The sequence below is a fragment of the Gopherus evgoodei genome, chromosome 13 (assembly GCF_007399415.2).
Source record: "Gopherus evgoodei ecotype Sinaloan lineage chromosome 13, rGopEvg1_v1.p, whole genome shotgun sequence".
NCBI lineage: Eukaryota > Metazoa > Chordata > Testudines > Testudinidae > Gopherus > Gopherus evgoodei.
The window spans coordinates 32,126,914-32,198,500 of NC_044334.1; the positions used below are offsets into that span (position 1 = coordinate 32,126,914).

Sequence of the window (71,587 nt, forward strand, 5' to 3'; positions counted from 1 at the left end):
TAAATACACCCAGCCCTCAGCTGTGGTTCACACATACACCATGCAATCCCCCCACCCCCCGGTTCCGAGGGCTACAGAGTTTGGAAAATAGAAATAGTGATGCCTTAGCAAAGGCCTCTGGCCACCAGCTCTGCACCATGGTGGAAGGTACCTGGGCGGAAAGCAAAACCTGCATGTAGCCATTCAGCAACTAACTCATTCGCAGTGGGACTAGACCTGGGGCATGGCTCGTCCCTAGAGGTGAGACCCTGGAGCCCACTCTGAGCAGAGAGTGAAGGTGTTCCAACAGTCAGGGCAGATCCTGCTCCAGCCGGTGCTTGGAAAACCCATTGCGCTCAAGCCTGGTCCCAGGAACTGGCTGTGTGGGGCAAAGAAGGCACACCCAGTGCTGAGGTCGGGCCCCTAGGTGACAGGAGGTGGGAAGAGGCCTTGTTTAGCTGGAGGAGAAGGCTGGCTAGAGTGTTTGGAAGTACACACTTACGAATTAATAGAAGAGAGACTGCAGCTGTACCCTGCAAAGTGCCTGCAGCCTCTGTCCCCGCCGCGCTTCCCAGCCCAGCTCATCGGCACATTATTTTTAGCCCATGACTTAAGCAGAAATGTTGTTCACATTCCAGGGCTGTGGGCAGCAGGGGCAGAGGAAGTGGTGGGTGAGCAGGCAGTTTGCTCCAAGCCCTGTCTCATGCCTTGGGCTGGGCTTGGAGTAGCCAATGAAAAGTGACACCCAGTAGCTGCTGGTCCCCTCTTCCTGTAGCTTAGCTCTCCCCTCTCCTCATCTGTAACACCTCCATCGTCAGCTCCAGCGTGATGGTGAACGGGGAGAGCACACACTCGCCCTGCTCGGGGCTGCTGTGACCTCAGGGCGGGAGGTCAGTCCCATCCACCTTGCCTCTTCATGGAGGGTCTGGCTGCCCTGCAGTGGGAGTGTGATTGCAGCACCTGCAGACATACCTGAGTTAGCCTTAGCTACCTAGCTTAGCTACCAACAGCAGAGAAGCTGCAGCAGCCTGGAGCACAGAGTTGTTAAGGTGGCTTGGCACTCTCTAGTTCAGAAGTGGGCCACATCCAGCCCGCAGGACTCTCCTGCCTGGCACCTGAGCTCCTGGCCCTGGGGGCTCTCCCCTGGCCCCTACCCGGCTGTCCTCCCTCCCCACAGCCTCAGCTCACTGCGCTGCTGGTGCAATGCTCTGTGCTGCGCCGTGGCATGGCTGGCTCCCGCTGGGCGGTGTGGCTGCCTGTCCTGGGGCTCTGGGTGGCGCGGCTGTAGTGCCACCAGCCACCGGTGCTCCAGGCAGCGCGGTAAGGGGGCAGGGAGCAGGGGTTGGGGGTTGGCTAGAGGGCAAAGGAGTTTGGGGGGTGATCAGGGGCCGGGGAGTGTGGATAGGGGTTAGGGCAGTCAGGGGACAGGGAACAGGGGGGTTGAATGGGGGCAGGGATCCCAGGGGGCAGTCAGGAAAGAGCAGGGGTTGGATGGGGCAGCAGGGGGCGGTCAGGGGATAGGGAGGGGTGAATGGGGCAGGGGTCCCGGGAGACCTATCAGGGGACGGGGAATGGGGGGGGCAGGAGTCCCAGAGGGGCTGTCGGGGGCGAGAAGCATGGGGGGTCAGATAGGGGGCGGGGGCTGGGCCATGCCTGGCTCTTTGGGGAGGCACAGCCTCCCCTACCCAGCCCTCCATACAATTTTGGAAACCCAATGTGGCCCTCAAGCCAAAAAGTTGCCCGCCCCTGATCTAGTTCCTCCATCCTTAACAAAATAGGCTGAGTTATTCCAGCCCCCCACCCTGTGCCTCGGCATCAGGCAGCACCAGGGAGAAAGTCGGACAAACACTTCTGGGGGCCAGTCTGAGACCCTGTCAGAGGCCTGATTTGCAGCAAACAAGTGCTCAGCACATTCTAAAAATCAGGCCTCTGGGAGGCATCTGAAGTTGGATCCCACAAAACTGACCCACCCAAAAACACTAGCTCCCTCTTGCCATTGTAAGCCAAGCCGACCAGCTCAGTGCAATGCAATGGAAAGCAGCTAGCCAGCCGTTTTTTTGTGCAAGTGACAGATGTTTTATTAACTAGCACGCAGGGATGTGTAAACTGAGCATGTGGGTGCAGCTTAAAAAAAAATCCCCTACAGTATGTGTAGTACGGCACCATTGAGGGCTCTGCTCAGGATCAGCCACCCCCTGTGTGCTAGGCACTGACCATACCTGGGGTGGGAAACAGCCCCTGCCCCATGGAGCTGGCCATCTCAATAGCCAAGGTTGCCAAAGGGTGGGGGAAGGGGACAATCAGAGTGTGGGGTTTGCTGTCATCACAGCTCTGCCTTTGGTTTTGTTACTGCAATAATTGCAAACCTCAGAAGTTACAATGGCCTGTTAGTATTATTACCCACCCCTTAGAGTGTGTGACCAGCCTCTCAGCCCCCGAGATCAAGCTAAATTCAACATGGGGCTCCATGGGAGAGCACTAACAAGGCACAAATGGGGGCGTGCACGGCAGTCAGGGAGCACACACGTTTCCTCGGTTATCGGACACATGGTGCCTCTCACTTGCTCTTGAGTCTTGCTTCCAGGAGGGCAGGCCCAGGAGGCTGGTCCCAGCTTCGCAGACCCGAGCTGAATTCCCTTCTCTGCCGGCTGCGTGCCCTTTGGCAAGTCACTTAGGCCCAGATTGTTCAAGGTATTTGGGTGGGGCTGTGCCCAGCAGTGTAATGCCAAACTCCTCCAGGTGCCTAAATCCAATGAACTGTCATGGGGAGCTTGGCTCTCAGTGCCTCAGGCAGTGAGGTGTTGCACAGCTGAGCTCAGCAACCCCTGAACATCTTGACAACTCTGGGTCTTAATCTCTCTATGCTTCAATGCCCACCTGTACAGGGACTAAAGGCACTGCCCTCCCTTGCAGGGGGCCGGAAGGATAGCACAATTAAAGACTGAGGGGGACTCAGATGTGGCTGGGGAGGGGGAGTTCCTTGTGACACTGCACCCCATATTCTTCATAGAGCTATAATAATAATTAATGGAGACATCCTATCTCCTAGGACTGGAAGGTCATCGAGTCCAGCCCGCTGCCTTCACTAGCAGGACCAAGTACTGATTTTTGCCCCAGATCCCTAAGTGGCCCCCTCATGGATTGAACTCACAACCCTGGGTTTAGCAGACCAATGCTCAAACCACTGAGCTATCCCTCCCCCCAGTACAATTATTAGATGTATTTTATGCAAGATAGGTCATGTGAGGTGTCATTGAAAAGGTTATGATTTACTAAATATGATTATCCTATTTATATGCATGTATCATTTTTGTATCTGAAGTTAGGAATATTGACTATGTATCTGTATTACAAATGTTTTTACACATAGGGTACACTCACTAGGCAAAAGGCTCAAGCTAGATGGCTGGCTGGGAAGGACCCATTCAGGTTAATGAGCCATTAAGGCAGAATAGGCTTTAGGAGAAGCTTATATCCCATCTGGAGGTCTTCCTGAGTATGCTGCAGACACTCATGGCTGCTGTGACACTACAGTGACATATGACCAGGTCACCTGGTGCTGGACTTCATCTTGGAATATCAGTGTTTTTCCATTGACTGGTATGGGAACTAAGTTTTGAAACAAAGGGTTCCCACCATATGCAAAGGCTATTTAAGGCAGCGTAGTGATATCATTGTGGTTCACTGACTCCTGACCCAAAGAGACTCCTGGAAACACACTAAGGAACAAAGACTGAACTGGGGGAAGTGCTGGACCCAGGCTAAAGGGACTTTTAGCCTGTGAATGAACATCTGGGGATTCCAAGCTGTAAGCAAATGCATCTTAACCCTTAAGAATCTGTAGCCTGCTTGTATCCTCCTCTTAGGGTGAGGATTTGCTATTCATATCGGATCTATGTAGCATGTTAAGGTCAGTTTGCATGTTTTGTTTGTTAGGTGATCTGCTTTGATCTGTTTGCTATCCCTTATAACCACTTAAAATCTATCTTCTGTAGTTTAATACATTTGTTTTTGCTTTGTCTAAAACCAGTGTGTGGGAGTCAACTCAAGCCAGAAAGCTGTTGTATATTCCTCTCCACATTGAAGGAGGGAGTGAATTTCATGAGCTTAAGCTGTACAATTCCCTCTGTAGTGCAAGATGGTATAATTTGCAGTTTACACTCCGGGGGGTGGGGAGTGTCTGAGTAGGTGGGAAGTTTCATAGCTGGAGCATTCCCATGCAGTGCTGATCACAGAGTCTCCATGTAACTGCAGCTGGGTGTGTCCCTACCTGTATGTGTGCTGGTAAAAGTGCAGGCTGGTCACAGCAGTACAGTGTAAAGGGAGCCCAGGCTGATGGGTCAAGGGGGCTCAGTAGAACCCCAGTTCCAGGTGGCACCCCAGGGGAACCCATCACATTCCTATCAAAGGCCCTGTGACTAGTTTCAGTTTTAACATCATTTCAGGCTGAGCCAGCCTTGGAAGACAGCAATCAGCATGGAAGAGGCCAGCAGAGGACAGCCTACCAGCCAGCTGAGCAAAGGAGAGTTTCCAGCATCTGGTGACAGAATAGCAGATCTACGAATAGAGGGGACAGGTTAGCTAGATCAGCAGCCATAATAAGTACACCCTGCCCAAAATCTAACTGCCCATCCAGAGCTGGCAATGCATGGGAAGTTTTCCTGCACCACCAGCCCAGAGGGGGTGAAAATTCATAGGCAAATCAATACAATGCTGTGCTACCTTATAACTTATAGTTTCCTGACAACCCACTTTCCACACTGGACACTAGACAGCACAGACAGCATGCCATGAGCAGATGAAGCCAGGAAACGAAATCCACCTGTCACAGCCACTGGTGCTGATAATCCAGGCAGCTCAGACACTGCAGCAATGTCAGGCAAGCGTGCCGATGAACCGAGCCCAACAGGCTGAAATATGCATTCATGCTTGCGAAGGCTAATTCCTTGCTCCCTTTTTCACTAGGAAGTGTGTGTCTAGTTACACTAGTAAAATATCATCACTGGCTGCTTGCTTAATTTTTCCCCTAGCATGGAACCTACTTTGGATCCCATAGGAGGTGGGAAGGGGGGTGCAATGGAGGAGCTTCCGCCCTCAAGAGAAACAAAATTCAACCCCCTGCTTGTAATTTTCTGTCTAATACCAATTGCATGGGCACAGCCATTTTTAATCCCAGATAAGAAGGCGGTCACACTGTCTGAAGCTCCGTTTCCTCTGCAGGCTGCTTGCTGGGGCCATTCCCAAACAGTTCCTCCAAAATACAGGCCCATGCTGGCCCATCTGATCCATCCACTTAGCCTGGTCCAGGCAGGTCTGCTCCTATAACTTGGGGCCTCCCTCCAGTGCTGTCCCTGTTCCCTCTGCCTCAGTGATTATCAGCACAGTGTGCAGCTCATGAGACAGGGACACCGGATGGCATGCTCAGAGGTGGGCAGGGTTCCCAGCACCCAGTCAAATTCTCCCTAGTAGAGGCAGGGAGTTCCTAGACCTCCCAGTCCCACCCTCTGCTTTGCAGGAGATGGGCTCAGGGCTGCCCAGAGGATTCAGGGGGCCTGGGGCAAAGCAATTTCAGGGGACCCTTTCATAAAAAAAAGTTGCAATACTATAGAATACTTTATTCTCGTGGAGGCTCCTGCAGGGCCTGGGGCAAATTGCCCCACTTGCTCTCCCCCTCGCCCAGGTGGCCCTGGATGGGCTTGAGGTGCTCAAGGAGCACGACAGCTCCAGGAGCAGGGATTGGTGCTTAAGGTCCTGAGCTCCAAGCCTACAATGTCTGTATGTAGGTGCCCACCGTGCATTCCCGTGAGAAACCTCGACACAGCACCTTAGCACAGGGACTGCTACAGACTCCAAGACTCATCAGCATTAATGCTGCTTATGACCATATGGAGTCAGGATCCTCGCTCAGCATGGGTGGGGTGTTCAGCCTCAGACTTTTAAACCAATTTTAGGGTTTTTATTTAAATGCAGCCCCCACTGATTGCACAGGGCAAGATACAGAGCAGCAGCAGCCTTCATTCACATCGGGGCTACAGCCGCCCAACCCCTCTCCAGCACCCTATCAGACTCTTCTAGTTTGTCCTCTTTGGGCAGTGATTGAGACACATGATGATTAACGGGGAGGTAAGGGGGAGGGAGAGTCACAGACTTTCTCGAGGGAGAGAATTCAGTGATACAGAGGGGTGCAGCATGATTTTCCCCAAGGTTATTTTATTCATAATGGATGAAATCCCCCCCGTGCAACGCTGATGGGTGTTGTTGGGGGATGGTAGTAGCAAGGTCCACTCCTTGCGCTGGCAATCTGGGTATGGGCTGAATTTCACACTGTGCACCAATCGTCCCACTTGGAGCAGTGCAGCTGAGAGCTTGATCACACAGGGGAACTAACCTCAATGTGGGGAATAAGCTATTTTGCAGCAGTTATTGTGGAGTTAGAATCACAGACTCATAGACTTTTAAGGTCAGAAGGGACCATTATGATCATCTAGTCTGACCTCCTGCACAACGCAGGCCACAGATCACAATTCTGGAATAAACATGATTTCATTGCAACATAATGCAATGTGATTTCATTCCACTCTGGAAGCTCATAATGCAAACGTGATTTCATTCCACTCTGGAAGCTCACCAATTATTTTGGAATAAAGTGACTCTTTAGAGCGTACAGACAGCATAGTCTACCATTAGTAACTGTGTTTATTACAGGAGGGGCTGAGGGCCAGCCAAGATCAGGGCACCATTGTGCTAGGCCCTGCATATATGCAGAGTAGCCCTGAAGAACTTACAAGCTAAAGAGACCAGCCAGATGCAGGGTGGGGAAAGGGGTCTAACACGATGCGCTGCACAGCTGCTCTGATCAATCTCCCCATGCAGACACCTTTCTCTAGTCAGCTAGAAACTGCACCTCCCTCTCCCACACCCCTCCCGCCACACCTTTCATCCTCTGGAGACTGGTTCAGTCCTGGCAGGAGACAGGCTGTCTGGAATTCTCCTTCCCCCACAGAGTGAATGTGCCCCCACCCTCCCTGGGCCCTTGAGCTGCCTGAGAGGCTCTAGCAGGCAGTCAAAACCAACTGCTTGTGGCAGATTGTTACCATGGTCAAAGAACAGCTTGTGGGGTAGGGGGGAAAAGACCTGCTGAGCTCCATGTGATAAGCCAGCTGATGGTGGGTAGGAAGCAGGGGGAGGCAGGGCTAGTCCATTATAGTCTGGGGCTAAGTGAGACAGGCTAGTGGAGTAGCGGGCAGCATGGTATTGTAAGAAGGACTGTCTAGTGGAGATTGTGGCCAGTCCTGGATTTCTATGATTTAATAAATAGAGACTTGGGTTCATGTCCTAGCTCAGCCATCGCCTGCCTGCACAAGTCAAGTCACTAGTCTGTACCTCAGCTTCCCCATCTGTAAAATGAGAATAGCACTTCCCTACCTAACGGGGTAGCGAGGATAAAATCCAGGAGCGACTGTAAGGCACTCACATACTATAGTGAGCAGGGCCCTATAAAGTAAGTGTCTAGGGCGATAAACACAGCAATTCCTCTGCTCTCCTAACCTGATCAAGGGGAAATTCTCTCCCCTGTTGTGCACAGTGCAGGTCTCAAGGACTAACAGGAGCCTGGCATGGCCCCGAAAGGGCATAAGGGCCAGCTGTCGATGAAGCATGACAGGAGATTCCGAACTGGAACGCCCCTCGGCTGAGTAATGGGCCTCGGGGCCATGGTCTCCCAGGAGCTGGGAGGCTGCAGCGGTGCAGGGAGCCTGCTGTTAATGTGCTGGGAGGGTGGCTCCTGGTGGAGCAATTGTAGAGCAGGGGAATGAAAACTGAGGCACGTCCTTGATTTCAGGGCCCTTAGCAGCAGCAACCCAGCTAGCTCCTCTCAGGCCCCTTCACTCCTGTGTTGCGTGGGGATAACATATTCTCCCTTCCGTCATTTCCAAATCACACTTAAGAATCCAGGGTCATTCCCTCCGTCTGCCCTCCAAGGATTCTCTGGCTCAGCACATGTGTGGGCAGTTTCCCATGTCACTCAGCTCAGTCTGGGCTGGGCTGCCGGGATCTCCAGGAATTTCCCTGCAAAGCAGAGCATGAGCACGCACAGCCAGACCCAGAGCAGGAGCAGGAGCAGGGAGCAGCCGGAAGAACGCAATGCAGAGTGCTCACTCTAGGCCCAGGAGATTCTCCCCCAGTGCTGTCACATCCTGGCTCTCTTTCATCCTCCGACTGCAATGACACGTTCAGATCGTCCTTGGTGGGGAGTGGAGCAGCACAAGCCAGGAGAAGACGTCACAGCTGCAGATAACAGCAAGCTATGCGAAGGCATGGCCTGATGAGATACAGCCGTGTGGGTGTTATTAATGAGCCCAGCAGATTCTCCGGGGGCCTTGGGAATGAACCCTCTCCCCGCTGTTCACAGCCCCCCTGAGGTAATGCCTCTGGATTACTTGGGGGCTCACTCACTGCCCTGGAATGAGGAAGAGGGATAGTTGGAGAACACAGCCCATGATGTTCAGCAGGCCTGCCCTCAGACCATGCCTCTCACTGCTCCAGGCCAGCTTCCTCATGGCGCAGGCTCCCGTGGACTCAGGGAGACACTGCTGCAGCGCAAAGGAGAGCCTGTTGATGTAGCAGCAAGGGCAGATGCGCAGGACTGAGATTGCACCGTAGGTTTCGACTAAGAGGAAGAACGTTCTTAGCGAGAGACAGATGTTATGGCCCAGTGAGCCAGGAACACCCAGGGCCGGCACTTCCATTTAGGCGACCTAGGCGGTCACCTAGGGCACCGGGATTTGGGAGGGCGGCAGACTGCTCCTGTGGACCTCCCGCAGGCGTGCCTATGGAGGGTCCGCTGGTCGCGCGGCTCCGGTGGAGCATCCACAGGCACGCCTGCGGCAGGTCCACCAGAGCCATGGGACCAGCGGACAGTCCGCAGGGACGCCTGCGGGAGGTCCACCAGAGCAGCGGGACCGGCAAGCTGGTCCTGCGCCTAGGGCACCAAAAACCCTGGCGCCGCTCCTGGGAACACCCAGTCTCATTCCAGCTTTGCCTCAGTCTCATTGTGCAACCTTGGGCCACTCACTTCCCCTTCTGTGCCTCAGTTTCCCTAACAGCCTTCACTGCCCTTTAATAGTGACACAAAGAGTGCAGCAGGGATAATAGGGCCAAGCCCAGTTCTTCTCCTTCAAGTTCTTCTTTTCCAAGCTGGCTCCACCGTGAAAGCTGCTCATCCAAGGAGGGGTTTAGAACATTCTGCCTAAGAGAAGGATGGGACAGCACCAGCGGTAATGCTGGGCTCTGCAAGAACCTGCGACAGGACAAGGCAGAGGCACGGAGGTTTCAGATGGGGGAGGCTGGGGTTGCTCAGTTGGTTCTGGCAGACACCAATACTGACACTGCCCGAGTGCTGGGCAAAGGGGTGAATGGTGCAGGTGCAGCGGGTAGTTAAGGCCAATTTTTTTCTTTCACTCAAACAAAATGTTTCCTTGGAGCTGCGAGTGAAATTTGAATTTGTTTGAGGGGCTTTTTGGTTTGGGTTTTTTGTTTTTTTTTTTAAATAAAAAGTGACAAAATTTTAAACAAAGTCTGACTGGTGGGTCTGGAAAATGTTAACATAAACATTGTGCCCGGGGGGAGGGGGCGTTCACCAAAGCAACTGGGCAAATTTGACCTCTGCACAGTTCAGTTGCTCCACATCTACCTTTGGTGGCCAAAAAACTGAACATTTTTTCCCATTTTTGCTCTAGTCAACAACTTCAGTTCATTAACCTGTTCCATTCCACTCCCAGTGAGGCAATGGGGCATTATGGCCAGGAAATGGGAGGGAAGGCTAGACAGGGAATCAGATCCACATCGATGTGTTTTATTTTCCAAATTATTTTGCGAAATTCCACCTCGCTGGGACCTCTCCCAGTGGGCGGGAAGGACAGCTCAGTGGTTTGGGCAGTCGCCTAGGCCCTGGAAGGCCTGGCTTCAAGCTCCTGCTCTGTCGTAGACTTTCTGTGTGACTTTGGCCCAACTGCTCAGAGGTATTTAGACTCCCAACGTCCATTGAAATCAGTACCTGTTTCCCATCTCTAACATAATAATGACACATCTCTACCTCACAGGGCTGTAAATAAAAGGCATTGAAGATTATGAAGTGCTCAGACACTCTAGGAATGGGAGCCAGAGAAGGACCTTAGATTGATTTGTAATGAGCAAAAGTTTCACTTTCATGCTGCCTTAACAGGAACATTGTGCAAAAAAGGGGAGCAGCCTGAAAACCTGCAACACAGCAAGAGTTCCTGCATTTGGGATTTCCTCGAAACTATTTCACTCACCTCTCCCAGCCCCACCTGGGCCTCTTGGTGTAGGGTCCTTCCACCCTTAGGGCCAGCTCCATTAAAGGGAACCTCATGTCATTTTGAGCCCAGCACCTTTAAGATCTAGGTAACTCTAAACCTCACTTGCTTTTATACCCTCGGCTGGCTTCACCTCATTGGCCTCCATGGATTATTGCTTAGGGGCTAAAAAGGAGGGGAAGCCAGAGCCACATCGCTGTGGATGAGGAATTTGGGCTTACACAAGCACAAACGGTCCCCACAATAAATAGATGTGAATGGGGAAAGCATTCTGGGTAGTATGTAAATTAGCATATCATCTACAGCATTCCAGAGTCAGCAAAATTCTGCTCGAGGTTCAAAAACCACAGGGCTCATGGAAGGCCTGGGCAGCAGAGCTGCTAAGGTACAAGACATAGGGAAGTGATTATTCCCCTTTATTTGGCACTAGTGAGGCCACACCTGGAGTACTGCATCCGCTTTTGGTCTCCCTCCTACAGAAGGGATGTGGACAAATTGGAGAGGGTCCAGCAGAGGACAACAAAACTGATTAGGGGGCTGGGACACATGACTTATGAGGCAAGGCTGAGGGAACTGGGGTTATTTAGTCTGCAGAAGAGAAGAGTGAGGTGGGATTTGATAACAGCCTTCAAGGGATGGTACTTGGTCCTGCTGTGAAGGCAGGGGACTGAAATCAATGACCTTTCAAGGTCCCTTCCAGTCCTACGCTTCTATGATTCTAATTACCTGAAGGGGGGTCCAAAGAGGATGGAGCTCAGCTGTTGTCAGTGGTGGCAGATGACAGAACAAGGGGCAACGGTCTCAAGTTGCAGTGGGGGAGGTCTAGGTTGGATATTAGGAAACACTTTTTCACTAGGAGAGTGGCGAAGCACTGGAATGGGTTACCTAGGGAGGTGGTGGAATCTCCTTCCTTAGAGGTTTTTACAGCCCAGCTTGACAAAGCCCTGGCTGGGATGATTTAGTTGGGGCTGGTCTTGCTTTGAGAAGGGGGTTGGACTAGATACCTCCTGAGGTCCCTTCCAACCCTAATATTCTATGAATGGAAGCTGAAGAGATTGCCATGGCAAAGCCCAAGGGACAGAGCCTCCTTGCAAATGGAGTACCCTGTACTCCTCACAGCTCTTTGTACAGGTGGGAAGGGTCCCCATCTTACAGAGGGGAACTGACACAGCCCACAGACAGGAATGGCCACCATAGCTTCTGGGTGCCAGCTCTCCTCCCTGGCCCCTCCTCTCAGCCTGCAGCTAGTTTGTTCCTTTTCAACTCATCGCTGCATTATGGTGACTGCAGCAGCACCTAGAGAACCCAGCTGAGAGCAGGCATCCTTGTACTGGGCACTATACAGAGTAAGAGAATCTATGACCTGAGAGTTTAGTGTCTAACCTCCATCCCCAATGTATTTCATGCACTTTCAAACTGGATTATAGAACATGTGTTACCTGGCCAGTTAGGCCCCTTGGAAGAATCGCATCATGTGTACGCAGGTATTTGAATTAGAGCAATTTAAAGCGCCTGAGTAGGCAAGCCCAGAATATAGAAGACAAAGGGGAAACTGAAGCAGGGGTGAGACTAGAACCCCTTGGCTATCCATCCACAGGCTCAACACAGCCCTTGGCTCAGCCCTTTCCTGGCCAGATTTGCTAGCGTGGCACTGCTGTGAAGACAGCTGCAGCTGTTTAATGCTGCCTAGGCAGCCTGGTATGCCAGAGTTCACCATGCCTGGGAAATGGCCCTGCCCCTCCAGGGAAGCTGGCTAACACAGAGTATATTTTCCATCACCCACACGAGTGAAAATCCCTTGTGGCTGGGGAAATGGTGTCAGGGCTCCCCACCCCTTCCCTGAAGCAGGCTGTGAAGTCTGTGGTTAACAGGTCTTCCCTCCCATGCAGAGTGTCAGCACTCGCTGCTGAGGGGGAAGCAGCAAGTTCTAACCAAGGTGAGAGACGCCTGACCACAGGGATAGACAGGCCTCATGGTAAAGCATAGAGTGCCTCCCATCACCACCCTTTCCCTGATCTCACTCAACTCAGTGTGCAGGACCCATCAGATCCCAGGGTGTTGTTCATCCCTTCAGCTGTTGCTTAGGCAAGCGGATTTTGCCTCCTTGCTCCCATTCTGCAAGCTGGCTACATTCTCCAGAACCAGCAGTAGTTGGCTTTGACCTGCCCACAGCCCAGGTGACATGGGTGTGAAACATGCTTGCCCCTACCTGCCAGGACCAAGAGCTCTGCTTGGCAGAGTCCAACATCTCCTTTGGGCAAAGGACAAGCTGTGCCTCAGAAGGATTGGAAGCAGGGGGAGATTTCAGTTTATAAAACCACATGGGATTTCCTCTAAAGAGCACAGATTATTCATATGTGTCAGCTCCCCCAACCCCCAGCATCCTCAGGCCCCAGCCTCACAGGGAAGCCAGCAATTAAGTCCATCCCCACAGATCCCTGCTCTGAAACCAGCAGCTGCCCCCTTCCCTGAACTACTGATGCTGCCCATCAACCCAGCCAGCAGAAGGGGGGGGGGGGATGAGGGGCTGGGGAAACACAGCCAAGACAGAGCCCCTCAGAGAGGCGCAGTAACATGGGATGGAGGGGGAGAAAAGCTTCCCAGTGGACACTGGAAAGAAGGCTGAGGTAAGGTAGCACTTGCTCACATCTGGCCCCTGCTCTGTAGAACAAGTATCTACCTTCCATCACCCTCAGCTCAACAGGGCCCACGGGGGGGGAAGAGAAGCAGCTGCCCCAGGAGCTGGGCAGGGGTAGCTGGACACAAGGCTAGCACTTCAGGCACAGTCCCACAGCACCCAGGTGTCTGTCATGCAGGCTGACCCGCCACTGTGCTGCGGATAGCTCCAGAGGCAGCACTACAGCCAAGAGGGTTGAAGTCAGAAGAGTTGGCAGCAGTCCTGGCCCCCTCGGCTTAAGGCATAGGGCTGGGAGTCTGGCTGCCGAGTGCTCCTACACCCTCTTCCATGTGACCTTTCCGTGTCGCTATCACCTCGGCCAGGAGGGTCTCGGAGCTCAGGGCACTAACATCCAAGCCCCCCTACACTGTCTTCCATAAGGACAAGGTCCAACTTAGGCCTCACCCGGCTTTCCTCCCCCAGGTTATCTCCCAGTTCCACATGGGGCAGGATATCTTTCTCCCCGTGTTCTATCCAAAACCACATTCTTCATGTACAGAGCATAGACTGCATTCCCTGGATGTCCGCAGAGCTCTAGCCTTTTACCATAAATGGTTTGGTCCGTTCAAAAAATCAACCCAGCTCTTCATTGCGGTGGTGGATAGGATGAAAGAGCTCCCGGTTTCATCTCAGCGGATCTTTGTAGATCAGGGCCTGTGTCCGGGAATGTTATTGTCGAGCTAAAGTCCCTACTCTGATTACGGCCCATTCCACAAGGGCGCAGGCCTCTTCCATGGCGTTCCTGGCCCAGTTCCCAACTCAGGAGATTTGTAGAGCCACCACATGGTCCTCCATCCACACGTTCTCACCACACTACGCCATCATGCACCAGGCGAGGGATGACGCAGCCTTCGGTCGTGCAGTGCTCCAGTCAGCAGTGAACGCCGATCCCACTGCCTTATGAGTCACCTGCTTGGATTGGACATGAACAACCACTCGAAGAAAAAACAGTTACCCAACTTTTAGTAACTGTTTTCTTCGAGATGCGTTGTTCATGTCCATTCCAACCCCCCCCTCCTGCCCCTCTGTCAGAGTGCCGGCAAGAAGGAACTGAGGGGGTGGAGGTTCGGCGGGCCCCTATAGAGGGTGCCGCAGCGGTGCCACTCCAGAGAGCACCAAGGCCAACCCTATGGATGTTGCTAGGGGAAAATCTTCTGGCTGGCGTGCATGCGGCATGCACACACTGTTTGGAATGGACATGAACAACCACTCTAAGAGTTAAGATTTTCAGGTTTGCTCCAATTTAGACACCAAGTTCTAAAATCCTTTGCAGACTAGAACTACTGTTCTCTGCTTAGAGACTGTTCAAAAATAATTGTCCAATTTCTTCATCCACAGCCTGATCCTTGCATTGCATCCCACCCTATAGCTTGAATGCTCACCCACGTCAAGGCACCTCCTACCTGGATTGTTGCGACTTCCTCTTCCCCTTGTGCCCCCCCCATACTGCCTCTCTCAAAGCCCCCAACAAGCTGCCCCTTCAGACTGCTGCAGCAAAAGCAAGCTTAGTATTCCACACTTCAGGCTGCTAGGCCCTGTGCTTGTGTCACTCACTACAGGAACACACTTCCATTCCAGGGACCCAGAATCATAGAATATCAGGGTTGGAAGGGATCTTAGGAGATCATCTAGTCCAACCCCCTGCTCAAAGCAGGACCAATCCCCAACTGGCCCCCTCAAGGATTGAACTCACAACCCTGGGTTTAGCAGGCCAACGCTCAAACCACTGAGCTATCCCCTCCCCCCACTGCCATCAGTCAGCATGTTCCATTAGGGAAGCAGTTGGTTCTGCTCCACTATGAATTCCTGGCAGGACCCAGCAGCTATTTTTGAGTTAAAAGGAAAAAAGTGATTTCCTGTCCTGGTAAGGACACCAGAACCAGTATGTTCTGGTTCTGTTTTAACATCCTACTGCTTTTTCTGCATCATGTGCACCATGAGCTGCTCGAGCTTTTCCAATTTCCCAAGTGGCTGTGCTACCATAACACAAGGGCTTTTGAATTAGCCTGGCCCTAGACTGCAGCACCCAGTAGCACTTTAGGAGCACGGGCAGTTGCAGTAGAAGTGAAACCTACTAACAAGGGAATTGGGTAATATGATCTTCTTAAGAACTACAGGCCTGTAGTTTGTTGCTTGCTGCAGCAGATTTGCTGAGAGAGAGAGAGAGATTACCAGTTAGACAGCTGCCCTTCTCCATTCCTAGGAAAGGAAGAGCTGGCTTATCAGTATTTCACTCCCACCCCCAACTACTTGTTTAATTCCTGAGCAACCTTTGCTGCAGTGTGCCTCTCCCCAAGGCCAGCTTGCCTCCTTGATGTGTTGAGAATCCATAATGGTGCTGGCCCAAAGACCATTTCCCTAAACCCCTGCTCCCACCTTCTCTACTCTGGTACAGCTGGAAACACAGCTAGGTCCCCATTCCCTTTGGCAATGAAGTGGAGGGGTTAGAACTTGCCTAGAGATGGATTTTTGGTCTGTGTAGTAGATACCAGTTAAGTGCCCTTCCATCCTTGTTCAGGGCCTCACTCCTCAGGGAAGCCCACGGCCCCTGAAGTTTATGTTCTGACACTGCAAAGCTGGACACTCGGCACATGAGAGAGGCTCTTCCCCTCCAACACTTGGCAGATACACAGCAGCAGCTACCAAACGTTCAAAATGGGAGATTTATTGACATTAAAAAACTATGCAAAAAACTAGAAGATTACGGAAATCTGGTTTTGCTGCACAAACTGGTGGGCATCTTGCTGCATCGGCAAGAAACTCAACAGGGATAAAGTTACTTGAGGATGAACCAGTCAGCCACTGGGCTAGCAGCCAGAGGCCTTTCCTATGCACACTAAACAAACAGATGAACAAGAGTCACTCATGGAGGATAGCTGCCCTTTCCCAGAAGATGACCCTACATCACATCACCCTGCTGTTCTGAGAACCTGCTCATGGCCTCCCTGAACACGCCTAGTCTACCCCTAAACTCTTCATTGTGGCACACAGGATGCCCCATCTAGAGTATTTCCAGCAGCCCAGGTCTGGCTTGGATGCTGGGCAGTGGACCATAGCTGTTTCTCAAGGGTTTTCCTATGCTAAGGCATGGTGGGAGTGTTCATCCTGGCTGAGAAGGGCTACTGCTGCCAACCCAGCTTGCTCCATTTTGAAGGCTCACAGAAAAGGGAGTTGAGCGGTAGGTTGAAATCCAAGACCAGGCTCTGGGAGAATCTCTTCCAGTCACTGCTGACAGCTGTTCCCTCGTGTAAGAGAGACAGCTGTGCTTCAAAGGGGAATGGAGTTTGGAGAGGAAGAGTGCCCTTGCGATGAACTAAAGATTGAGAGCCACTCCCTTGCAGAAACAAGGAAAATCTTTATATGGTAACAAGCTACTCATTCACCTAGAGGCAGCTTTCGTGGCTGCCCAGGAAGGACAGCCTCACCACCTATGGGAGGACCACCCCATCTCTGGGAAGCAGCAGGCCTTGGCAGAGGCTGGGAGGGGGGGTCCCTTGAAAACCACTGCCATGACAATGCTCCAGAAAACAGGAGTGCAGGAGACACAAAGAGGGAATTCCACCTCCCTGGAATCCTCTTGTAACCATAGGTTATGTTGTGACTCCAATCTGAGGGGAACGTGAAAGGGAAAACACACACACACACGGCTCCTGGATCTCTCAGCATCCATCACAAGGGTAGCTCCAGCTATCCCCATGCACACTCCAGCTGCAATGCAGGCACTTCTGCCACACAACTCAGACACGCTTTTCTTCCACAACTGTCTTGTGCCAATCTGGGGAAATTCTCAGCTTCCCACCCTCCTCCCTTCCCCACATGGAGTTGCATGTACCCTGGAAATCCTAAAAATAACTCCGCTGTCTAGCACACTCCATTCTGGCACAGATGCCATCCCGCCCATCAGACGGGAGTCTGGGTCAATCAGTCCCTGCTCCCCTGCCCTAAGGAGAGAGGGCTTATAAAAGCATCATATCCGAGTGCAGCTAGGCAGCCACAGAGGGGTTTGGGTCACACATTTCCCAGCATTATAGAAAGGAGAGTCTACCCTAGCAAGTTCTCTGCTCCTCCTTCCTTGGGAGGGCCATGCTACAAATAGGAGCCATTCTTACATACTTTAGGTTACCTGCAATTCTTAATACTGTACTAAGCTGGGACTGTCTAAGAGGCCGAGCGTTTGTCTTGAGCACCTGGCAGGGCTGTCAACACTGCTACAAGACCACACAATCCCAAACAAGTCATTTCTCCCACACCCTTGACCATGTGTCAGGAATGATTGTACCATAGCAACCTCTTCCTTGGCACTCAGCCACTAGACAACCCAGTGCCCAGCACCTCTTCTCACACAGCCAGCCACTGCCCCCGACACATGAAGGGAAGAAACTCCCTATCCCCTACCACATACACAGAGATGCCCACCAGCCAGCCTTTAGGAAGAGCGTCCCACTGCTGCCTAAGCTTCATCGCAAATGAAATACTAAATACTGGAGGCTCTATGCAACTAGGCAGTTGGCTACAAAAACAGTCAAAGGAAAAAAAAATGTGACAGGCTTGACTCCACACTGAGACAGTTACAATCCACAGGTAGGCAACATCTGCCCAACACCAGTTCATGGTGGACTCTGCTCCCTGAGGGGTGGGTCTGGGGATACAAGGAGCCCTGGGGCAGGTAACACTGAAACTGCTGCAGGAAACTCAGTTCCCCAGTGGGACACTCGGGAGCCTGTCAGAGCCAGCACTCCCAGGGAGAACGCAAGGACTCTCCCGCTGAAGCCCAGGGCTTTCTCCATAGCTGGAGCTGTGTCCCGCACCGCAGGGCAAGCCACACCCCGGAAACTCGAAGACAAAGAAGAGGCCGCCATCAGAAACAGGAGACTGGAGTGTTCTCCGCCCTGCTCTCAGTGTTGAGCTCCCCCTCGCCTTTCCGGACAGGCGTCAGAGCGCATGGGACCTGCCGTGCCAGCTAGCTACTGCTCTCCTGGCGCTTCTGGAGCAGCTCGATGATGCCGTCAATGCCTTCCTCTGGGACCTAGCAGCAGAGAGAGGAAGCCAGAGCTATGTTACCAGAGACAGAGCTGCATGGCCATCACTCCCTTGCCAACTGTACTTGAAAGGGGGGTGCTGGAGGGAGAACTGGGTGAACCCCAAAAGTCTGTTCCCATGCAGCTCCACAGGGATCGCCAACTCCCACTGCAAGGTGGGATCAGATCTGACTCCCCAGCTCTATTTATCCTCCCCTTGGCAAAGAAAGCAAGATCAGGACCAAGCTAGTTATCCCCTGCCTTCTCCACACAACATGGAGACAGGGGAAAGGTGGCAGCTAGGCAGGGCTCCCAGAATCCTCACGGCATCCCTCTTCCCCCAGCCTTTGTGGGGCAGGCACTGACAGCCAACAGTTCAGTAACAGACGTCCTCCTGGACCCACCTGGGGTCCCTCCTGCTGCCCCACACATTCTTGGTACCAGCATTTCTCACGCTGCAGCCCTGGCTTGGCACTAATGCCAGGGAGCAGCAGCCAGAGCCAGAGAGGTTCAGTCTTCAGATGAGATGCATTCCTGTGCCTCCCACCCTGAGCAGGACCCCCGCAATGGGGCACTGACCCCTGCGCTGATGTCAGAGCAGCCAGGATGAAATGCCACCATCCAGGGAGCCATGCAGGGCTCGGAGACTGATGAACCGCAGGCCAATGGCGAGAGGCCCATTCAGACAGCGAGGCAGTCAGGTGGCCTCAGCCCCTTGGAATGTCTGTTCAAAGCAGGGGGCTCTGCCCCCGCCCCCCCCAGGGGCTGGGAGAGAACTCCTCAGTTAAGGGGCTGAGAAGCTGGTCAATTGCCAGCATCTGTTTGCCCGCTTCATTTCTAGCATGCTGAGATCTGGGCAGAGGAGTCGACTTACCAGGGCATGGTCGAAGTTAAAGGTGCTGATGTAATACGCTGATATGTCTGCATCGGCCAGAGGCTCGGCGATCTGAGCCACTATCCCACACTCATCTGAGGAAGGGGAACAGAGGGGCCAGTGTGGGTACCAGCCCAGTGCCTCTGGAGACAACCTCCTCCTATCACCCATGTGCCCCTGCCCCATAGGCAAAGGGCTCTCTAAGCTCTGGGCTGTCCAAGACCAAGCTGGCAGACTCATGCCTAAAATGGGGTTTGAGCAGGGGGCTGGACTAGAGGACCTCTTGAGGTCTCTTCCAACCCTAATCTTCTATGAACTCTAATACGATACCACCATGAAATGAGTGCCTCTTGGCTCCTGGCCAGGCAGCCCACAGCCATTGCACTCCCCGCCACTGAGCGGCCACAGGGGCTGGGGCTTCATGGCCAGGCACCGGTGTTCAGTACCAGCATGCTTTGTTGCTCTCTGGGGCCCTCATAGGTGACATTTTGGCGGATGCTCCACTGCCATCACAGTCCTTCGTCTGGCACCCGCCAGACGAAAAGCTTGGGGACCACTGATCTAGTCTGACCTCCTGCACAATACAGGCCACAGAATCTCACCCACCCACTCCTGTAACAACCCCCTAATCTTTGTCTCAGTTATTGAAGTCCTAAAATCATGGTTTAAAGACCTCAAGGTGTAGAGAATCCTCCAGCAAATGACCCATGCCCCACACTGCAGAGGAAGGCTAAAAACCTCCAGGGCCTCTGCCAATCTGCCCTGGAGGAAAATTCCTTCCCAACCCCAAATATGGTGATCAGCTAAACCCTGAGCATGTGAGCAAGACTCACCAGCCAGACACCTAGGAAAGAATTCTCTGTAGTACCTCAGATCCCACCCCATCTAACATCCCATCACAGGTCATTGAGCATATTTACTGCTAATAATCAAAGATCAATTAATTGCCAAAATTAGGCTATCCCATAATACCATCCCCTCCATAAACTTACCAAGCTTAGTCTTGAAGCCAGATATGTCTTTTGCCCCCACTGCTCCCCTTGGAAGGCTGTTCCAGAACTTCACTCCTCTGATGGTTAGAAACCTTCATCTAGATTTCAAGGCTAAACTTTCTAGCATCCAGTTTATATCCATTTGTTCTTGTGTCCACATTGGTACTGAGCTTAAATAATTCCTCTCCCTCCCTGATATTTATCCCTCTGATATAATTATAGAGAGAGCAATCATATCTCCCCTCAGCCCAGGGCCGCCCGGGGGGGGGGGGGCAAATGGGGCAATTGGCCCCACAGGGGCCCCCCACAAGAACATAATATTCTATAGTTTTGCAACTTCTTTTTAAAATGGAAGGGGCCCCCAAAATTGCTTTGCCCCAGGCCCCCTGAATCCTCTGGGCGGCCCTGCCTCAGCCTTCTTTAGCTTAGGCTAAACAAGCCCAGCTCTTTGAGTCTCTTTTCATAAGGCAGGTTTTTCATTCCTTAGATCATCCTAGTAGCCCGTCTCTGAACCTGTTCCATGTTTAAGAAGGATGAATTCAAACTGGGAGACCAGAACTGCACACAGTATTCCAGACGAGGTGCAGACTGCTCTGCCACTGGCTTCTGTGACTCTGGGCGGGTCACTCTGGGCACACCTATCCCCTGGGGATAACAGCCTGCCCTGCCCACCAGAGTGCACTGAACATTTCAGCCTGGGAGGGCTCAATGCTGCGCTGAAGGCAGCTGATCCGCTGGGCAGGAGAGCTTACACCTTGTTCCACTTACCGAAGCCCAGTGGCTGCCCACCAATTCTCACCATCCGCCAGAGCTCCCCAGAGGAGCTGGTCAGCAGCAGGTCACTGGGGAACCTAGAAGCGTTTAATGGAGTACATCACTCCTGCCCTAGGACCGTTCTCATTCCCCCACTAGCTGGCATGAGCCAGGGCACAGACTCCCATGAAGCTGCTCCTAGAACCCTGGGCCCACCCTAATTCCAGGGGTGGTTCCCCAGTCCTTAATGCCCGAACCCTCTGCACAGCCCACCTGCTGACTTGGGACTGGGGCAAGGAGGAGAAAAGCCACACCACTCCCCAAAACATCACAGCGGGGGGAGAATGGAAGCAGGCAGGAGCCAACAGGAATGTGACTCCTCCAGAACACCAACCTCCCAATCCCAAGGCCAAATCTTCAGAGTATGTGGGCCAGGGCCACTCAGAAGGGGGGCCAAGTAGGGCATTTTGCCTCAGGCCCCGCAGGGGCCCCCCACGAGAATATAGTTCTCTATAACATTGCAACTTTTTTATGGAAGGGGCCCCCAAAATTGCTTTGCTCCAGGCCCCCTGAATCCTCAGGGCAGCCCTGATGTGGGCAGCTTTAGATGGGGTGAAGGACACTGAGTCCATCTTCTCGTGGATGAATGGTACCTACTTCTTCTGGGTCTCTGCATCCATGACGATGGAGATATAGCCCTCGATCAACGAGAAAGCGAAAAACCTGATGGAGTCGAGATCCTGACTGCCTGGAGCAGCTTCCTTTAGAGGGCTGCAAACACAGAGGGGACAGAGGGGTTAGCCCCAGAAGCACACAGCAGAACATAGCCATTTCATGGCTGGCTCCTGGAGAGAGTTACAGATGTGCAGCCCCCCCAAGAGGTGCCTTTACTTGGAGTCAGTGAAATGCCTTGTTGGCATCTTTAATACCAGCTGGCTGGTGATGCCATGTCTAGCCCAGTGCTGTGAATAACAGATCTTCTGGGCCAGCCCCTGAAACAAGCCAGGTCAGACCCAGCTGCTCTATCTACAAAGCCATCTCCCCTCACCTTGAGCACTTATTGTCTGATCCACCTCCTGCTGGTCAGGAAGTCCTCCTTTTCCCTCCCCCAGCTGAGCTAAGGCTGAACTCCAGCCCACCCTCTGCTGGGGGATGCTGTCCTGTGGGAAGACCCTTTCTCCAGCTCTGCCTTTGACAAAGTTCTTTCAACCCCAGTGCTGCATGCAGTGTCCCAAGTGCCGGCAGGCTTGACATCACCACTGTAGCCCCATATGCCCCCATAGGGCATTGTGGGCACCTCCAGGTGCACTGCAAAGGCCTTGGTCCCCCGCCCATCAAAGCCCTTGGGTGCCTGAAGGTTCTTTAGCAGTTCATAAATTCTTCAGAGATCTGGAGGTTTTTGGCCACACTCCAGCCCTCCACCCTTCTCTTCAGGGTCTGTGTTGAGGTGAGAGGCTGTCCCCACACTTCCAGCTGCACTCTCACCTACATTGCAGTGCATTTTAGTACAGAGAATGCCTATGCTAAGGGGTGGGGCTAACAGTCTCCTCCCACTGCCCCGCGCAGCTGCCTACCTGTGTGAATAGAACAGGACGTCTATGAGCACGGTCGCAATCGCCGGCAGGGTGTCAGGAGCCACAGTCAGGATGCAGAACCTGTTCCGGGGACTCTGCACAGGGTGCACGGTAGGGCTCGCCGCTGGGAGGAAACAATCACTCATACAGCCCAGACTGCCAGAGCACGAAGCACCCTTCTCATGCATGGCAATGAATGCAATATCACGGAGCTGATGGTGCAGCAGCATGGCAGGAGTCTGAGCTGGCAGCAGCAAGCAACTCTCATGAACTCAAACCACTTGTAGGACTAGCTGGGGGTGATCAGTACCTGGCCCCACAGATCAGCTTACCCTGGAGACTAGACACTTCAGATGTGAGCCAGGGTAGCACAGCAGCACCACCTTGAGGAGGTACTGCACAGAGACTGACATTCGGATGAGGAAGAGGAAAAATCAACAGGGCTCAATTCCTACAGCTACACTGGCAAGGAGCAAATGGAAACAAATCGGCAGAGCAGCATATGCTGCAGGCAGAGCAAGGGGCTGGGCCGGGACAAGCCAGGCAAGCTCGAGCCACCTGCACAGACAGCTGTGTCTGTGCGCAGAGCAGGTGCTCGAGGGAGGAACCCAAAACTTGAGGTACTAGTGCCCTCCAGTGGCAGAACTATGCTACTGCTCCTCTGGGCCATCAGTAAAAGTGTACCTTCGGTCACACGGTCTATTAATGCTCCATTTATAGGTGGATTAGAATGGGTTAATAAATCAGATGTTACAGATAGTATTATGTGCTATACACTGTTACAGGCAAACCAGCAGAAGGCATGACAGATTGGACTAATCACCACTTATTAAAAGAACATGTATTCTCTCTATAAACCATTTATAAATGGAACCTTAATACATGCGAGAGCACATTTCTGATTGTCCCCTAGCTAGACTCCAGTCTCTCCCTGGATCCCCAAGAATTTCTGGTGTCTACCAGAGTGGCACCTGCAGTCATATGCATGTAATGCCTAGTGCATACCACTGGCAGAAGCAGGACTGCCTAAGAAGGTGGGAGGGGAGAAGAGGGGGAAGGAAAGCAGTTTGCACTAGGTGCTCTGGTTTGAGAGAACCCCAAGCCAAGTGGCACGGTGACCTGACACACTGGGTCACAATGCCACTCAGAGTTTTGGCCTGTCCATCACAACAGAGGGGCTAGGCCACTAGGCCAAAGCTGAGTGGTGCCAGTTAATTGGATGTATGAATGGTTCATACGCTGCACGACGTGTCTGGGGACCCCCCCTGGTTTACCACAGTCTGTCCCGTTCAGTAACTGATCTGCGCTGGAGTGGCCGGAGCCAGAGAACAGAACTGTTCATGCTGGCAGGGTGAGCCCACAATAGGTAGTTTTCTGTTGCAGGGGACAGCGGAGTTGCTCATTCAAACCCCTCCTACATTCTGCAGAGAGCAGACAGGGTGAGAGCCCAGAGGAGCAGTCCTGGACTCACCATGCTTGGGTTTCAGGAAGCCGTTGCTCACGTCATCACAGTTAACAGGGATGGACTCTCCCTTCACCTCCTTGTAGATATCAAACTCGCCGGTCAGCGTGTGGATCACCACAGGCAGGTCCTTCTCCCGCACCTGGGGAGAGCAAGAGACCTCAAGCCTCACCCTTCAGCTTAACCTCCCCCTGAAAGCCTGCTGTCTCTTTGCCATTCTTCTCTACCCCCACAAGGAAGGAAGAGGTGAGCTTCTAAACCCACATCTCACCTAGCCCACCGTCCATTCAACTGAACAGCATGCAGGGAAAAATCTCACGCACGAACCTTTTAGGGTGTCTCATATTGCTATGGCGAGGGCAGCCTGACCCCTGCTATTCTCAGAATGGCACCCAGTACCCTCTGAATCACACAGTATCGAAGAGGTGGATATGTTCATCAGACTGTTGCCATAGGAGAGCCTGCACCATTCACCTAATGAGAGTTTCTCTGTCACACGCTTTGTGTAGTTGCTTGGGGCCAATTAGAGTCCTTCACCCACACCCCCGCTCGAAGGAGCCTGCCACAGGGGATGGCCATGGGGAGAAGGTGGGGGGCTCACCAGGATGAAGTCCGTTTGGTAGGTAGACAGCATCAGCACCGAGACATTGTGCTCAGCCAGTGGTGCGATGACGGACTTGGCAATCTTCGTCACTCCTATGGCCTGGGAGCTGGTAGAGGACCTGCCGTTGGACAAGACGTTGAGCACCAGCCAGGTGGAATCCACCACCTGCATGAACTCTGATGGGGGCAACTCTGAAATGCCAAGAGGCTGAGGTGAGACTCCAAGCAGGGATTCAGACTGCAGCATTAGAAACAGACATATCAGGCCACCTAATGACTAGGTCACCTAGCACCTATCCCTTCCCAGCACCAGCTCAGAGTGCTTTACCAAGCAGTTAGAGGTTATCAGCCAGTATACAAATTGGGAAACTGAGGCACAAGCTCTCACTGAGCTGCTCAACATCATGCAGCCGGAGGGAAATAAGCCAGTTGCACAGAACTGTTTCAGTACATTCAATGCATTCCCATTAGCTACGCCGACTATTTAAGAAACTTTATTACATTATTTGTATTGCAGTAGCACATAGGAGCCCAGTCATGGACCAGGACCTCATTGTGCGAGGTGATGTACAGACAGGACAGAAAGAGCTTGCACTTTGACTTCACAACCACTAAGTCAGTGGCTCTCAACCTTCCCAAACGACTGTACCTCTTTTAGGAGTCTGATTTGTCTTGCCTACCCTCAAGTTTCACCTCACTTGAAAACTTGCTTACAAAAAATCAGATCTAAAAATATAAAAAAGAAGTGACAAGGCACACTACTATTGAAAATTTGTTTCCTTTCTCATTTTTACCATATAATTATATGGTGAATCAAACAGAATATAAATCTTGTACTTGCATTTCAGTGTATATTACATAGAGCAGTATAAACAAGGTCTTGTATTAAAATTTAATTTGTACTGACTTTGCTGGTGCTTTTTATGTAGCCTGTTGAGTTGATGTATCCCCTGGAGGACCTCTGTGTACCCCCAGGGGTATGTGCATCCCTGGTGGACAACCATTGGAATAGCTGGCCTACACCATTCCAGTTACAGTGCTCTCTGGCAAGCCATTCCCACAGCTCCTGGCAGCGCTCCCAGAAATGATGGTTCTGGAAAGTTCTGAAAGGCCACCTGGGATGCAGTGAACTCCTAGGCCACAGGGCCGGAAGGGAGCACTGTGATCCAGTCTGACTGCCTGTCTAACACTGGCCAGAGACCTTTCCCTGAACTAGTTTGTTTGAACTACAGCATCTCTCAAATATCCAACTGAAAGAACTGCCAGCAATGAGAATCCACCACAATCTTTGGGAAGTTGTGCCACTGGTTAATTGCCCTCAAAAATTTTTACTTTATGTCTAGCCAACATGTCCGGCTTCAGTCTCCAGCCAGCAGGCAGCCTTTGTTAGGCTGACAAGCCCTCTGTTGTCAACTGTGTTCCCCATATAAGTACTTAGACTGATCAAGTTACCCCTTAATTGTCTTTGTTAAAAGAGATTGAGCTCCTTGAGTCTAATTATAAGCTATATTTTCCAATCCTTCAATCATTCACTCGGCTCTTAACTCCCTGCAATTTATCACTGTCTTGAACTGTGGACACTGGAAGAAGATTCCGGCAGCAACTGCATCAGTGTCAAAAGCAGAAGTAAAATAACCACCCTGCTCCTACCTTGTGTTCCCCTCTTTATGCATCCAAGGATTGTATTAGCCCTTTTTGCCACAGCATGACAGAGGGAGCTCATGTTCAGCTGACTGGGCCCCATGACTCCCAAGTCTTTCAGAGTCATTGCTTCTCAGGATCGGGTCCCCACGTCCTGCAAGTACGGTCTGCATTCTTTGTTCCTAGGCATATGACTTTACATTTGGTTGTATTAAAACACTGCTTGTGCCCAGCTTCCTCAGTGATCCAGACCTCTCTGTATCAGTGACCGGTCTTCATTATTTACCACTCCCCAATCTTTGGGTCACCAGCACACTTTCAGCAGTGATTGTTTTCTACCAGGTCACTGATAAAAAGTGTTAAGTAGCCTAGGGCCAAGAACTGATTCCTGTGGCCCCCCACTGGAAGAAAAGTCCACATTTACACTGAGACCTATCAGCTAGTTTTTAAATCCAGTCAATGTGGGCCATGTTAATGCTGTACTGTTCTAATTTCATAATCAAAAAACTTGTCTGCATCCACACTGGCACCAGAGAGATGCAGGCTGAACATACTGCAGAATGAACTAGTTCTTAGCATGCACGTCCTCCAGCTGGAGCACACAGTCCCTTACAAGCATGCTATGGAGGCCACAGTTCCTACAGCATTAGATTTCTCTAGTAAAGAGAAGGCCAATGTGTCAGCAGCACAGTTGTGAAAAGCTATCTAGTCTTTCAACTCCAAGTCCTGCACCCTAGGCCAATGGGCCAAGCTGCCCACGCCACCACCTACCCCCAGCCTTTGCAGAACTGCACTGTACAGCCTGGTTTATTCAGCCTAGATCTAAGAGAATCCAAGCCAGGCTCAACATGCAATCCTGGGGAGGAAGGAGAGCTCTGCTCACAGCCAAGAGGCTCAGTCACTGCTTTCATCATCCCCACTCCCATAACTGCATTGGTCATTGGGGAAACCATCAATTGTCTCCACTGCTGACGACTGTGTGCGTCAGAGCTTGAGTCTCTGCGAAGTCCATTCCTGTCCACCTCTTATGTTGTCAATCCATCTCTTCTTCTGTCTACCTCTTCTCTTCCCCGGTACTGTCCCTTAGAGGATGATCTTCGATAGGCCAGATCTTGTTACACTTCACTTGTTACAGCTTGCACTTCATGGTCAGGAGATTTTCATATGACTCAGCACATTGGGTGGTGATGTTGTGGACCTCTTCATTAGTGACATGGTTGAAGTAGGAGATGCCCAGGATTTTACAGAAGTATCTCATCTCTACAATCTGTATTTTCTGTTCAAGTGCTGCTGTAAGGGTCTATGTCACATACACATACAGAAAAATGGGAGATGACCAATGTATGCAGCAGTGTCAGTATGGATTCCAGGGAAATGTTCTTATTCCTCCAAATTGGCTTTAGATTTGCCATTGCTGCTGTTTGCACAGTTCTTGCCTGAATTTCAGCCTTGAATCCTTCATCAATGATGACTGCCCCCAGATACTTGAACTGTTTCACTGTCTCCAGCTCTTGTCCATTGACAGTGATATGGGAGCTCATCCCATCACATCTGTCTGCCATCAGTTTGGTTTTCTCTGCACTGATTTCCATGCCCTATTATGCAGAGGTTTCATCCAATTGTTTCACAAGGTTGGCAAGTTCATCTTCGTTGCCTACCAGGCCATCAATGTCATCAGCGAACCGAAGATTTGAGATTGTTTGCCCCTCACCCCATGCTGGCTGTGCATGAGAGATCTTCTAGGGCATCAGTCACTGTGCACTTCAAGTAGAGATTGAAGAGCGTGGGCGAACGAAGGCAGCCTTGCCAGACTCAGTGGTGCGAAACCACTCTCCTATTGTGCCGCTGGCGAGAACTGCACTGCTGGCCTTGGCATACAGTTGTTTAATGGTAAGAATAAGCTATATCCCAACACTGTACTTCATGGATGCCCAGAGAGCTTCGTGCCATACTCTATCAAACACCTTCTTGAAGTCAGACTATCAGGGTTGGAAGGGACCGCAGGAGATCTAGTCCAACTCCCTGCTCAAAGCAGGACCAATCCCCAAATGGCCCCCTCAAGGATTGAACTCTCTACCCTGGGTTTAGTAGGCCAATGCTCAAACCACTGAGCTATCCCTCCCCAAAAGGAAGCCAGCATGTTTCTGCCTCTCAAAGACATGGGTGTCCTGGTGGTGTTGCAAGTACTTCTCACATGAACACTAAGGTTGAAAATCTGTTCTGTGGTATTTCTTCCAGCACAAAAGCCAGCCTGTTCTTCAGTGACGATATTCTCTGCTTGTGGCTTCAATCTGTTCAATATGACCATCAACATCACTTTGCTGGGATGGCTAATTAAGCTTACGGTCCATTAATTTTGACACAATTGCAGTTTGGTTTTCTTTGGCCGAGTGATGACTAGTGACTCTGTCCACATGGAGGGCCACTCACCTGTCTACCAAATCTTGTTGCAAATCTTGGTAGGTACATCTATTTCTCCTCTGAATTTCATCAATTTGGCTGGGATGTTGTCAATACCTGTAGCCTTTCCATTCTTGAGTGATTTCATAGCTGTCTCCACTTCTTCACATAGTATTGGAAAGTCATCCTCCTCTGCTGAATCTGGGCTGGCAGACACTAGGATCTCCATTTGCCTGATGGCTGTATAGATCAGAGCAGTAGTTTGTCCACCTATTGATGATGGTCTGTTCTTCTGTAAAACTGTTCCCTTCTTTGTCTTGAATTGCGTTAGCTTTGGTCCATCTTTCCTTTGTCAGATCTTTAACAACCTGGAAGGCTTGTTTTCTATTTTTATTATTGATGCACTCAATTTTAGAGCATTATTTTTCACTCTCTCTCCTTGGCCACCTTCATTCCTTTCTTGATCTTTCTGTCAGTCACTCTGTATTTATCTGCTCTCTCAGTGCTGTTGTCTCTCAAGTTCTTTTAATGTCACATTTGTAGTATTTCATTTGTGACCCACTGTTTTGTCTTCTTAGGTTTCCCAAGGATGTCCATTGCTGCCTCATTCATTACAGCATTCAAATAGTTGGTCAGTGGTTCTAGGTCTTCCTCTAGAGCAAGCAGCGGGGCAAATTTTCTGCTGATCATTGCTTGGAATGACACTGCAATGTTTCGGTCTCTGAGTCACTGCTGGTGCAAGGGAAAGTGCCATGAACTGGTTTCCCTTATGGCGAGACAGCCAGGGTCTAGGATAGGGGGCAGGAAGACTCATTCACTGGTTTGAAGCCTCAACAAATAAAGGTTCGTCCAAGATGGTTCATGCTGCAATGAGTGGGGTATCCAATGTGATCATGGATGCTGGGAGGCACAGAACAGCACCTGTCTCTCCAGCCTGGTCATCCCAGAAGCTTTGCAGGCCAAATGAAAGGTTAATACCCTTTCTGTGTAGGGGCAGCATAAAGCAAAGAGTGATGTTGTGGTGGGTGTGTGCTATAGACCACTGTATCAGAAGGATGAGGCTTTCTTCAGACAACTAATGGAAGTTTCCAGATCACAGGCCCTGGTTCCAATAGTGGACTTCAATCACCCTGACAACTGCTGGAAGAGCAATACAGCAGTGCACAGACAATCCAGGAAGTTTTTGAAGAGCGCTGGGGACAACTTCCTGGTACAAGTGCTGGAGGAACCAACTAGGGACCATGCTCCTCTTGACATGCTGCTTACAAACAGGAAAGAATTGGTAGGGGAGGTAGAAGTGGATGGCAACCTGGGCAGCAGTGACCATGAGATGGTTGAGATCAGGATCCTGATGAACAGAAGAAAGGAGAGCAGCAGAATACAGACCCTGGATTTCAGAAAAGCAGACAGAGTCCCTTAAGGAACTGATGGGCAGGATCCCTTGGGAGGCTAATATGAGGGGTCAAGGAATTCAGGAGAGCTGGTGTATTTTAAAGAAGCCTTATTGAGGGCAGAGGAACAAACCATCCTGATGTGCAGAAAGAACAGCAAATATGACAGGCAACCAGCTTGGCTTAACAGTGAAACCTTTGGTGAGCTTAAACACAAAGGAAGCTTACAAGAAGTGGAAATTTGGACAGATGACGAGGGAGGAGTATAAAAATATTGCAAGATCATGCAGGGGTGTAATCAGGAAGGCCAAGGCACAATTGGAGTTGCAGGTAGCAAGGGATGTGAAGGGTAACAAGAAGGGTTTCTACAGGTATGTTAGCAACAAGGTGGTGGTCAGGGAAAGTGTGGGACCCTTACTGAATGGAGGAGGCAACCTAGTGACGGATGACATGGAAAAAGCTGAAGTACTCCATGCTTTTTTTGCCTCAGTCTTCACAGACTGAGTCAGCTCCCAGACTGCTGCACTGGGCAGCAGGTATGAGGAAGAGGTGAGCATCCCTCAGTGGTGAAAGAACAGGTTAAGGACTTTTTAGAAAAGTTGGACACGCATAAGTCCATGGGTCCAGATCTAATGCATCCGAGGGCGCTGAGGGAGTTGGCTGATGTGATTGCAGAGCCATTGGCCATTATCTTTGAAAATTTGTGGCGATCCATGGAGGTCCTGGATGATTGGAAAAGGCAAATATAGTGCTCATATTTAAAAAAAGAAAGAACCCAGAGAACTACAGACTGGTCAGCCCCACTTCAGTCCCCAGCAAAATCATGGAGCAGGTTGTGATGCTGTACCCCATAATGCTCTATGGGAATATGACATAACTGGAATATGTTGTGTGCTGCCTGTGCCATGTAACATCTCTGTAAAGGTTATGGTCTACTATATCTATTCATCCTATTTGTACACATATATCATTTTGTATTTGAGGTTAAAGAGTATTGGCTGTACACTTGCTTGATTGCTAAATAAGCTTTGTGAGGCATTTGGTCAGCTTCTTTAGGAAGGAATTTGCAAGGTTAAGTACCCAATCAGGAAGCACTTGGAGAACAATGCATCTTGGACTGATCCAATCCACATAAGAAGTCTTCCTGGAAACATACAAGATACCATGTGGACAATGGCTTCTGCCTGCAAAGACTGACTCATGCATGGACATGTGACTTGCCCAGGTGACTCCAGAACTCCATCCTGGAGCTGGACTTTGCATAGGAGTGAGACTCCACTCACAAGAGAAAGTCTATTTAAACCCCTGGGAGCCCCATCCATTTGGTCTTCAGCTGGCTAAAGAGAGCATCTCCACCCCCCAAGATACTTGGAAGAAACTGGAACAAAGGGCAGTGACTGCAAGGGGTGTGAGTGATTGCTGGACCCAGGATAAAAGGACATTAGTCTGTAAAAGGGAGCATTCTGGAACTGGTGAGGATCTTATCTGTATTCAGGTTTGATTAGGCATGGATTTGTGCGTTTTACTTTGTTTTGTCTGTTACTACTTGGAACCACTTAAATCCTACTTTCTGTATTTAACTAATAAGTAAAATGATTTTATTAACTCAGAGTATGTATTATACCTGGGGGAGCAAACAACTGTGCATCTCTCTCTATCAGCGTTACAGAGGATGAACAATTTGTGTGTTTACCCTGTAAAGGCTTTACACAGGGTAAAAACGGATTTATTTGGGTTTAGACCCCATTGGGAGTTGGGCATCTGAGGCCATGGCTACACTAGAGAGTTGCAGCGCTGGTGAGGGGGTTACAGCGCTGCAACTTAGGATGTGGCCACACTTGCAAAGTACAGCCAGCGCTGCAACTCCCTGGTTGCAGCGCTGGCTGTACACCCGGTCGAGCCTCGGGTGTAGCGATTCCAGCGCTGGTGATCCAGCGCTTGTCAGCAAGTGTGGACCCCACCAGCGCTTTTATTGACCTCCAGGGTATAAGGAGGTATCCCAGAATTCCTGTCCACAACAAACCGGAAGAAAGGGAGAGCTCGGAGTTCAGCCAAACTGCTTATTTAAAAAACAAACACAGCGAGGCAGGCAGGGGAATTACTTTGGAATGTTCACAGCTCTTTGCTTGGAGAGAGAAACAGCACGCTCACACGGCAGAGGGGGAGGGGTTGCTTATCTGGTCTGACAGGTATTTAGGAGTGCATAATTTGCATTTAGTGAATGAGAGAGAAGTGGGGGAGGGGAGTCAGAACTTTTAAAATGATTGAAGCTAGGCACTGTGTGTCTTCAAGTCCTTAGAACTTGCAAGGCAGGGAGCTGAGAACAGTGTCAACTCCAAAAATCCATTCTATCTGTCTCCTCCACGCTCCCTGTCACATTCCACCCCACCCCCCTCTTTTGAAAAGCACGTTGCAGCCACTTGAATGCTGGGATAGCTGCCCACAATGCACCACCCCCAACAGCGCTGCAAATGCTGCAAATGTGGCCACACTGCAGCGCTGGTAGCTGTCAGTGTGGCCACACTGCAGCGCTGGCCCTACACAGCTGTACGAACACAGCTGTAACTACCAGCGCTGCAGAACTGTAAGTGTAGACATGGCCTGAGCGTTAAAGACAGGAACACTTCTGTGAGCTGCTTTCAGGTAAACCTGCAGCTTTGGGGCAAGTAATTCAGACCCTGGGTCTTTGCTGGAGTAGATGGGTGTGTCTGGCTCAGCAAGACAGGGTGCTGGAGTCCTGAGCTGGCAGGGAAAGCAGGGGTAGAAGTAGTCTTGGCATGTCAGGTGGCAGCTCCCAAGAGGGCTTCTGTGATCCAACCCGTCACACCGGTCCTCAAGAAATCCATTTTGAAGCACTTTGAGGACAGGAAGGTGATCAGGAACAGTCAACATGGATTCACCAAGGGCAAGTCATGCCTGACCAAACTGATTGCCTTCTATGATTAGATAACTGTCTCTGTGGATATTGGGAAAGCAGTGGACGTGATGTATCTTGACTTTAGTGAAGCTTTTGATATGGTCTCCCATAGTATTCTTGCAGGCAAGTTAAAGTAGTATGGATTGGATGAATGGACTATAAGGTGGACAGAAAGCTGGCTAGATCGGCGGGCTCAAAGGGTAGCAATCAATGGCTCAATGTCTAGCTGGCAGCCGGTATCAAGCGGAGTGCCCCAGGAGTCAGTCCTGAGGCCAATTTTATTCAACATCTTTATTAATGATCTTGCTGAGGGTGCAATCCATCCCATCATCCAGTTCGCAGATGACACTAAGCTGGGGGAGAGGTAGATATGCTGGAGGGTAGGAATAGGGTCCAGAGTGACCTAGACAAATTGGAGGATTGGGCCAAAAGAAATCTGATGAAGTTCAACAAGGACAAGTGCAGAATCCCATGCACCACTACAGGCTGGGGACTGACTGGCTAAGCAGCACTTCTGCAGAAAAGGACCTGGAGATTACGGGGGACAGGAAGCTGGATATGAGTCAGCAGTGTGCCTTTGTTGCCAAGAAGGCCAATGGCATATTGGGCTGTATTGGTAGGAACTTTGCCAGCAGATAGAGGGAAGCAATTATTCCCCTCTATTTGGCAATGGTCAGGCCACACCAGGAGTGCTGTGTCCAGTTTTGGTCCCCCTACTACAGAAGGGATGTGGACAAATTGGAGATTGTTCAGCAGAGGGCAACAAAAATGATTAGGGGGCTGGGGCACATGATTTATGAGGAGAAGCAGAGGGAACTGGGGTTATTTAGTCTGCAGAAGAGAAGAGTGGCGGGAGTGGGGGGAATTTGATAGCAGCCTTCAATTACCTGAAGGAGAGCTCCAAAGAGGATGGATCTAGACTGTTCTCAGTGGTGGCAGATGAGGAACAAGGAGTAATGGTCTCAAGTTGCAGTGGGGAAGGTCTAGGTTAGATATTAGGAAACACTATTTCACAAGGAGGGTGGTGAAGCACTGGGATGGGTTACCTAGGCAGGTGGTGGAACCTCCTTCCTTAGAAGTTTTTTAAGGTCAGGCTTGACAAAGCCCTGGCTGGGATGATTTAGTTGGTGTTGGTCCTGTTTTGAGCAGGGGAGTGGACTAGATGACCTCCTGAGGTCTCTTCCAACCCTAATCTTCTCTAATAGGGCTCATCTCCTCCTAGCAAGGTGTGTCTGGAAAAGAATGGCAGCTGATCAAAGGAGAAGGCTAGAGTGTACACAAGGCTAGCAGGATCAGTGGAGGAAAGGTGCTAGGAAAAGGGTAACAGTCCCTGCCAGCTAGCACTGCCTCCCAGCCTCAGAGCTCCACCCATGCAATAGCCTGGCAGCCTGCTTTGTAGGAGACAGCAAGGCCAAGGCAGTGCTAGGAGACTCTGCATTTGCACCACAGCCCGAAAGCCTCACCCATTCACAAACAGATTAGTCCATATCAAGGATCCCTTTGGGTACATCTACACTGTAATAAGAGATCTGCAGCATGGCTGCAGCTGGCCCAGGCTCACAGAGCTACGAAACTGCAGTGTAGATGTCTGGACTTGGGTTGGAGACCAGATTCTGAGACCCTGTGAGGGGGAAGGTCATAGAGCCGAGGCTCTAGCATGAGCCTGAATGTCCACCCTGCTAGGTTTAGCCCACAGCCCAGCCTGAGCTACCTGACCCGTGCTCTGAGACCCACTGCCAAGGGTTTATCATTGCCACATCGACATCCCCTTCGTCACTGTGGGTCAGTCTGCACAGCCCTCCGAACCAGGCCAGGGACTGTTATGTATTTACACAGGCTGTTTGATGCTGCCCCACAGCCATGGTACCGTGTGAACAGGCCTGTGCTAAGCAGTCAGTCAAGTGTCCCTTGAGAAGGGCCAAGACACACAGGAGCCATCAGCACACAGGAGAGAGAACCAAGCAGCTCAGCACTCTCCCCTCAGAGCAGGCCCGGCTCCCAGGCCCATGAGCCAACAAAAGCAAACACTGCACGGCACTAGCTACAACAGTTAACCCCAGCCAGCCCCATGGCATCTAGGCTCTAGAGACACCTGCCCCTCAGCCCCTCCAGCAGGAGGGATCCTGCCATCCAAGAGCCCCCATTAGTAGGAGGTGCCAAGTCTGCTCCCCACACCCTGCCACTTTTCCTGCCTCAGGATGCTCCCTGGGGCTGGCGTTCCTGCCGGTGCACTTCCTGCCCGGCTACAGCATTTCCACCAGGAAGCCAGGCCCTGCAGTCCGGCTGTGCAGAGCCTGGGTCCAAGACAGCCGAAGTGGGGGATATGAAAGCAAGACAGCCTTGGAGCCAGTCAAGAGTAGGTGGTGTGGCAGAAGCCATGAGGCTGCTGCAACAAGTACAGAGACCCAACTGCAGCTGCTGCCTCGGTAACATATGAACCTTCCTGCCCAGCAGCTAGTTACATCCCACTTACACAGCCATTCGTTGTGCCAAGCCTCTCCAGCTGCAAGCACTGTGCAAGCAGGCCAGGACCTCTCTCAAGGAACCAATGCAGGCAACAGCTGCCTTGGATGGGGACTTGCTGTTTCCACACTGCAGTGTAACACATGCTGACTGGTGACAGAGCTTGCTAGTTCCAGGACAGAGCCCTGCCCCTTTGCTGGTGCATACCTCTCCCTGCACAAGAGACCTAACACAGGAACAATCTCCATGGTGCCAAAGGAATGTCCTGCTTAGCTTGTAATCAGGGCTGTATGTTGATGCAGTACCTGAAGGGCAAACACAATATAGGCAGAGGCAGGCTGGGGAGGTGGGGCTGCAGTCAATATCAAGGGAGAGATGGTTCACTGACTCAGATGGTACTGGGGGACCCAGCTTGAGACAGGTCAAGGAAGGTGTGTGCCGATCCACATTGGGATGGGACCCAGTTCCAGGCCATAGCAGGGATTGGGTTTGGGTTAGGTGAAGTTATGCCAGGAGCCAGACAAGGTTGTGTTCAGATCTTAGACTGAAGGAGTGGGTTTGGATACGGCTTTTCAAATCCCGTGTCACAATTGTTTTATCTCACATCTAGCTTCCATCCAGCCTGCTGCAATCCCCAGCATGCCCAGCTCCGACACCAGAAACCAGAAGGGCTGTTATTTGCATGGCCTTATGCATACTGTGGTTTTTCCACTGGTGTCAATTTTCAAGTCTCTCGCCATTACTGCAGCAGAGCCCTGTTGTAAAGGCATAAGCTCAGGTTAACACCCACGAGCAGTTCTCATCACGATGCATGATCACTACACAGAAAGTTTCCTGACTTGGACAGGCAAAGCAGAATAGCCAAAAGGCAGCCAGCTAGAGTGAGTTCAGACAGGCAGCTTACTGCAAAGACAGGACAGGTGGTTAAGGCACTGTCTGTAGCTCGCCCTTCACGCTGTGCACTCCTCCCGCTCTGCAAAAGAAAGAGGAAAAATCCTCTTTCCCATGAAAACAAAGGGACTGACAGCGTTTACTTCTGTCAGTATTTCAGGCCAGAATTACAATAGTAACAGCCGTGATCTAGCAATCGGTGTTACTACAACCTGACTTGCCCTTGCCTGCACATCTGCTTTGCACTGCACCAGGTGCTGGATCAGAGCTATTCCCTAGTGCAGGTAAGGCTTTACTGCTCCAAAAACCAGCATGAGCGGGACAGGGCCTGTCATGCACCGGTCCCCAGGTACCTCAGCAGCTAATAGACAATTCAGAGCCAGTGAGATGGATAATTCTCAAACCAGGACCAAAGCCAGAGGCCTCTGTATTTACAGGCTATGAACTCCTTGACGAACACCGAAGTGTCAGGTCCTTTCCCAGAATTCAAACCAATTTAATTTCAACCCTTCTGATTGGAAGGGCAGATGGGGAAAGAGAATCATTAAGTGACTTGCTCAAGGCCACAGCAAGTTGCTGGCAGCACTGGGAGTAGAATCTAGCACCCACCCCTCCTAGTCCTGTGCTCTCACCACTAGAGAGCACTCCCCCCCCCCAGATGAAAAGCTTTCTGAATTCAGCCAAGACTTGTCTGCATTAGGATTTTAGCCCTCAGCGTGGCTGTGCCTTAGCGCACAGACACACAGCATTAGGATGTCAGTGCTCAGCGTGGCTGTGCCTTAGCGCACAGACACACAGCATTAGGATAAGCTGCACCAGGTGCAAGTCATGGCTTACTGGGGCACCGCATTTAGGGCTTGTCTAGACTGAGCGCTGCAAGTTTCAGCACTGTAGGAAGTGCCAGCGCTGGGAGCTGTACCCCTCGTGGAGGTGGGGTTTTCATAGCGCTCTCCCAGCGCTATGCCAGGACTACACAGCCATGTTACAGCGCTGCCGCAGACAGTGCTTTAACATTGCTAGTGAAGATCTGTTCTTACACTGGTGCAGCTTCACAAGGGCTGAAAACCCCAGTGTAGAAGAGGCCAGAGTGACAGCTCACATTGGCATTTGTAATTACAATCTAAAGCCCCCGTTACACTGAAACAGGACAGAGTCATTAGATTTCATGTGCTGTTATTGAGTAACCATCACACAAATAAGCCTGAACAGTTGGGGCTCTGGGCACTTGAGATCCAATTACACATCAAAAGAAGAGGTTAACTCTGTGGAACCCACATCAGGGGCTCTGCTAATAAAATGCATCTCAAAGAACAGAACAATTGCAACCTCAACCAACTGGAGCTATGCCCCAGGCTCTGTCACTAACTCCAGCTTGTTTATCTAGGCTCTGGGAGAGAGCAGTGCTTTGTTAAAAATCTAGGGGGAAATACACAGGAAGATGTGGCACATGGGTACAGTGCCCCATATAGATCATCTTATTCTGGTATCAGAATGGCTTGATTTAGCTTAAGCCTCTTTCCAAGCTGTCATAAACAGATAGCTAAGGGTTAATGTCTCTTTCACCTGAAACACCTGACCAGAGAACCAATCAGGAAACCGGATTTTTTCAACTTTGGGTGGAGGGAATTGTGTGTCTAAGTCTTTTGTCTGCCTGCCTGCTTTCTCTGAGCTTTGGAGAAGTAGTTCTACTTTCTAGTCTTCTGTTTCTAAGTGTAAGGACAAAGAGATCAGATAGTAAGTTATATGGTTTCTTTTCTTTGGTATTTGCATGAATATAAGTGCTGGAGTGCTTTGATTTGTATTCTTTTGAATAAGGCTGTTTATTCAATATTCTTTTAAGCAATTGACCCTGTGTTGTATCATCTTAATACAGAGAGCACATTTGTATGTATTTTTCTTTCTTTTTATATAAAGCTTTCTTTTAAGACCTGTTGAAGTTTTCTTTACTTCAGGGAAATTGAGTCTATACTCACCAGGGAATTGGTGGGAGGAAGAAATCGGGGAGATCTGTGTGTTGGATTGCTAGCCTGATTTTGCATTCCCTCTGGGGGGAATAGGAAAGTACTTTTTGTTTCCAGGATTGGGAACAGAGAGGGGGGAGTCTCTGTGTAGTTTCACAGAGCTTGTGTCTGTGTATCTCTCCAGGAGCACCTGGAGGGGGGAAGGGAAAAAGGATTATTTCCCTTTGTTGTGAGACTCAAGGGATTTGGGTCTTGGGGTCCCCAGGGAAGGTTTTTCAGTGGGACCAGAGTGCCCCAAAACACTCTAATTTTTTGGGTGGTGGCAGCAGGTACCAGGTCCAAGCTGGTGACTAAGCTTGGAGGTTTTCATGCTAACCCCCATATTTTGGACGCTAAGGTCCAAATCTGGGACTAAGGTTATGACACAAGCTAAACCAAAACACATCTCTTATTCCAGAGAAAAAGCATCTACATGGAGGGGGGGGAGGGGTTATACAGGTAGAGCTCACTTTAAACATACATTTTGGCTTATGGTGAAGAAAAAAACCCCTGTAGACAAGGCAGTTCAAAAACTGGCTGCAGCATTCCCTTTCACCACCAACTTGTGCGGAAGTTTACATCTTTGAAATTGCATTTAGTACAGTAGAACCTCAGAGTTACAAACCCCTTGGGAATGGAGGTTATTCATAACTCTGAACAAAACATCACAGTTCTTTCAAAAAAGTTTACAACTGAACATTGATTTCGTACAGCTTTGAAACTTTACTGGGCAGAAGAAAAATGTTGCTTTTAACCATCTTAATTTAAATGTTTGTGCTTGTTTCAGTTTCCTTACTTTGTCAAATCTTCTTTTTAAGCTTTCCCTCTTTGGTAGTTTACATGTAACAGTACTGCACTGTATTTGATCTTTGGTCTCTGCTGCTGCTGGATTGTGCACTTCTGGTTCCCAATGAGTAGTGTAGTTGACTGGTTAGTTCGAAACAGATGCTACTGTATATGTAATAGCTATTAAGGCACCAAAGCACTAATTGCCACCCCACACTCACCATGTGACATTTAAGGTACTAGACGGGTAGAAGGAGGTACAAACGACACCTAAAGCAACTATGGGAAACAAATGACTTTTAGAGGGTTCAGCTACCCGAGACAAGACACTCCATGAGCTCATAAAACACTTGAGTTTCCTAGTAGACAAAGCCCTGCTGCCCCAGCTAGCAGGGGTATTGCTTTGTTCGTCATTGAGCCCTTTACAGCTCCCTGTATCTAGAACTAATGAACTTTTGCCATGGCTGTGTCTCCACAATAGGCTTTATGCCAAAGATTACCCACCAGCTGAGTCCCATCAGCAGCAGTGGCAGAAGTTGGACCAACATTTGAGCCATCTACATCTGCTCACCACATGAGGTCCTCATGCCACCAATCCACATCAGCGCTCCCACTGGTGAGACCTTCGTGGCACTGGAATGGTGGTAGCAACAGTGGGAATTTCAAGTTAAAGAGACTAGTGCAACCAAGCAAAGGATCTCAAGGGATCTTCAGAGCATCAGGGAGTTTATCACAGGTTTTGTCAACAGTGAAAGCTCTCATCAAGGTTGGTCTTAAGCAGCATTCTCAGAAACAAACCATGAAAAAGGACACACAGGAGTGCAGATTCCAACAGGAGTGCAAACTCCACTAGGCTGCACAGATCACTGTGAAGCAAAGCCCTATCAGGGTTAAGAAAAACAGGAACAGACTAAGAGTATGCAGCAGTACCCAATTTTCAGGAGGTGCTAAGCATCCTCTGCTCCCATTGGATGGCATAAGGCAAGTAGCTTCTTCTGTGCTTCAGTCTCCCCTAACAGTAAAACTGGGTCCATAATGGTACTGACCCTGCCTGTAAAAGGCTTTGAAGTCTACAGGTGAAAAGCATCAGGAGATCTAATTATTAATTATTGTGCACCTCTAAAAACATCAGGCCATGTATGTGCAACTCAGCTGAGATAATGCTGAACGAAGCTTAGCAAGGAATTAGAGAGGAGACGAAACTCGGTTGTGCCTTCAGACTGAGTTATTTCTTGGTTTGCCTTCCCCCTACTCAGGGACCCACTTCAGAATAGCAGGACCACCTCAAGCAAGTGGAAGGCTCTCCACAAAGGCATCTGAATACCTCTCATCTTCCCTTCCCCCTGCCCACCTGCTTTAAGAGCCAAGAATTAAGCTGATCCCTCTCCCCACGCCCGTTCCAAACTGCTCTGCTATGCTCACTGCATTAGTCCCACAGGGATGGAGTTTCAACAATGACAAGTGCAGAGTCCTGCACTTTGAACAGAAGGATTCCATGCACTGCTACAGACTAGGGACCGAATGGCTAGGCAGCAGTTCTGCAGAAAAGGACTTAGGGGTTACAGTGGATGAGAAGCTGGATATGAGTCAACAGTGTGCCCTTGTTGACAAGAAGGCGAACGGCATTTTGGGCTGTATAAGTAGGGGCACTGCCAGCAGATCAAAGGACGTGATCCAGTTTTGGGACCTACACTACAAGAAGGATGTGGAAAAATTGGAAAGAGTCCAGTGGAGGGCAACAAAATTAATTAGGGGGCTGGAGCACATGACTTAAGAGGAGAGGCTGAGGGAACTGGGATTGTTTAGTCTGCAGAAGAGAAGAGTGAGGGGGGATTTAATAGCTGCTTTCAACTACCTGAAAGGGGGCTCCAAAGAGGATGGATCTAGACTGTTCTCAGTGGTAACAGATGACAGAACAAGGCATAAGGGTCTCAAGTTGCAGTGGGGGAGGTTTAGGTTGGATATTAGGAAACCCTATTTCACTAGGAGGGTGGTGAAGCACTGGAATGTGTTACCTAGAGAGGTGGTGGAATCTCCATCCTTAGAGGTTTTTACGGCCCGGCTTGACAAAGCCCTGGCTGGGATGATTTAGTTGGGGATCGGTTCTGCTTTGAGTGAGCGGGTTGGACTAGATACCTCCTGAGGTCCCTTCCAACCCTGATATTCTGTGATTCTAAACCAGGAAGAGGAGTAACCTGCCAAATACTCCTGAAGTGGGGATGGGGTCAAGTGAGCACCAGAGCTTTGTCCCCACGTCACAGCATTCCACACCATGTAGCACGAGCACAAATGACAACAGCAGAGCAGCCTCTGTGGGCTTGTCCCCCTTCCTTCCACTCTCATGACGCAGCCTGTTAAAACTGCAGCAGAAGCTGCTCTGAGACATGGATGTTGGGGAGGATGGGCCTAGGGAACATGGAGAGGAGCCCAGCCACCCCAGAGGGCTGCAGCTTTGCAGCCTCTCGGAAGGTGCTTATTTGCCTTTGAGCTACAGAGCTAGTGCTGCATAAGGGAACCACCCCAAATGGCAATGGGGTGGAACAGCTGAGCTGAATGAAGAGGTTGATGAGAACCCAGGCCCGTGACCTGCATTTAACACATGTCCTCCAACCCCAAATAGCAGGCTCAATACGTGGGCAACAACCCAGAATTGGCTGACCAGTACTCAACTGTAACGTATCACTCTTTAGATCCTTCTGCATATCCTTTTATCCAGTTGAAGACCCCATTTTCCCTGAGTGCAGACAAAGGGCCTGTCTTCACTGGAGTCATTAGTATAAGTTAGGGCGAGTCTACACTGGCAATGCTAAAGTGCTGCCCCAGCAGCGGTTTAATGTGCCCTGCGTGGTTGCAGCGCACCAGCGCTCTTAAAACACCTCCACGAGGGGCGCAGCCCCCAGTGCCAGTGCATTGTCTACCCCGGCGCTTTACAGCGCTGAAACTTGCTGCACTCAGGGGAGTGTTTTTCACATCTGAGTGAGAAAGTTGCAGTGCTGTAAATTGCCAGTGTAGACAAGCCCTGGAGCTTCATGCCCTTGCTAGTCAATACCCTCCCCTTGCTGTTGTGCTCTCTCCTCTTCACTACAGATTATTTGCTTCCATCACTTCTCCTTGCCCTTCCTTGTCTTTCTCCACACTCCCTGGCCAGGCTGCTGCGGCTGGAGAAGCTCATTATGCAGACCATCCGGAAGATTTTCCATAAGTGCAAAAGTGGCAACAGAACCAGGCTGAGACTCTTGGAGGGGAAAACAAGAATCATCATAGCATTGCAAGCTGGACTGTGTCTAGCCCCATCCTTCTCCCACAAACACACCAATCAAAGCCTGATCCTAGATGGGTCTTTGTTGCACCAACTCCAGCCACCCTGGTGCACCGTGTCCCACCAATAAAGCTCTTGAAGTTGTGCGGTCCCATAGCACAGGCAGAATCTGAAGTGCAGTAACCATGGGCTCGGCTGCCCTGGCTCCACTCTCTCAGGCATGCGTGTCAGACATTCCCCTGGCAGGCACAAGAGAGGACTTAGGCAGGGCTGGGTTAGAGCAGTAAGGGTGCAATCACCCCCATAGTAATCTCAGGCACATCTTGGAGAGAGGGACTGCTCCTGCATTTAGCGCCCCTCCTCCTTCTCCTGCTCCCCAGTGATCAGGCACATCCATATTCCCACAGTGGTGCAGAGTAAGTAGCCCTCCCCCTCAGGAAGAAGGGGATGTAATGAATGGAGGGTTTCTTCAATCAGCTCTGAGCATTCAGCCAAGCCCACCTGGATGGGATCCAGGAACAAGTTACACAAAAGCTGCCTCTGCGGGCATCAGCCAGGCATCCTTGTTGCTTCCTTCCTGCCTCCTCTGCACTGAACCCCCTGCCCCTTCCCAAGGAGCAGAGAGATCCTGGTTGTGATTCTCTCCCAGCTAGGTTCTGGGAATATCTGTTGTGCATCTGGGTCCCCAGCTTCTTCAATGCATTGAGGACCCAGCTAACTGGTCTCTGCATCATTTGAAGTGAGGAAAAGCCATCTAATTGCAAAATCTGTTTCTCGAGAGGCTGAGGGCTGCCAAAGCCAAGTAGCTGCAAATCACTTTGGTAGGTACCTAGTGACATTTCCCCTGCTTCCAAAGCAGCATTCCACAGGCAGGCCCTACATTACAAAAAACTCTCCTCCCTGACACCTGGAGGCTTGAGTGACAACAGGATTCCCTGTAAAGGCTGAAAATGCAGCTCCCACGTAGATGGGAACCTGACCAAGAAATTATTCTGCTACAGCCTGGATCTCACCTGCCCATGGTTAACAGAGCTTCTCCATCAGAGCCAAAGGCCAACTACAAGCCTTCACTAGGGGGAACAGAACTGCTGAGCCATGCCATCTAGTAGAGCAGTGACCAGCAGGGTCAGCCAGGAGCTGGGACTGTCAAGTCAGCAATGGATGCAGGCTTCGTAAGGGTGAGATGTTCTCCTGCATGACCAAGTGAGCTAGTCTGGCCAAACCATGCAGGAGTGTGGGGTAAAGACCTTTAGTGATGGATGGGTCGAGCTGTAACTTTGCATCAAGAGCAGCATCAGGGTTAGCAGTGAAGCTCTAATGGTAATTGAGCTGAGAATAGAGACATCATGCCTAAGAACTCAAGATATTGCATCAGACCAGGGGAAGGGGAGCAGTGTGATGGATCTCAGCAATGCAGCTGGACAGTGAATAGACGTGGCAACTCAAGTGGTGATGGGAAGAGAAAACAATTTAGTTACCTCTTGATGCAGGGCTCCTTAAGCAGCAAAAGAAACATCAAAGCGGGTAGATAGGAGGGGGCAGTGGAGTGAGAAGAGGGGCTGGGGCGAATTTGGGACATGCAGCGCTGCGGTGGCCAGAGAAAGACAACTTTCCCTAGCTCCAGAGCTGTGGCTGCCGGGGAGAGATGGCCCTCCTTCCCAACCCCAGCTCGGGGGTTGCTGCGACAGGAGAGAGAGGGCACATGTACTGTATTAAAATATGTACATTAAAATATGAGTTGTGCACTTTTATTTGTAGAACAAAAAAGTTTAAGGGTTTTTTTTTTTTTTAATATAGTGCTTTTATCCAAAGTGCTTTACAATAGTTAGCTTTCCAAATGTTAAATATCAGAGGAGTGGCCATGTTAGTCTGGATCTGTAAAGCAGCAAAGAGTCCTGTGGCATCTTATAGACTAATAGATGTATTGGAGCATGAGCTTTCGTGGGTGAATACCCACTTTGTCGGATGCAAGATGTATTCACTCATGAAAGCTCATGCGCCAACACGTCTGTTAGTCTATAAGCTGCCACAGGACTCTTTGCTGCTTTACAGATCCAGACTAACATGGCTACTCCCGATACTTAACATTTGGAAAGATCATTAAGTTGTCCGCCTAGACCCTCTGCAATTTTCAAGCAGTCTGAGAACCATTGTGATAGACCAAATCCAGGAAACGAAGCGTTTGTGCAAAAGGATCAGGAATTTGCACTGTGATCACTGATCCAGGACCACTGCTTAAAAACACTTACTGGTTTTGAAGACCTTTGTACTCTCCCAGAGCACTGTAGCCATGGCAGGCTGAACAATACTAGACCCTAAAGTCACAATGCCAAATATCATCATGCTCTCCCACCCCCACATCCATTTCTAACATGGCAGTAAGCAGCAGATCTGATGTGAATTTTCTGCCACTAGAAACCTGATTCTTAAATGGGACAGCTATCCCACAGAGATTTCTAGCTCCAGCAAAGAAAGACAAAGGCTGCTAAAATCATGTCAAAGCTTAAGTGATGGAGGAAAACAAGCTATTAGAGACATAGACTCAATCGGATTCAAGTTTAGAAAAAACACTGCACAGCATTCAACCTTAATCCTGAGGGATTGTGAGACAATGTCAGAACTGTCATAGGTCTTTACTCAACACTGGTACAGGATGCACTCTAGTAAATCCCAGACTGATGTTCAACATCCTCCTCAATCATTCATGTACAGGGAACTCTTGAGGGAGATAGTCACCCAACTTCAAAAGGAGGCTTAAAGACACTTCAAACCCTGTTAGTCCCTTGTTTAAACAGCTCTTGCAGAAAAGGAGCTGTTTGGCTTGACATCCCAATGGAGAGGGCTGGTATCCATGGTATAGAACAAGGGGAGAGTGTAACAGACCTGCCCCGGCACACCCAGATCCGTTGCCCTGTGTGTGAGTGTGTGACTACCTCAGTATTTCACTGAAGGGTGAGGGGTGGAGGGCGTATTTCTGCTGAAAGCCAACAGCTACCTGATTGCCTTGGTTATTGTGATATATGCATGGGAAATAATTGGAATTCTGTAACACAGGAGATTTGGTTTAACAAAGTGAAACTTAGCACTGAGATCTGCCCTACCTCAGGTGAGCACAGACCTCCATTAAGCCAGCCCTACAGTCATCATTCGGACCAGTGCAGGCTTAGGGTGGCCGCTCTCACCTTTCTGGAACACCAGACATTCCAGTACTTCTGGGCATAGCACAACCCCATGCTCCTTGGTGTGATGCCACAACCACTGCATGTGAGATCACAGCACCCAGGGGTGCCATTTGGAGGAGCACACCGCTTCGCTCCCACCAGCATGACCTTGTATGCATGGTATATTCAAGATCACACTGGTCAGGATAGAGTATGCATTCACTAGGGAGTCCCCGGTTCAATTTGGTCTCAGTATCAAATTGGGGACAAACCTCCCCAAGAAGAGCACCATTCAGTTGATAACCAGACAAATGGCCTCTCCATGCAGGCATGAGGATTTACAAAGACAAAAGAACTCAAAGAAATATTTCTGACTAGGGATCCCCTGGGGTAAAAGATAAGTGTGTAACTGTGCAGGAGAAGAGAGCACAAGATTTTATCCGTTACGAAGGAGATTCTGCCAGCAGGGTGTCTCATGAAAGGCAGATCCCAGCTTTCTGGACTGGGCAAGAACTGTCAGAATCAAGCCTTGGGTGAGAAATACCTTAGGCAGGAAAGTAACTTGTTACTAAGTATAGCTGCTTTATGGTTTTCTTCTACCTGTAACCTTGTTTCCAAACCCTTATATTTGAATCTGTTAAATAAACTTCACTTTGGTTTTACTATAGACCTGTATAAGTGCCTTATGCTAAGGAGAGCATGGAATGAGGTGAAATCAGTGGACTGGGGTGCATTGCCTCCACAAAGGCAGCCGATCAGTGTTCATTGCAGGCATCCAGAAAGGACTAGGCACTCGAGTAACAGGGTACAGTGTGCTAATTGAGAGCCTGCAGAGGGAAAGGGCGGGGCTCAAAGAGCCCAGAGCAGAGAGCCCTGTGGCTGGGGAGAGTTCCTCTCATGGGCACAGACAGGGCTCCGTCCCACTGTAGAAGGGACTCACCCCAGACACCCTGGGTAATCCTGAAAGCTGCCAGAGAAAAGGAAAGCAGGTGAATGCATGGGGATACATGGCATGAGACAAGCTAAAAGCCAGCTGTGTTCCCAGGCAAAGCAGACAGTCAGTTCTTCAGTTACTATTTCCTAGTTAGCCTCTCATTACATACAGGAATTACTGGCATTTGTTTTGTAACATCTGGCATTTAAAAGCTCACTACAGTTTCCCTGCAATAATATTACCTTGTATTTAATGCTAGCTGTGTGGGAGGGTGTGACTGCAGAGTGACCTTTGATGCAATCTTTCCTGAGCCAGTTCTCCAAAAGTGTGAACTTCTTTGATGAACACAGGGCCTAGGTTAAACACATCACAAGACTCACAGAATCGTCAACAGGGCCAAGTGCAGTGGGAGCTTTACCTGTACATTTCTTGGCTGCTTTTAAGCTGTGCAGCCTTCACACTACAAGCACAGCATTTAACCTTTACTAGCCATTCTGCTTCTTGCCAACACTCTTCACTGTGTCAGCATGTGCTATCTTTACATCACCCCACCAAAGAGCTTTCGCTCTGTTGAAGTTACAGCTCAGGATGAAGAGGGAGCAATTCGGCAGGGTCCAGAATGCTGCTCTCAGATCTATTGTTCTAGATTTCCTGCCCTTCCCAGGGTTAGCATATGTTCTATGTATAAATAGGTATCAGTGAACAATGCATTAAAACTAGCTTTTAAGTGACGGCTTGTTATAGTACTCTCACAATAGGAACCTGGCTGTGAAGCTCATGGCTACACTGGAGAGTTGCAGCGCTGGTGAGGGGGTTACAGCGCTGCAACTAACTCTGTGTCCACACTTGCAAAGCATGGCCAGCGCTGCAACTCCCTGGTTGCAGCGCTGGCTGTACACCTGGTCTGCCTGGGGTGTAGCAATTCCAGCATTGGTGATGCAGCGCTGGTCATCAAGTGTGGACACCAAAAGCGCTTTTATTGGCCTCCAGGGTATTAGGAGGTATCCCAGCATACCTTTTCAGCCACTCTGCTCATCGTTTCACACTCCATTGCCCTGGGCTCAGGTGACCCGCCCTTTAAATGCCCCGGGAATTTTAAAGATCCCCTTCCTGTTTGCTCAGCCAGGTGTGGAGTGCAATCAATCAGTGACCATGCCTCCATGCCCCAAACGAGCCCCAGCATGGAACACTTCCAAGCTGCAGGACCTCATCAGTGTTTGGGGTGAGGAAACTGTACAATCACAGCTGCGCTCCAGCCGGAGAAATTATGATACCTATGGCCAGATATCAAAGTCCTTGCTGCTAAGGGGCCATGAACAGGACGCGTTGCAGTGCAGGGTAAAAGTAAAGGAGCTGCGGAGGGCCTATTGCAAAGCCCATGAGGGAAATCGCCGCTCAGGAGCTGCCCCCACGACCTGCCATTTTTACAAGGAGCTGGATGCCATACTTGGGTGTGACCCCACTGCCAATCCGAGGAGCACGATGGAGAGTTCAGAGCAAGGAGAAGTGGGGGAGGGTGTAGAGGAAGCCGAGAGTGAGGCTACTGGGGTGGAGGGAGACACCCCAGAGTCCCAGGAGGCATGCAGCCAGGAGCTCTTCTCAAGCCAGGAAGAGGCTAGCCAGTCGCAGCAGCTGGAACTTGTTGGTGAAGAGGAAGCAGAGGAGCGTGTTCCCGGTAAGCAGATTTTATTTTTAGGATGGAAGTGTTTTGTGAGAGGAGGGTGGGGGTTATGGCTGCCTGCATGCATGCCTAAATGTGGAATAGCCCATTGATTTGGTCTATCACATCTCTGTAATCGGCCTCGGTAATCTCTTCAAAAGTTTCAGCCAGAGCGTGGGCAATGCGCTTGCGCAAGTTTATAGGGAGAGCCACCGTGGTCCTTGTCCCGGTCAGGCTAACTCGTCCGCGCCACTGTGCCGTGAGGGGTGGGGGGGACCATTGCTGCACACAGGCAAGCTGCATAGGGACCAGGGCGGAATCCACATTGCTCTAGAAGACCCTCCCTCTCTTCCCAGGTAACATGCAGCAGTGATATATCTGGCAGTAGAAAATCCTGTTGAAAATGTAGTGATGAGTGTTCAGTGCAGGTCCCCAACTATCTGCCCTCTGCTTTCCCCAGTGCACAGAAACTCCAGCCCTCAGGCAGTTCCCCTTCCCAGGTGAAGTCACGGCAGAAACACTCACCCCATTGCTCGCCATGCCTTCGCTGCCGTGGCCTCTCTGTGCTATGTTAGGTATGTGGAAATGATGCTACAAAAAGTCTACAAACTCCTTCACTGTGATAATAAACAATGTAGCCTCTGTATTAAATGTTTCTATTTCTGTTATTTTAAGTGTCCTTGAATACTCCAGCCCTATCACCGCCTGCGCGAAGACTACAGAACTTGAGGAAAAATCCTAGAAAATCAAAAGAAGATTTGATCAAAGCAGTTATGAATCAGTACGCCAGAGACAGTAAGAGGCTGCAGGACTGGAGAGAGAAAATGCATGAATGGAGGCAAACAGAGCAGGAGAAAGGAATTGGCTACCAAGAAAAGCACAAAGCAGCTGATAAGCCTCCTGGCTCGCCAAACGGACTGTATGCAGTCTCTCATAGCCATGCAGGCAGATCAGTACTGTGGTAACCCCCACCCCTCCCAAAGCTCTCTCCCTTGTTCCCCAGTGTTTGCACAAAACACCTTTCTCCAGCAGCCTGGTTCTTACCACCACCAGCTGCCCCCAACACCTGTACGTTCACCTACCAGCCCTGAGAGCTACAACCCTTACCTATGCACTCAACCCCCATCACGATGCAGCATATTAATCCTGAAGGGCAGCAGGCATTGAACAGAAATCCAAGCAGGACATATTCAAACCTCTGAATATACAGTCCATCACCCTACCCCCCGTCCTTTTATGTACTGTATTTTGAATAAATGATTTCTTGGCTTTTAAAACATTTTTTATTATTGCAGAAAGTGAGAAATACTGTACCCCAAGGGAAAAATGGGCACAGCAAAGGCTCCAAACATGACTGTTGGCTTTCAGCCTCAAATTGCTCCCTTAAGGCATCCCTAATCCTTGAAGCCCTTTGCTGGGCCTGCTCTCTGGCTGTGCAAATTCAGCCTCTAGGCGTCGAACCTCGGAGGTCCATTCCTCACTGAATCTTTCACCCTTCCCTTCACAAATATTATGGAGGGTACAGCACGTGGATATAACGGCAGAGATGTTGCTTTCCCCCAAATCCAGCTTCCCACAGAGACACCTCCAGTGCGCTTTTAAACAGCCAAAAGCACATTCCACAGTCATTCTGCACTGGCTCAGCCTTTAGTTGAACCGGTCCTTGCTCCTGTCAAGCTTCCCTGTATACGGTTTCATGAGCCATGGCATTAAGGGGTAAGCGGGGTCTCCAAGGATCACAATGGGCATTTCGACATCCCCTATTGTGATCTTGCGGTCTGGGAAAAAAGTCCCAGCCATCAGCTTCCTGAATAGGGCACTGTTCTTAAAGATGCGTGCATCATGCACCTTTCCAGGCCATCCTGAGTAAATGTCAGTGAAACGCCCACGGTGATCCACAAGCGCTTGGAGAACCACAGAGAAATACCCCTTGCGATTAATGTACTCGGATGCCAGGTGGGGTGGTGCCAGAATAGGAATATGCATCCCATCTATTGGCCCTCCACAGTTAGGGAAACCCATTTGTGCAAAGCCATCCACAATGTCCTGCACGTTCCCCAGAGTCACGGTTCTTCTTAGCAGGGTGTGATTAATGTGCAAACTTGCATCAACACTATTCCAACGGTCGACTTGCCCACTCCAAACTGGTTCGCCACCGATCGGTATCTGTCTGGACTTGCCAGCTTCCAGATTGCAACAGCCACCCGCTTCTCCACGGACAGGGCAGCTCTCAATCTCATGTCCCTGCGCCGCAGGGTAGGGGTGAGCTCAGCACCCAGTCCCATGAAAGTGGCTTTTCTCATCCAAAAGTTCTGCAGCCACTGCTCGTCATCCCAGGCTTGCAGGACGACGTGATCCCACCACTCAGTGCTCGTTTCCCCAAGCCCAAAGGCGGCATTCCATGGTGCTGAGCACGTCCGTTACTGCCACAAGCAATTTAGTGTCTTGCGCGTCAGGCAAATCAATATCATCGTCTGACTCCTCACTGTCACTTTGGAGCTGAAGGAATAGCTCCACTGCCATGTGTGATGTGCTGGCAACATTCATCAGCAAGGTCCTCAGCAGCTCAGGCTCCATTTGTAACAGAAATCGCGCTGCAGACTCACAATGGCGCCAAACTGCTTGGAACGTGTAGCAAAGCACCACGGGGCATTGGAATAGGAAGCAGAAAGACCCGCACCCTTCCGTCCCCTTCCCACAACGCCAAAATGGGACGAGGTGCTCTGTGGGATAGCTGCCCACAATGCACCACTCCCAACAGCGCTGCAAATGTGGCCACACTGCAGTGCTGGTAGCTGTCAGTGTGGCCACACTGCAGCGCTGGCCCTACACAGCTGTACGAATACAGCTGTAATTCCCAGCGCTGCACAAATGTAAGTGTAGCCATACCCTCTCACAGCCCAAAATGATTTCACTAATTACTTTCCACCCCCTGCCCTGAAGCAAGAGATTCCAAATTGGCCTGAGCAAGGCAGGACAGTTTGTAATGGATTAGAAGCTAAGTGACGACCAGATCTTCAGCTACAACAGAAGGACCAGTGCCCACTGATAGATCCACCAGACCCAATCTAGTGCCACGCTGCAGGCGGGGGGAAGCAAGGAATTTGAGTTCAGCTTCCAGGTCAGTGACAACTCCGAGGCCAGATCCACCAAGATAAGACATACATTTTATTCTTTGCCAGCCTGTACTGCCCTGCAACAGGAAGACACCAGGAGTGGGAAGTCAGAAACATCCATATTGGGAAGCACAAATCAGAGGCCTTGTTCTTCAAGCATACTGCACACGGTGTGCAAGAGAGGGCTATGCTGGCCTGGGTTACCTTTAGGCTGCCTCACGCATATAGCTGGCATGAGTCATGAAGATATACATCACACACAGTTCCAGTGATAAGCTCCATTCCCAACTCCCATATATAGGAATGAACGCCCTACCACCTCCACCATTTTTTGGGGGTGGAGGAGACAAGGGAACCCTACAAAAATACACAAAAGAGACTTCGATTGGTGCTTGCTAGTATAATATGTTAACTGAAAAGGAATGGAAGCATCTCTTTCTGGTCCTAGTTTCACCAGAACAGAACCAGTATGTCGCAGACAGAGTGCCAGTGAAATGCTCAGTGCTACAGAGTATCCTCACCAGGTTAGAGCAGCAGTTTTCAAACTTTTTTCTGGCAAACCAGAAAAACGGACATACTGGGTCAGACCAAAGGTCCATCCAGCCCAGTATCCCGTCTACTGACAGTGGCCAATGCCAGGTGCTCCAGAGGGAGTGAACCTAACAGGTAGTGATCTAGTGATCGCTCTCCTGTCATCCAGCTCCACCCTCTGACAAACAGAGGTTAGGGACACCATTCCTTACCCATCCTGACTAATAGCTATTAATGGACTTAACCTCCATGAATTTATCCAGTTCTCTTTTAAACGCTGTTATAGTCCTAGCCTCCACAACCTCCTCAGGCAAAGAGTTCCACAAGTTGACTGTGTGCTGTGTGAAATGATACTGCGAGGTGTGACACTGAGCAGATCAAGAGTGACTACAGGGCTCTGGGAGTACGGGTTAAGGAATTTGGAGCGCAGGTGGTATTCTCTTCGATTCTTCCTGTTGAAGGTAGGGGTCCGGGCAGAAACAGATGCATCGTGGAGGTGAATGCCTGGCTGCGAAGATGGTGTCGCCAGGAGGGCTTTGGCTTCCTCGACCACGGGATGCTGTTTGAGGAAGGACTGCTAGGAACAGATGGCGTTCACCTTTCGAAGCGGGGAAAGGCCTTATTTGCGTACAGACTGGCTAACCTAGTAAGGAGGGCTTTAAACTAGGTTCGACGGGGACAGGTGAGCAAAGCCCACAGGTAAGTGGGGAACAAGACCTGGGAGATGGGTTGGAAACAGGAGGGAGCACGGGCTATAATAGCAGAGAGGAAGGAGGGTCAGGGCAAAGCTGGGAGGCAAGATCAAACCAGTATCTTAGATGCCTTTATACAAATGCAAGAAGTATGGGTAATAAGCAGGAAGAACTGGAAGTGCTAATAAATAAATACAACTATGACATTATTGGCATTACTGAAACTTGGTGGGATAATACACACGACTGGAATGTTGGTGTGGATGGGTATAGTTTGCTCAGGAAGGATAGACAGGGGAAAAAGGGAGGAGGTGTTGCCTTATATATTAAAAATGTACACACTTGGACTGAGGTGGAGATGGACATAGGAGACGGAAGGGTGGAGAGTCTCTGGGTTAGGCTAAAAGGGGTAAAAAACACAGGTGATGTCGTGCTGGGAGTCTACTACAGGCCACCTAATCAGGCGGAAGAGGTGGATGAGGCTTTTTTCAAACAACTAACAAAATCATCCAAAGCCCAAGATTTGGTGGTGATGGGGGACTTCAACTATCCAGATATATGTTGGGAAAATAACACCGCGGGGCACAGACTATCCAATAAGTTCCTGGACTGCATTGCAGACAACTTTTTATTTCAGAAAGTTGAAAAAGCTACTAGGGGGGAAGCTGTTCTAGACTTGATTTTAACCAATAGGGAGGAACTTGTTGAGAATTTAAAAGTAGAAGGAAGCTTGGGTGAAAGTGATCATGAAATCATAGAATTTGCAATTCTAAGGAAGGGTAGAAAGGAGTACAGCAGAATAGAGACAATGGATTTCAGGAAGGCGGATTTTGGTAAGCTCAGAGAGCTGATAGGCAAGGTCCCATGGGAATTAAGACTGAGGGGAAAAACAACTGAGGAAAGTTGGCAGTTTTTCAAAGGGACGCTATTAAGGGCCCAAAAGCAAGTTATTCCGATGGTTAGGAAAGATAGAAAATGTGGCAAAAGACCACCTTGGCTTACCCTTGAGATCTTGCGTGACCTACAAAATAAAAAGGCGTCATATAAAAAATGGAAACTAGGTCAGATCACGAAGGATGAATATAGGCAAATAACACAGGAATGCAGAGGCAAGATTAGAAAAGCAAAGGCACAAAATGAACTCAAACTAGCTATGGGAATAAAGGGAAACAAGAAGACTTTTTATCAATACATTAGAAGCAAGAGGAAGACTAAGGACAGGGTAGGCCCACTGCTCAATGAGGAGGGGGTAACAGTAACGGGAGACTTGGAAATGGCAGAGATGCTTAATGACTTCTTTGTTTCGGTCTTCACTGAGCAGTCTGAAGGAATGTCTAGTATAGTGAATGCTTACGGGAAGAGGGTAGGTTTAGAAGAGAAAATAAGGAAAGAGCAAGTAAAAAATCACTTAGAAAAGTTAGATGCCTGCAAGTCACCAGGGCCTGATGAAATGCATCCTAGAATACTCAAGGAGTTAATAGAGGAGGTATCTGAGCCTCTAGCTATTATCTTTGGGAAATCATGGGAGACGGGGGAGATTCCAGAAGACTGGAAGGGGGCAAATATAGTGCCCATCTATAAAAAGGGAAATAAAAACAACCCAGGAAACTACAGACCAGTTAGTTTAACTTCTGTGCCAGGGAAGATAATGGAGCAGGTAATCAAAGAAATCATCTGCAAACACTTGGAAGGTGGTAAGGTGATAGGGAATAGCCAGCATGGATTTGTAAAGAACAAATCGTGTCAAACTAATCTGATAGCGTTCTTTGATAGGATAACGAGCCTTGTGGATAAGGGAGAAGCGGTGGATGTGATATACCTAGACTTTAGTAAGGCATTTGATACAGTTTCGCATGATATTCTTATAGATAAGCTAGGAAAGTACAATTTAGATGGGGCTACTATAAGGTGGGTGCATAACTGGCTGGATAACCGTACTCAGAGAGTAGTTGTTAATGGCTCCCAATCCTGCTGGAAAGGTATAACAAGTGGGGTTCCGCAGGGGTCTGTTTTGGGACCGGTTCTGTTCAATATCTTCATCAACGATTTAGATGTTGGCATAGAAAGTACGCTTATTAAGTTTGCGGACGATACCAAACTGGGAGGGATTGCAACTGCTCTGGAGGACAGGGTCAAAATTCAAAATGATCTGGACAAATTGGAGAAATGGTCTGAGGTAAACAGGATGAAGTTCAATAAAGATAAATGCAAAGTGCTCCACTTAGGAAGGAACAATCAGTTTCACACATACAGAATGGGAAGAGACTGTCTAGGAAGGAGTATGGCAGAAAGAGATCTAGGGGTCATAGTGGACCACAAGCTTAATATGAGTCAACAGTGTGATACTGTTGCAAAAAAAGCAAACATGATTCTGGGATGCATTAACAGGTGTGTTGTAAACAAGACACGAGAAGTCATTCTTCCGCTTTACTCTGCGCTGGTTAGGCCTCAACTGGAGTATTGTGTCCAGTTCTGGGCACCGCATTTCAAGAAAGATGTGGAGAAATTGGAGAGGGTCCAGAGAAGAGCAACAAGAATGATTAAAGGTCTTGAGAACATGACCTATGAAGGAAGGCTGAAGGAATTGGGTTTGTTTAGTTTGGAAAAGAGAAGACTGAGAGGGGACCTGATAGCAGTTTTCAGGTATCTAAAAGGGTGTCATCAGGAGGAGGGAGAAAACTTGTTCACCTTGGCCTCCAATGGTAGAACAAGAAGCAATGGACTTAAACTGCAGCAAGGGAGATTTAAGTTGGACATAAGGAAAAAGTTCCTAACTGTCAGGGTAGTTAAACACTGGAATAGATTGCCTAGGGAAGTTGTGGAATCTCCATCGCTGGAGATATTTAAGAGTAGGTTAGATAAATGTCTATCAGGGATGGTCTAGACAGTATTTGGTCCTGCCATGAGGGCAGGGGACTGGACTCGATGACCTCTCGAGGTCCCTTCCAGTCCTAGAGTCTATGAGTCTATGAAGAACTTCCTTTTATTTGTTTTAAACCTGCTGAATTTATTTAGACCCAGTTGAAGAAAACGGTTGATGCCAGTGATCCAACAGAGCTGGGAATGAGGGGTGTTGGGAGGGGCTCAGGGCTAGGGCAGAGGGTTGGGACGTAGGGGTGGGGCCAGGGATGAAGGGTTTGGCCTGCAGGACGGTGCTCCAGGGGGCTCAGGGCTGGGGACAGTGGGTTCAGGTGCAGGAGGGGGTCAGGGCCCTGGGTGCAGGCTCTGGAGTGGGGCCAAGGATGAACTCAGGTGCTGCTGCAGGGAGAGAGGTGTGGGGGGGGTCCTCTCTTCCCATCATAGCCCCTAGGGCAGCTTGCACCCCAAACCACTCATCCCCAGACCCACCTCAGAGCCCACACCCCCCAACTGGAGCCATCACACCAATCCTCTGCCCCAGCCAAGCCCACTCCCACACTCAGAATCCCTTGGCCCCATCCCCACCACGTGAAATTTTGTTATGTGCAGCAATAGAGGCGATGTGTGTCACAACACCTCCATATTGGTGCACATAACATTTATTCTGCCCATGGGCAGAAAAAAAGAGATGGAACACTGCCTGCCTGGCTTACTGCTACAATTTTAAAGAAACAATACATGTATCCTCTTCCAGCCTTAGTTTATCTATATTACTGATATTGCTTCATTATGTTGTGGTAATTTGGAACAGTAAGTCTTAGCAAAGGTCTACAAGCAGCTTTTGTAGCAGCAACAACTCAAGCAACCAGAGTTTATTTTCAATTGAGTTCTACTGTATGCTAGGGCAAAGGATTCTTCCTAAAGTGGAGGAGCAATGAAGCTCTGTTCCCATCATGGCCCTGCTCTCCCCCTACCCCCAGGCCCTGCGCCCCCACCCCCTCGACAAGCTGGAGGCTCTAGCCCTTCCACCTACCTGGAGTAGGAGGGCCTGGGAGCAGACCCTGGCCATATCCCCATTCCCAGGGGTCCCTCGCCATGAATCATAAAATATCAGGGCTGGAAGGGACCTCAGGAGGTCATCCAGTCGAACCCCCTGCTCAAAGCAGGACCAATTCCCAACGAAATCATCCCAGCCAGGGCTTTGTCAAGCCTGACCTTAAAAACCTCTAAGGAAGGAGATTCCACCACCTCCGTAGGTAACCCATTCCAGTGCTTCACCACTCTCCGAGTGAAAAAGTTTTTCCTAATATCCAACCTAAACCTCCCCCACTGCAACTTGAGACCATTAGTCCTTGTTCTGTCATCTGCTACCACTGAGAACAGTCTAGATCCATCCTCTCTGGAACCCCCTTTCAGGTAATTGAGAAGAATGAGGGGGGATTTGATAGCTGCTTCCTTCTGCAGACTAAACAATCCCAGTTCCCTCAGCTTCTCCTCATAAGTCATGTGCTCCAGCCCCCTAATCATTTTTGTTGCCCTCCACTGGACTCTTTCCAATTTTTCCACATCCTTCTTGTAGTGTGGGGCCCAAAACTGGACACAGTACTCCAGATAAGGCCTCCCCAATGTCCAATAGAGGGGAATGATCATGTCTCTCGATCTACTGGCAATGCCCCTACTTATACAGCCCAAAATGCCATTAGCCTTCTTGGCAACAAGGGCACACTGTCGACTCATATCCAGCTTCTCGTCCACCATAACTCCTAGGTCCTTTTCTGCAGAACTGCTTCCTAGCCATTCAGTCCCTAGTCTGTAGCAGTGCATGGGATTCTTCCATCCTACATGCAGGACTCTGCACTTGCCCTTGTTGAACCTCCTCAGGTTTCTTTTGGCCCAGTCCTCTAATTTGTCTAGGTCCCTCTATATCCTATCCCTACCCTCCATCGTATCTACCACTCCTCCCAGTTTAGTGTCATCTGCAAACTTGCTGAGAGTGCAGTCCACACCATCCTCCAGATTATTAATGAAGATATTGAACAAAACCGGCCCCAGGACTGACCCTTGGGTCACTCCATTTGAAACTGGCTGCCAACTAGACATGGAGTCGTTGATCACTCCCTCCACCTGGGAGCCATGGACCCTCCACCTGCCCTGGGGAGTGGGGCACAGGCCAAGGGCTACTCTCATGACTCCTACCACAGGCAAGTGGAGAGTCCATGGCTCCCTACAGCTGCCAGGACTGCTTTTATGCAGGCCAGGCTCCAGCTTTGAGCCTGACTGTGGGGCAGGGCCTCAGGGTGAAAAGTTGGGGCAGGAGGCTGGGCCTGTGGCAACAAGTGGAAAGGGCAGGTCCATCCACTTTCAAAAGTGGTGGGGCCATGGTCCCTTGGCCCCCCCGTTTGGCACCCCTGCTGTATACTGCGCCATCTATAAGGCATTAAGTTGTAGCATCTTCTTGTCTCTAGAAGTACACTTGGCAAGACCACATCACCAGCACTTTCCTGGCCTCTATAGGCCAGCTGGCAAGGTTCCATGGTGAACGTGACATCAGCAGCACATCGCAGGCTGGGAAGGCATTGAGCAGGAGCCACAACTCCAGAAGTAGAAGCATGGCTGGTTTTGAGAACCCCACCAGATGTGGAAAAGCCTCACCCTCACATATCCAGGTTAGGAGAGGCATTCAAGCTCATCAACCAGCTTCAGTATAATATTTGCATTTCCTCTTTAAATACCAACATAATAACAAGTACTCATCTAGTATTAACATGTACAGACAGCTACAGGGCACCCAATGCACATCTACATGATCATCCACAGCATGGATTGAAGCACACATTATACTGACAGACCTGTATTAAGCCTAAAGGAAGTAACAGCAACGGGGCTCTACAGAAAAATCTACCCTATGTCCTGCAGTTGCCCTCTGATGCAGGGTTTTCAAAGCAGCAAAGAGAAACAATGGGCCTGAACAGCATTTGAATGGCAATGAAACAGGAAGCGTCTAATGCCAGAACTGGGAAAAGCATTGTGTCTCCATGAATTGCAGCCTCAGCATGAGAGAGTTGTCACACCGTACCTTTAAAGCCTTCTTCATCCAGCATAATGGTGTAGTCCTCAGGAGTCTCTGTCAAGCTGAAGAACTTGCACCTACCAACACATAATTGAATGTCATGTGCACACTGAAAGATTCTCCAGTACTGGTTCACTTGCCACAGGCAGAGCAATTCCTCTCGGGTAAGGATAGTTAAGGTACTTTTCCATGGACCTGTATGCTTGCCTCACCCACCATTTCCCCTCTGCAAACTGGAAGGAACCATCTACACTACATAGCCACATTTAAGCACTGTTGTGAAACACAGCAGAGGCCCAACAGGATTAGAAACACTCATGTTTCACAGCAGTGCTTAGACAGGACTGGTTTCCTTCCATCCAATCACGTTTACTACTGCAAGATTTCTGGCTTTGATTTTTAAAGATGAATCCAGTCTTTGAGGAGGGAGACCCAGGCTATAGCATGTTTTTATAAACCACTCCTCATTATTAGCTACAGTAGTATTTGAAAGCATTAGTACTGTTCTAGCAAGAATCAACATCAAACATGACTCTAGCTAACATGACTGCTCTCTGGCATAGAGGGATGCCCAGACAGCACCACATCCAAGGGCAGCTGGACTGATTCAGTAGATTCGGGGCGAGAGGGAACGGTTTTAAAGAGCACACCTGAATTCAGAAGCACACTTCTCAGTGAAGAGAAGACAAGCAGTGGCAGAGTGAAGTGTTCTCATGAAGGGAGCTAGGGCTCTCTGAGCCTGGGGCAATTTTATTCACAGATACCCAACAGATGGACCTGGGTTTTGTAGACATATCAGGACAGGGAAAATTCCCTAGCTGCTGAATCACAAGGAAGTCTGATGCAAGCCAGAGAAGCAACAAGCATGGCAACAAAGAGCTGCCCAGTGCCAACATTCACTTGTGTTAGGAGTGTGCAAGACCCAACTTGGAGTGAGCACAAAGCAGACTTATCCATGATTGTGTGTGAAAGTCTCAGACAAGTGTGTCTGGCACACACAACCTATGCATTTTTGCAGAGGTTAAAGTTCTATTTTACATCAATACTCGTTATGCTAAAGTTCCAGAGCACCAGCCTGTGAATAAGAAAGTGCAAAGAACAATCTAGCACAGGAGCGTGCATAATTGTGAAAGCAACTCGGATTATGTGACCCCGAAAAGCTTTTCATACTCACACCTAACATGTGTGCCTACCCTGGGAATGTGGGAGAAAGAAAATGTCTGAATGTCATGGTCTCCATATTAAAGGAAGACAGGACTCCCTTCACCCTGGCCCAGTTTCATCTTATCATAGAAGCTGCCTACCAAAGCAACATGTACTCCAGCAAGCCATCTCCACACATATACAGCCTGCTACACACTGCATCCCACCTCACCCTGCAAGCAAAGCAACTATTCTCCCATAATTTGCCCCAATCCAGCCCATTATCCATGCTCACCCAACCCCCTCAATCCTGGCCCCAACAGCTAGCTAAAGCTCATCCACCAATTACAGCTCACACCCATTAGCTCCTACCACAATCAGGCTGCTCAGAGGGAGGACTGAGGGTCTCCATCTCCCCCCATATCCATTATCTACTACCCTGACTCACTGGGGGCACACAGCTTCCCACCCCAAATGAACCAGTCCTCCTGACCCCCTCACTCTCATCCCCTCCCCCGACACCAGTATCGCCTTCTCTCCATGCCCCCACCGCATGTTCCACAGACCAGGGGCTTTCACAGCCCCCGCCTCCCATACAAAGGGCGGCCCACGGGCCCATCCACATCCCCAGGGACTCTGCAGTTTGGGAAGGAAGGAAGTGAGAGACTGACCGCGGGGCACTAGCTCTTCCATCAGCTGCCCCAGCCATACTCGCCGGATCTGCTCCCGGCCGGCCCCCAGCAAACCAAGGCCCAGTGGTCCCCCCTCCCCCGCCAAGCCGGGGCCCCCTGACCCTCCAGCCCCCACACCCGTGCAAGGCAGGCTCCCTCCGCCCGGTACCTGCTGCGCCGGGGCAGGAGCAGCAGCTTGAGGAGCGGGTGCGTGTAGAGCCAGAGGCCGCGGCGGGCGAGGCTCAGCACCCGCACGCGGTGCTCCAGGATCTGCAGATCCATGGCGGAGTCGCTCCGGAGCGGGTTCAGACAAGCCAGGACCCGATCTCCGCACGGCCGGGCCCGGACACTGCTATAAACGGGCCGCGGCCTCAGCCCGCCCCGCCCCGCCGGGAGGAGCCCGCGACGCGGATCCTCCCCGAGCCGGCCTGCGGGGGCAGCAGCGGCAAGCGGCGCCCCTCTCAGGCGCGGAGTCTGTGGGCTGGCGCGGGTCCGGCTGCGGCCCCGGCGGATCTGTGGGTGAGCCCGGGAATTGGGAACTGGCTCCAGCCCATTAGCCTCAGCCACGAACCGGGCTCACAGCCACAGGGACCAGCTCCTGAATCCGAGCCAGAGCCAGGGCCGAGCCTCGCCTGATTCCAGCCCAGAACTGAGCCTACAGGGGCCCCAGAACCAGACCCCCAGCTGCTCCCAAGCTAGAGCCAACACCTGTTCCCAGCCCAGCACTGAACTCACAAGGCCCACCAAACCAGGCCACTTCCTAATTCCAGCCCAGAGCCAGACCCAACCCAACAGGATCCCAGAACCACCTCCACCTGACTCCCCTGTCCTCCTTCCTCTCCTTTACATCAGTACACTACAGGGGTGGTTGTGCACCCCAGGCTGTCTCTGATCTGGGGAGATGTAAATAACGAGCAGACTGTTCCTATAGGTTGCAGTTTAAAAATGCCTGCTACTGCAGTGACTTTAACTTAGCCATGTGACTCTTCGGAACTGGAGACCAGTCTTGTTTTCCTGTTTAAATGTGCAGTGCAGTCTATTATGCCTGCACCATAGGTAGACCCCTGCTCCAATGGTCTCCACACAGGTGCCCAGTGATTCTCAACCTTTCAAGACTCCTGATCCCCTTTCAGGAGTCTGATCAGGCATAAAATACAAAAGTGTCACAGCACACTATTACTGAAAAATTGTTACTTTCTCATTTAACTGTATAATTATAAAATAAATCAATTGGAACATAAATACTGTTCTTACATTCCAGTGTATAGTCTATAGAGCAATATAAATAAGTCATTGTCTGTATGACATTTTAGTTTGTACTGACTTCACTGGTGCTTTTTATTTAGCCTGTTGTAAAATTAGGTAAATATTTAGATGACTTGATGTACCCTCTGGAAGACCCCTGTGCACCCCCAGGGATTCACATACCCCTGGCTGAGAACCACTGTAAGTGTAGCACATCTGCACAGTGCTCATTGTAGGACTGGGGCTTTGTTCTATATTGTGGCCTTCAGTGTATCTCATTTGCAGAACATGCAGCACAACTAACAGGTTTCCCAAGCTGTCAACTGTCCTGGGAAATTGGCCAGGACACCAAGGCACTGAGATTGGCTCAGTCAAACTAGTACTGTTGGCAGGTACACGGAGCCAGGCCTGCTTCTGAATTGTGCAGGGATCCTGTCATCAGTTGACTTTGTTGCAGGAGATAATCTGATCTCTTTAGATTTCAGCTGAACATTGAATGAATGAAGGTTTTATTTATATTTAATTTCTTAGGTATTTTTGGGAGGAGGCAATGGGGTTTGAAGGAAAACCAAGAAAAAAACATCTCTATCTATTCCAACAGGCCTCAACTGGGTTTACTGTTGAGTGACAGCTTGTCTTCCTCAGAAACCACTCAATGCAACTGGCTTAAAATTATATATTAGAAAAAAACCTAATAAAACCCCACCCAATCATCGCATTAGCATGGAGCCCAAGCATGCAGCCCAAAAGACAATTGTGTGGAAAGCTACAAGCAGCTATTGGCAGAAGGTCATAGCAAAAACTATTGTGCAATTTATCTTAGATGACTGCTACCCACCAAAGTTATAATTCCAGTTAATCCAGGTTTTAGTTCATCATTGACAGAAATACAAGTTAATTAACAAATGATAAACAGAAGCAGCTGGGCGATAACGGGACAGATGCCATGGAGCTAATTACAAGATAGAACTGATGGGAAATTTTTCAATCAGACTTTGCTGGAAAATACAATTTTGTCAAAAATGCTTTACGTGTGTGGAAATGTATCAGGGTAGAGAGCTTCCCTGTGTTAGAATAGTCAATAGGCCAGTGGTTAGGCCACTTACCCACAACGTGGGAAAAACCAAGTTCCAGTACTTCTGCCTGCTCAGGTAGAATAGGCACTAGAATCTGGGGGTCTTACATTCCATGGGAGTGTCCTAACCACTATAGGTGGAGCCAAACTCCCCTGCTGGAATTGTTCCACTAAATAATTGAAGTGATTCATGGGGTTGGTTGGTTGGTTTGTTTTTACAAAAAATGTGTCGGCCTGTTGTGAAGGACAAAAGTATAACTGGGTTCAAAACAGAATTTGATGCATTCATGGAGGCTTCGTCCATCAATGGCTATTATCCAAGATGGTCGGGGACACCAACCTATGCTCTAGGTGTCCCTAAATCTCTGACTACCAGAAGCTAGGACTGGATGATGGGACAGATCACTCGATAAATGCCTTTTTCTGTTCATTCCTTCTGAAGCAGCTGGCCATTCTCTGAAGACAGAGCACTGGGCTAGATGGACTATTGGTCTGACCCATAGGCCATTCCTATATTGAAAGGTCTCCATTTCATTCTGATGGGGTATTAAAACAAATTCCCAAACCTCAATTTTTTCATAAAGCCAGTGGGTTCGCCCTTGCTTTCAAAGAGAGCAGTGCAAGGCCTTCTTTTACAGCTAACAAACCACACATCATTTTAAGCTCCGTCATGGGCGTGTGTCCTTCCTCTTGTGAGGTGGCCTGGCGGTTCAGGCACTGGCCAGTGACTCAACTCTAGGCTCAGTTCTTGCTGCTGCCCTAGAATTCCTTTGTGATCCTAGGAAGACTCTGTGTACTCCATCTGTAAAATGGGGAGCATCACACTCCCTTCTCCCATTTTTTATCCATCTTATCTAGTTAGAGTATAAGCTTTCCAGGGCAGAGACTGCCTCTCCCCGTATATATGCAAAAGGCCTAGCATAACTAATCTCAGCTGGAATTTCTGGCTGTTACTGGCATACACATACACCATAAGAAATGAGTCTCTGTTCTTGTGACTTGACAGTCTTCTCCACCCTTTGGACTACCTCAAACACCCTGGTCATCCACATATTTGCAAGTAGCACCATGGTATTTATTGAATCCCTTCCACCAGTTCAGCCTTGTGCAGCAACATACAATTGGAAGTAAACTTTCCCTGCCTTAGCCCACTCACCAGGGAGGGGGAGGAAAAGATCTCCCTATCCTGAGATCCTGTTTCCTTTACCAGCTTTCCCCTTGCACTTCCTTTCTGTCCTTTAACTGTTCCCAGCTGATGAGTTGATTGCTCTCATTAGCTCATCAACCCCATGCCTAATGGGCCACTGAGAACCCATCTGCCAGTTAAGTCCACTCCAGGGCAGGGGATAGCTGGGTCAGGACTAAGCTCCTAGTACTCTGTCATGTTCCAATTTTAAAACCCCCAAATCTCTAAAAGAATGCCCAAACTGTTGCCAATGAAATAAATGGAGCTTGAGATGACAACAGATAAATTATATTACAGCAGCCCTGACACAAAACTGTTGCTTAACTCTAAAAGAAATATCAAATATTTCACAAATTGTTGAAAGCAATGGAGAAAAAATGCAAACATTCACAACACTGAGTTGAAGAATTTTCAAACTTCCACAGTAAACCACTCTTTGGCTACCAGGGGCCAAAAAAATCATGAAGATCTGGTTTTTTCCACTGTGAAATTAACAGATTGTTTGCGTCCTTGCCATATAAACCCTTATGATCCTACTGTGATGTTGCACTCGATATGATTTTATGAATATATGCTAATAAGCGTTGTTGCTAGCTAGTGGCGGCTGTTGCAGAGAGGGCCAAGTGGCTGAGCTGTCCTTTAGATCAAGTGGCAGAGGCCTACATTTTTGCAGCTGTGCACTGTAATTCTGTTCCCAGCTCCCTTTGTGTGTGTGATTTATTACCCAGTAAATGTGTGCTTGGTCTGCAGTATGTGAGTTCAGAGATATGCTGGGCTTTAATAAGCATTGCTTCCATGCCGGTTGTGCAACATCCTTGCAGAACCTTGCTCGCTGTTCATGATTTTATCTTTTTACTTGATATGCCTGCTAAATGCCTTGAAGGTTGCTATTGATGGAATGCTTCCAGCTCAGTGACAGGCCAGTGAAAACTTCCTTGTGTTTCATAGCTCGAGTTCACTGGAAATCACAGGACAGTGGCAATGGAGTTTGGCCTTTTTGGTGAGTCTGTGCTGATCTCCGAACCAATATTATAAATTGTTGTATGTAGAACATGTCTGACAAGCCAGCTGGAAATTAGACTCAATTCACTGCCTGGCCTAGAGAAAGGTGAAGCCCCTCACCAGTCACATTTGAATTTGGGGGTCTGTAAGTAATCAGAGCCTCAGAATATGTGGATTGAGATCTGGAAAATGTGTCATGGAAATAATAGGGATTATTATTATTTTATACCATCCACACATGTACTAGGGCTCTGATCCAGCAAAGCACACAGGCATGTGCTTCAACTTTAATCTCAGGCCTTGGCTACACTTGAGAGTTACGGTGCTGGTGGTGGCTTTACAGCACTGTAACTCACTCCCTGTCCACACTGGCAAGGCACATCCAGTGCTGCGTCTCCCTGGCTACAGCGCTGGTTGTACTCCACCTCCACAAGAGGAATAAAGAGAATAACGCTGCTGCTGCAGCGCTGGGGTGCCAGTGTAAACAGGGAATAATCCTACTACGCTGTAACTGACCTCCGGAACTTTCCCATAATGCTTTTAAGTAAAGATAACTCTCTTGTTTTGTTGTGATGCCTCTGTTCATTCTGTTGTGAACTCTGGGCTCCGGGACCTGCTTATCAAAAAAACAAACACAGTTACTGTTTGCTGTGAATGCGCTCCCTTTGGAACGCCCACAGCTAGTGTTTGCTTGAAAAGAGGGGCAGGAAGGGGCTTGAGGAGAGAAGCAGCGCGGCATGCGGGGGGGGGGGTCTGTTTCAGGGAGGCTGCTTATCTGGTGTCTGAGGAAAAAAACAAAGAGGGCTATTTGCTTTCAGTGAATGGGTCGGAACTTGCAAGGCAGCTACTGACCAAGTGTTAGCTCCAAAAATCCACTCTCTCTCTCCCCCACGCTCCCTGTCACACTCCACCCCACCCCCCTCTTTTGAAAAGCACATTGCAGCCACTTGCATGCTGGGATAGCTGCCCATAATGCACCGCTCCCAAAGCCGCTGCAGATGCTGCAAATGTGGCCACGACAGTGCGCTGGTAGCTGTCAGTGTGGCCAGACTGCAGCACTTTCCCTATTCATCTGTATGAAGACAGGTTTAACTCCCAGCGCTGTACAGCTGCAAGTGTAGCCATACCCTCAGTGAATTTCAATAAGACTATTTACATACTTCAAGTGTTTAATTTCCTATCTGAATTGGGCCTTAGGTGCTTTATAGACTCCACAGAGGAGGTAGGTTCTGGCTTCAAAGATTTTACAATCCAAATAATAGAGAGACAAGGTGTGGGAGGTAATATCTTTTATTGAACCAACTTCTGTTGGTGAAAGAGACAAGCTTTCTACCTTCCGCACAGCTCTTCTTCAGGGCCAGGCCTGGGAAAGGTACTCAGGAAACCTACACAGCTAAATACAGGTGGAATCAATTGTTTTAGCGTAAGTAGTTAAGGTGTATTTCAAGGGAACATTCAAGTGAAGTGGCCTGTTAATATCCTCCAGTCATAGAGGGGGAGGTAGCTGTGGGGTTGTTAGTGGGTTACAGATTGTTGTAATAAGCCATAAATCCAGTGTGTCTATTTAGTCCCTGATTTTTAGTGTCTAGCAAAGTTATGAATTTAAGTGCCCACAGCTTTTGAAAGTACTGTGCAGCTTTTCTTTGAGGATGAGGACTGATAGGTCAGCTATAGAGTGATCGCTTTGTGAAGAGTCTTCACCCATAGGTGATACAGTGGTTTTGTCTTTCATCATTTTTCTGCGTGAGTTCATTTGAGAGTTTAGTGATTGTCTGGTTTAGTGCACTGGAGGAGGTGCACCACACTGGATTTATGGTTTATTAATCTATAATCCCCCAACAAGCACCGCCAAGCAGCTTTTCCCTCTTATGATTGGAGAGATGTTAACCTTGAATGGTCCCATGAAATATATGTTAACTATTTATGCTAATCAATCTGTTCCACCAGCTGTGACACTCCTCTTTCCAAGACCTGACCCTGAAGAAGAGCTCTGTGTGGCTCAAAAGCTTGTCTCTCACCAACAGAAGTTGATCCAATAAAAGATATTACCCCCCTCCCCCCTTGTCTCTCTAATATCCAGGGACCAACATGGCTACCACAAAATTGAATCCCAATAATAGAGATCCGGGGATATAAGCTCCCCTAGAGAGGGAAAGGGCAAGGCAGGGCACACATTACAGGAAGGAGAGAGTGAGCTCATTCAGTTTAGGCCACACATTTTAAATCCGTCTCGATGGTTCACGTTGTGGGGACTGGCTTACTGAAAGTGCAGACACACTCATTTTGTGTAGGCCCTTCTGCACCCAGGACCAAATATAAACAGTATCCAAAAAACAGGCAGAGAAGAGTGGAAATCTGCTGGGACTTGTTCATTCAGAGATGGATCCAAAACAAAACCATGCCTGGTTCCCCCCAGATTTTATTAATGTGGGTGCACCTCTCTCCCACCTACATCCACAGACCAGGCACAGAGGCTTCACTGACCACCAGCCAACTCACTGAGGGCTGTGCTCAGAGGCCACCTTCTGCACTGGGTCCTATTCAAAACCCAGCTAGAGGAAGAGTCGCTCACTCACCTTCAAGCGGAGTGGTTAGCCCAGTCACTTGGGATCAGGGAGGGCCAAGTCCAATTAACCACTCTGATAAGGGAGCCCTGTAGCAGAATATCCCTCAGTAGTGGTTAGCCCACTCTCTGGAGAGATTGGAGACCCCTGTTCAAATCCTTCTCTCCCTGTGGCAGAGCAGGGGGAATTGAACCCGGCTCTCCCACATCTCAGGCAAGTGCTAAATACCAGGCTCAAAGTTAGAAGGACACAGCCAGCTTGTTGCTCCAGTGACATAAAGTGCCTAACCCTAAAGAGGGTTTCCAGCTTCAGAATCACAAGCTGCCCATCTCCATGAGATAGGTGGGGCTTCTCACACACCTCGCTGGCTGGCTGGCATCTCCTATTGACTAGCTTAGGCAGCTCCCCGCCTAGGGTGCCGGGGTTTGTGAATTGCAGTCCCAGGTGCCCTGCTCACCCCATTCATTATATAGGCTCAGGCACCGGACTCAGGCTTTGAGAATTGCAGCGAGTTTTCCAGGTGCCTAACCCCTTTTGGGCATTCAGCCCTAAATCCCCCCAGGCTTTGCCTTATGGCTCATTCCCAGGCAATCATTAACTACCCAATACAGGATCACACCAAGGTAGGTTACTCGTGGGTTACTCATGTTCTGAGTGGTTCAGTCTCACAGCAGACCACAAACCTGGATTCACTCCCCAACCTTAGCCATCCCATTCCCCACGAATCAGAGCAATGGGTATGTCACATTTTCCAGTGGCATGTCTGGGCAGTGTTCAGAATCAGGTGCCTCTTGATTCCCAATAATAATGACCCATGGTCTGGGACACAGACTCTTGTCAACTCACTAATTCCCTTCAGGCTTTGCCTCATGCTCTTTTCCTAGCCAATCATTAACTACCCAGTAAAGGATCACACACGAGTACATTACTAGTGGGGTTACTCATTGGGTCTACAGTATTTATCTGGGTGGACTTATGCCTTCTTATTAACGTCTCGCTTTCTGGCTACTGCCAGGATAGCACATTCCTTCAGCATGGAAGTCCAGTCAGGAAGGAGGGGTTTACTGAGTTAGGAGTCTTGTGGAATAAAAAGGGGAACCGGGGCTTGGGGTCTGAGAGTAGAGGGGCTGCTGGATAATTGGGACTCCGAGTGGGGGACCTGTTCAGAGTGAGCCTGCAAGTAGTAAAAGGAACCTACCATCAATCAACATAGACTCCACCCAACTGTCACCCTAAGGCCCATGGGTGTATTACTTCTGGGGTCAGGTGGACACATGACCGGAAGCAAAGGGTGTCATGTGACCTCTCTAAGAACTCCTTCCACCACCCTCTATCAATCAGGATGGGTTTCAGCCACAGAGGACCTCCCTCAAAGCAGATTTGACCAATCGGGGTGTTCTGGTGACCTGCCCAGAAGAGGGTTCTGTGACCCCCTAAGAGCTCTCCCTACTGCCCTCACCACTCAGAGCACAGCACCACCTCCAAAAGTCCCAGCGCCATGCAGAAGAGGCCGTTTTGTTACAAGAACACATGTTTAGAAATTGTGGAACACTGAAAGGAAACATGGCCTCCTTCACCACCCCCATGAGAACTTCAGACTTTGTTTTAGCTGAGGGCCTTTGACCCATGTGAGACAGCGCTACATCACCAGCAGTTCCGAGGAAGAGGAGGGATTAGCAGAGGGCAGCCATTTGGCCCAGCCGTTGATGGATACGCCGGACCCTGATCCCAAAACCCAACCATTTGTGAGGAAGACCGACGAGCATGACGGCCTCGTATCATTTCCACCCTATGGAGGAAGGCAACCACGGCTCCTGGGATGTCACCAGTGAGGCAAGGTTAACAGAAAAGACATCACTCAGGTAAATGAATGATTAAGAAGTGACAGTCAAGGATGGGGTGTAATGGTTTTAGGAATCAACACAGTGTTCGTAAACTAAAAACAAGCAGTGGGGGCTTACATTTGTTTCTTTTGTCTGGAAATCTTCCTCAACTAGCTCAACGATGCCTTTGTAGAGGCCCTGGAGGGCTCTGGACAGTGTTGCATCAGCCAACAAGACAAATTGGGCCCACTTTGTTTTTGCTCAGCGCCAGTACAAATCATTGATAAGGATTATGAGGATGACGGCTATGTGGATTTAAGGAGAAGGCTTGGCATGGAACTAACTGAGCCAATGCCAAGTCATGAGCTTAAAAATGTCATGTGTTTCTATTGTACATGTTGTTGTTATATGCTGTCCCTTAATCACTGCCTTAGGGAAAAGGCTTTTTGAAGATTGTGAGGGCTGTGTCATAGATGCGCCCAGCCCCAACCACTGTGTGAGCTGGACTGTGAAGGATCTAAACTGCAAGCTCTGGGACCTGTGCGCTGAGCTATGTTTGGAAAGCTTATTAAACGGTGTTTATTGCCATAGGTTATGATCTGCAATATCTGTGGCTAACCCAAGAAAATTTAGCACAGGGGTATGACCTTGGCAAATGCTGTACAATTCAGTTGAGACTCTGACAGTGGTTTTAAAGAAAATGACAGAGATGACCAGAAGATGCCTGCTTACAGCAGTATACTGACCATACTGGACCGCACAAAAAGTTACAGAACCCTGCTAAGAAAAAGACTATTTGTAAGAATCTAAGAGGATTAAGAGACTGGTGAGGGGACAAACATTTGCTATAAAGCTTGGTAGCTGTAAACAAAAATATCTATTGAAAAGGGCTTTGTGACTATCTGTGTTTTCTGTTAGAAGATCTATGTGGCCATTAAGTAAGATAAAAGTTTTTGATGGAGCATCTTGGTTTGTTTTCAAGGGGCATATGTCTTTTAAAATAAAAAAAATAGTTTGTGAGAAAACTAGCTCTTGTGTCCTTTGTGTAAAAGAGACCCATTTATAGCAAAAGGCGGAATTGTGTGTAGTAGAATACTGTGGGGAACCGCCCCCCACCACCACAAAAAAAATGTGTTTAAATAAAAGTCAAAAAAAGAGGTTTCTGTGTAAAACAGGGATGTGTCAGACATGATGGAATTAGAATAGAGCTGACTCACGCTGTTGAGCTGATGGTTTAACCTAGGGGTAGGCAACCTATGGCACATGCATGCGAGTTAATTTGCAGTGGCATTCGCACTGCCCGGGTCCGGGCCACCAGTCTGGGGGACTCTGCATTTGTATTTATTTTAAATGAAGCTTCTTAACATTTTAAAAACTTATTACTTTATATACAACAATAGTTTAGTTATATATGTAACCCTTCTGCCCCTCTGAGTTGGCAGCACACAAGGGCCGTGTTCAGTATCCAGGGGTTCCGTTTCAATAACCAATGCATAACCGGCTCGAGCCCCCACCCAGAGACCTGGGACAGCTCAAATACCACCATGCCTCTAGGAGGACAATACTTTCCCTCTCGCAAGCATGGTGTCCTGAGTGTAGCAAAATCCTTCTAATAATGGAGGGAAACAATGTGGCATCATATTGGGGAAACACCACATCAGGATTCATAACATAAACCATGAGCAAGAGACCCACCAAATAAGTTTGTCAATGTCATTTTCCCATAGGGTCTTAAGTCCAATCACCCCAAAGTCCAACAACTCAAAATTCTCGATGTCCCTGATGCAGTGCTGCCCCCAGAGTTCAAAAGTTATCTGCAGAGTTTCACCCCCGAGCCTGGGTGGAAATGGTGGGGGGGCACACAGGGTGTTAAGAGACATCTTACGTGGGCCAGGCCGACTGCTCTGCCTCTCCGTGGCGTTCTGCTGCAACCTTCACCACAACCAGCTCCACTCCACCAGCTGTGCTGCTCCTCCAGCCCACCCATGAGCTGCTCCAACCGTCCCACAAACCGCTCCGCTCTGCTCACTGTTCCATGGGCTGCTCCAACCATGCTGCAAACTGCTCCGCTCTGCCAGCTGCTTAGCGATAGATCTTCAGGCTCCCCCACTAGTTAACACAGCACTCAGTGATCTCAGCTCAGCACGTTTAGCTCTTTTAGTGATTTCAGTTTGTAGTAGGGGAGCCCCAGTGCTGGTGCACTATTGGCCCAAAGTGAATTCAGCTCAGCAGTCTCTAAATAAACTCCTAATCGAATCAAAATTAGCTCTGCTCTTTAACAGTGGAGAGAGGAGAATGTGCAATTGGTGTTCTAAGCCCTCAAAAGAGGCCCATCCCATCAGGTACACACACACCAGTCCCCAACCTCTCTCAGTTCACTGGGTTTTGGCACCCATGTCCCTTGTCTAGCGAGTGCTACTTAATTGATGGTGAGACATCTCTGTCATAAAGCAGTCTCATAGTTCCTCATTCACATAATCAGGGTGACAACACTTTATTCCGCCTGCCCCAATAACAAAGAAATTGGGGATCCCAGAGTTGTCAAAATAACCATCCCAGGCTGCCATGGGCTATGCTAGGCAGGGTGGGTGTGCAAATGCAAACACCTGAAATTCCTTTCCACACTCCCCATAATTCACCACCAGATGTCAGGGTAGAGCTCATCCTGACTCTGCTTACATATATTATAGACGTATAGAAAGAACCCTTCTAAAAATGTTAAAATGTATTACCGACACGCGAAACCTTAACTTAGAGTTGCCGACCCCTGGTTTAACCACACGCCCATTGATTAGCCAGGGTGACTTTACTGAGACTGTAGGTCTAGATGTGATACCCACC

At 49.6% G+C, this 71,587-nt stretch overlaps 1 protein-coding gene across 1 annotated transcript; it reads right to left on the reverse strand.

Annotated features, from left to right (window-relative positions):
• Positions 1 to 15,639: 15,639 nt before the first annotated feature.
• On the reverse strand, positions 15,640 to 60,223 carry LOC115661109 (cytosolic arginine sensor for mTORC1 subunit 1-like). Its single transcript, XM_030583253.1, has 9 exons — positions 60,021 to 60,223; positions 58,044 to 58,114; positions 24,265 to 24,458; positions 23,673 to 23,805; positions 22,202 to 22,325; positions 21,285 to 21,398; positions 20,643 to 20,725; positions 18,883 to 18,977; positions 15,640 to 18,016 (listed from the first exon to the last, which is right to left on the reverse strand). The coding sequence occupies exons 1-9, from the start codon at positions 60,131 to 60,133 to the stop codon at positions 17,951 to 17,953; spliced, it is 993 nt and encodes a 330-aa protein (XP_030439113.1). The 5' UTR covers positions 60,134 to 60,223; the 3' UTR covers positions 15,640 to 17,950.
• Between the last annotated feature and the right edge of the window lie 11,364 nt (positions 60,224 to 71,587).

Bases quoted from the DNA above. Each gene is read 5' to 3' on its own strand.
- LOC115661109 (XM_030583253.1), bottom strand. From the start codon at position 60,133: ATGGATCTGCAGATCCTGGAGCACCGCGTGCGGGTGCTGAGCCTCGCC. The intron at 23,806-24,264 runs GTGAGCCCCCCA...TGCTCTCCCCAG, and splicing joins ACCAAACGGACTTCATCCTG to GTGCGGGAGAAGGACCTGCC. The intron at 22,326-23,672 runs GTGAGTCCAGGA...GTTTCCTCCCAG, and splicing joins CTTCCTGAAACCCAAGCATG to CGGCGAGCCCTACCGTGCAC.